The sequence below is a fragment of the Castor canadensis genome, chromosome 13 (genome assembly GCF_047511655.1).
Source record: "Castor canadensis chromosome 13, mCasCan1.hap1v2, whole genome shotgun sequence".
Lineage (NCBI taxonomy): Eukaryota > Metazoa > Chordata > Mammalia > Rodentia > Castoridae > Castor > Castor canadensis.
In genome coordinates, this window is record NC_133398.1 from 106,537,769 (window position 1) to 106,609,857 (window position 72,089).

At 44.3% G+C, this 72,089-nt stretch overlaps 1 protein-coding gene and 1 non-coding gene across 2 annotated transcripts; both read right to left on the reverse strand.

Moving 5' to 3' along the window:
- Nucleotides 1-5,660: 5,660 nt before the first annotated feature.
- On the reverse strand, nucleotides 5,661-5,768 carry LOC141415903 (U6 spliceosomal RNA). Its single transcript, XR_012440855.1, has one exon. It is a non-coding gene; the product is annotated as a U6 spliceosomal RNA (small nuclear RNA).
- A 25,194-nt stretch (nucleotides 5,769-30,962) lies between these two features.
- Nxnl2 (nucleoredoxin like 2) lies at nucleotides 30,963-39,274 on the reverse strand. Its single transcript, XM_020183705.2, has 2 exons — nucleotides 38,586-39,274; nucleotides 30,963-31,523 (listed from the first exon to the last, which is right to left on the reverse strand). Exons 1-2 carry the CDS (start codon nucleotides 38,885-38,887, stop codon nucleotides 31,355-31,357), a joined length of 471 nt encoding a protein of 156 aa, XP_020039294.1. The 5' UTR covers nucleotides 38,888-39,274; the 3' UTR covers nucleotides 30,963-31,354.
- Nucleotides 39,275-72,089: the final 32,815 nt, after the last annotated feature.

Below are 72,089 nucleotides of genomic sequence, written 5' to 3' on the forward strand. Positions count from 1 at the left end.
CAGGGATCATCAGTGCTCTCCCCACTCATCCCTTATTGCTTGGGAATAACCAGGTTCTTCCCTTCCCATAGGTTAGCATATGTTTTAAAAGCACCTGGAAAAGAAAAAGATGTTCTCTCCACTTCCAGCTCCTACCTGGCCCCACCATGCCCTCTTTTGTACTTCCCTTCTCTAACTTTCAATAAACTCAAGGACACCCACATGTCCTGCCATGGATTCTTCCTCATGGGACACAAAGAGTTTGGAAATCTTCTGATCACAGACTCCACCATTGCCATTAACAAATTAACACAGAAATAGTTGCTCTCAGTGTTCTTGCACAGCTGGTAGAGAGTAGAATTTGCCTGTGACATGCAGCTGGCACATTTATGCACATGACTGGGCCACACTCAGGGAAACTGGGCCAGGAAAATCGGAAAACACAAGTCTCAGTGAGAAGTACAAATGGGCCCTGGACAGGGTGATCTCTACATGCTTGACTGGATTCAAGAGAATGTTAACACAACTTCTCAGGGGAAAATTGTCTCAGATAATTGCACAGAATGGATCATTTTCCAAGACAAGGATGGCATAATTTCAGCTCTGTCTAGGTTTTAAGTGGTGTGTCTGGCTCAGATAACTGAAGGAAATGGTTACTCAGTAAGGAAATGGAAAACGCAGGCTAAGGTGTATCTGTTGCTAAGGCACAAACATTTGAGAGAGGATGTCCCTGTCACAAAATGGAAGCAAGAATGAAATTTCTCAGAATTTCATCAACAGTTTTGTGCTCAGTGCCACACAGGCGGTGACTGTGTGTCACACCATTCAGGAAAGGAATGTCTTATGTCTACTTAAAAGAGTCAGGTGAGCCAGATGCTCACCTGTAGTCCTATAGGCTCACACCTGTAATCCTAGCTACTCAGGAGGCAGAGATCAGGAAGGTCAGGTTTGAAAACATACAACACAAAAAGGCCTGGTAGAGTGGCTCAAGTGGTAGAGCATCTGCTTAGCAAGCATGAGTCCCTGAGTTCAAGCCTAGTACTACCAAAAAAAAAAAAAAAGAGAGAAAGAGAGAGAGAATCAGGTAAAGCTGAAACTGTCACTGCTAACAATTCAACCCTTCATCGGGGCCAGCTTCTGAATGATTTAGAAATGCAAGGACACACACCCTGAGAGGCCCAGCTCCTGGCCAGACCTTACTGTAGCTCAGGAAGGCAGTCAGAGGTACAATCCCAGTGCTCAGCAGCTTTGAAAATGTGGACCTCTGGCCCAGAGGATTAGGTTCAGGATTGATGCTGTCCCCCTCCCCTGGTGCTGTCTTAGCCCCAGACTTGTTTCTTTTTTTCCTCCCTCTAGATACTGGATTATAATCTAGGTTTCTGCTCAGACTGTCACATATCTTAGACTCAGTAGTTTAAACCACAGGCATTTCCCACAGTTTCAGAGGTAGGGAGGTTCAAGATGCCAGCAGATTAAGTTGCTGCTGAGGACCTGTTTTCTGGCTTGCCACCTTTCCACTGTGTCCTCACACAGGGGTGTGTGTGTGTGTGTGTGTGTGTGTGTGTGTGTGTGTGAGAGAGAGAGAGAGAGAGAGAGAGAGAGATCACTGATAGCCCTTTCCCTTCTCCTTTCTTTATAAGGACCCAGTCCTATAGGAGAAGAACCCACACTGTTCACCTCATATAATATTAATTACCTCCCAAAGACCCAGGAACAGCCATATTGAGAATTTAGGGCTTCGACATACAAATTAGGGTGGGAGGAGATGCAATTCAGTCTATAACAATGATCAAACCACCAGCAACCCTCACCAACACCCCCAAAGTCTACTTCCTTCCTGAAGCCTCAGAGTAGCTCCATGTCAGCACCACCCCAACATTTGATGCCCTGAAAGCAGGGATGCTTGTGTAGGCTGGAGGTCACCAGTGAGCAGCTGGGCTCCTCAAGGATGTCAACCAGAAGCCAGCAGGCACTGGAAATCCATCTCAGGGCAGGAATAACGGGCAGCTTCTAGTGTCCTCTCTCCTGGCTCAGTCCTGCAGGCAGAGCACTGGGGACTGAGGGAAACTCAGGGACTTTCCTGTTCACCTTTGTAATTGTGTCTTTTTGGGTGGGGAGCACTGAGGTTTGAACTCAGGGCCTTGTGCTTGCTAGGCAGGAGCTCTTACTGCTTGAGCCACTCCCTCCCACCCTGGGAAGCTGTGCTCTAATGAAAGGTGAGCCCTGATGTTCCACAGGAATGGAAGAAAACGAGGTGTCATGAGTCCACCTGACTGCTAAGCATTCGAGGCTTCATAGGCGGTGTTGTATGTAAGGGAATCCCTTCAGGACACCCTGTTGCCACCTACTTAAGAATAATGAACCCAATTTGAACCTTCCATCTCTAAGGCTGCCCGTTGACAACCTTCCTAATGTTTTCACTCAATTATTTCACATCCTGATAGGTACCAAAGAGATCGTGTGTGTTTTGATTTCATAGGATGAAAAGTAGGACAGCGCGCTAAGGAAATGACCACTTCTGTTTGGAATGGGTTATGATTAGCAGGCAGGACACTGGGAAGGGAAGCGCCTCAGGGCACAAGAGCAGGCCACCTCTGCCACGGAGCTGATGTGAGTCCTTGTCACCAAAGCACAGAACAGCTGCCAGGAATCGTGTCAGCCACACAGCTGCACAAGCTAAGCTTCTGTAAAGATGGGGGAGGGATGTCCCAGCATGCCCAGGAATCCTGCCAAGCAAAGACTCTTCCTTAAAGGCTCAGATAAGCCTGAAGGTCCTCAGAGCCACGGCAACATTGTCACTGTTAATAGCAAAGCAGATGACATGTGCTGAGACTCACCATGGGCCAGGCTCTGTGCTGGGGACCTACAGCCACTATGGACTACAGCAGGACTATAGGGAGACTGTGTTTGTGTCCCCCAAATTCATCTGTTGAAGCCCTAACCCCCAAGGTGATGGTACTTGGAAGCAGGGCCTTTAAAGAGGTTAGATGATGTCATAAGAATGGGGTCCTTATCCAATAGGACAGTTATTCTTATAAAAAGAAAAAAAGACATAAAAATATCCCTCCACCAAGTGAAGGAGGCCATCTGCAAGCTAGAAAAAGAACCCTCATCAGGAACTAAAGCCTGCTGGAACCTTGATGTTGAGTGTCTCAACTTCCAGAACTGGGAGTGAATGAATGGCTATTATTTAAGCCACCCAGCCTACGGTATTTTGTTAAAGCAGCCCTTACTGATAAGTACAGCATAATATAGTTCATGCACAAGTTGATTTACTTCCCCCACAAAAGCTTAATTAATCTAAACACCGTTTTCCATACTGGTTTTGTCACTACCTTTTATTTTGTTCACAGTCACTTGATGAGACACTGAGGTTCAAAGAGCCTCAAGACCTCCCAAGGACACACAGCCAAGGGGCAGCAGAGCCTGGGTCCAAACAAGCATGTGTGACATGTCACAGTAGAGCCCCTCTCCCTTCTCTCTCTCTCTCTCTCTCTCTCCCTCCCACCCACCTCCCCTCTCTATTTCTGGCTCTACATCCATAATGCAAGATCAATTTCAAAAAAGCACTGAGAAAACAGCAATAGATCTCTATCATAAGTCCTGTAAGGGGCCCAACACGGCAAGCTTCCTATAAGTTCTCACAGGACATCCTCCCCACCACTGTGGCACTGAGGCATGCTAAGTCACCTTCCTATATTCACACCCCAAAGCTGCCTCCTCTCACACTGACCTGGGCAGTAGGTAGTTTCATCAGCAGAACAGCAACAAAGGTGACGCAAAAGATGTGAACAGGGTTGCATCTGCTTGGAATTCTGGAACCACTGTGGCACCCAATCGGTCAAGTTTGTCAGAGGACAGCAGGCCCACCTGCCAACTGACCACAGACACATTGGGACCAGTAGACACACAGGACAACCAGTTGGTAGACTTGTAGGCTAAAAAAATTTTTTTAAGAAAATGGGTGTTGTCTCAAGCATCTAAGCCTTGGGATGTTTTGTCACATAGCAAAAGCTAACAGTGCAATTCCCACTTAAATTGCTTTTCTAATGAAAGACACCCTGCCCTTCCCCAAACAAAACTCTGTTGCTTTTTATAAAGTTACAGCTTCAGAGTAGGAAGGAGGAAAATCTTCTGCAACTCAGACAAAGTTTTCTCTCGTTATCCAAGTGCAATTGATTGAAGAGTCCCCGCAGAGGGAGAGCGGTGGATGCTCACGTGCCAAAGCTCAGTGGTATTTACACAGAACCTCCCCATATTCTCCAGTAGACTTCAAATCATCTCTGGGTGACTTATAATACCGAATGCAGTGCAAATGCTACGTGAGTACTTGTTATGCTGTATTCTTCAGGGAATAATGACAAGAAAAAGTCTGTTCATATTCAGTACAGATACAGTTTTTTCTCAAATATTTCCAGTTAATACATGGTTGAAACTTCAGATGTGGAATCCATGGACACAGAGATTTGACTGTATTTTTCCAGAAGTAGTAAGTGAGAACTTAGAGCTCTGAAGAGGTGGAATGATAAGAAAGGAAGCAGCCTCTCCTACACCCCCCAGATTTGCCAAAAGCTGTTCCTCCCCACAGCAGGCACAGCCTCAAATGTTGTCATCTTGCCTATGGTTAGGGCTCAGCTCGAGAAATGCAACCTTCTCAACCACAGAGAAAACCATGTAAGTCACTAGACACTATGTACAACAACGTCCATTTCACAATATGCTTTTATTGACCTGGAAACAATGCATAAGCACATAAATGCATTCATAAAATAGTAACTGATATAGTTTACATCTTAAATGTTCCCCCAAAGAGCCAGGTGTCGAAGGCTTGCTGGCCAGCCTTGGCACTGTTGAGAGGTGGTGGAAACTTTAAGAGGAGGAGCCTAGTGGTAGGAAGTTAGGTCATGGGGGGCATGCCCTTACTGGAGAGATTAGAACCCTGGCTCCTCTTCTTTTTGCTTCCCAGCTTTCATGCGGGGAGCTGCTTCTCTCCACCACATACTCCCTGCCGGGATGTGCTGCCCCGCCACATTGCTCACACTCAGAATCACTTACACTCACTGTCACCCAAAACAAACAGAGAAGTGATACTATTTGCTTTGATTGCCCCTGAGCCCACCCATGTTGGAACTCATTAATTAGGAGCTCCATGCCATGCCCCAAGCCCTGCTATGACCTCTTGGCTTCCATACAGCTCCAGACACATTTTGCTCCTCTCCCACAGAGGGTCCTGAGGACAGAAGCTTCTTCAGGAGTGGCTGGGACAGTGGCTGAAAGACTAAACTGTCAGACACTGTAAGTCAGTGCAATAAAAGACCAGTGTTGGGAAATGAATTGCTCACAACTGTACAAGGGAGACTCCTGCAGGAGATCCAGGTTAGCATCATCTGTCATGCCACATATCAACCTGTCTGCACCAAGGGGTACCCCAACATTACATTTTTTGGGTTTTTTTTTTTTTTGGCAGCACTGGGGTTTGAACTCAGGACTTCATGCTTCAAGTAAATACTACCACTTGAGCCACTCTGTCAGCCCTTTTTTTGTGCTGGGTATTTTCAAGAGGGGTTCTCACTAGCTTTTTGCCCGGGCTGGCTTCAAACCTCAATTCTTCTGCCTCTCAAGTAGCTAGGATTACAGGAGTGAGCCACAGACCCAATGTCACATTTATGATATTCTTTTTTACTTTTATGGGACGCTTCACAAGTTTGAGTGTCATCCTTGTGCAGGGACCATGCTAATCTTCTCTGTATCCTTCCAATTTTTTTGTATAGTGCTGCTGAAGCGAGCACATTTATGATATTCTTGCCATGTTTAATCATGAGCAGTTATCAGGCAAGACCAAACTGAGGGTTATACAACAAAATCATGGCCAATAGTCTTCAAAAGTCTAAAGATCACTGAAGACAGAAAGAGAAAAAAGATGGAAGGGAAGTTCAAAACCCAGTATTGCCAAAAGAGAGATTCAAAGATAAAGACTGTTTAAAAAAAAAAAAAATTAACAAGAAGAAAAAGGGAGGGGGAGGAAGGGGAGAAAGTGGGAGAAGGGGAAAAAAAAAAAGGAAGCATCCCCTTTAGATTTGGGCAGGGCTAGGTGTAGCTCAGTAGTAAAGCACTCCCGTAGCATGGGCTAGGCCCTGGTTTCTATCCTCAGCACAACAAAAATACATACATACATACATACACACATTTAGAGAGGACAAGAATGACAATTTTTTGTTGTCTTTTTTGAGATTCATCTCACTATATAGTCCAGGCTGGCCTTGAGCTAGCAGTCCTCCTGTTTCAGCCTCTCAAATTCTGGAATTATACACACACACCACCATACCCAGCAGAAAGAATAACTTTTAAACTCATTCTGCTGCCAGTCTGGATGGACTGGGGACAGCCACATAGAGGACGCTAGCCGGAATTGCACTACATCTACTCATCTTTTGGGTAACCAACCCCAAGTTTTCACTAAAGAATCCCTTTTTCCCTGACTAGCAGTACTGGGCCTGTAGTGTAGACGCCACTGATGCCAGCTGTAGGGAAGAGGTGAGTGACCCGGGTCCCACCCAGCAACATATTCTGTCTCCCTGGTCACAGTGACACTCCAGGAAGGACACATGACCCAAGAGTAGACGCTTAATATTTAGGGTTTTGTGTAAGCCATTCTAAAGGCCAACTCTCTTCCCAAACTTCACCTCCAGGTGACCTGACCACGACCCATGGAGGCCAAGGTTGTGCGTAACCATGCACAGCCAGCCAGAATCTGTCCAAGGAAGTGACCAGCCTGAAGGGGCAGACATCAGCCCTGCCAGACTCTCCACCCCCGGTCAAGCCGCACCTGTCCTTGCCCCTTCCCCCCCCAACACACACACTTTAGTTATGAGTCCCTCCTCCAGCCATTTTGGATTGTCACTGCCTCTTGCAAGTAAAAGCCAAGTGTGGCCAGGGCAGTACCTACTGATAGAAAGGGAAAACTGGGCCCAATGGCACACAGGACATAGGAGAGTCCTGCAGTGTTTTGAAAAGGTAACCTGGGTGAGTGGTGAGGGCACAGGAGGGGAAGAGACACATCTGTGAGTTCCCCAGCCTCGCTTCGGGAGGACAAATGTGTGGCATTGGCCATGGTGCCCCCAAATCTTGTTCTGAGAACCCACCCACTTAATTAGCAGAAAATCAAGTTGGCTAGGATCCCTGTATCCCATTCATTCCTTCAAGTTCCTGGGCAGGAAACAAGTGGCGGTCACGCAGGCTGCCCTCCTGGCGCCCAGGTCTGGCTGCTGGCTCCCGCACCCTGCTGCATCATCCACTGCCCTGCACGGAGAGTGGAGGCTGCTCGTCTCTATCCAACGCCTAGTGCTTGGGGACAGCAAAACCCCGGCGCTGCCAGCCCTGCTCTCCCATGAGTCGTCCCTCTGTGACTCCAGGTTGGTCAAAGGCAGGTGGAGGATGCTGCGATCCCCGGAAGACCGAGCTCCCTCGCAGGGGGAAGGCAGGTGCAAGGGCTGCCCCGCACGTGGCCACTAGGGGGCAGCGCGGAGCGGTCTGGCAGGCCGCCTGGGCCCTGCGCGAAGGACAGAGGGGCTCTGTAGACGGCTAGCGGTAGAGAACCCTAGGTGCCAGGTCTCAAAATCTTTATTCCTTCTGCCCTCTTACGTGCTTTCCAAGTTTCTTATAACTAATTATTACCAAATAAATTTTATTAATAAAGAGAAACGTGTCCGTTTTTCTGCAGCATTTGTACACACAGTGTTCCAATTCACACATCTGTCCAACTGCAAAGATCAGGGAAAGGAGACGGGTTCCCTCCCCGACCTCCTGAGGTCAGGGGATGCGCTCCCCTTGGAGATGGGCAGTCCACCCAGTTCCGGAACGCTCACCCTGAAGAAGGGTGGCCCCCAACCTTGTGTCCAGCGCCGCCACTTCCTCTCCTAAGTTTCAAGCACCGCCCTTGGTGCTCCGAGCACACTCCCAGGGTGTTTTTCCATCCCACCCTTCGTTTTTCTTCCCAGCCATGACTTCCTAGATCCGTGGTCATTTACCTGTAGCCTTTCCAGTGTCCCTGCCACCCACCCCAATTGTGAAGATTGGAACAGAAGCTAACACAGGGCCCAGCACTCTGGAAGGTGCACTGGCCGTGCCACAGTGACCTCCTGCTGCCCTGTCCAGCACTGGACTTCATTTTTTGTTTGTTTTGTTTTATTGGTGGCACTGGGGTTTGAACTCAGGGCTTCATACTTGCCAGGCAGGCCTCTTACCGCTTGAGCCACTGTGCCAGCCCATGGACTGCATGTTTTAAGCATTGACAACTATCAACACGCAAGACTCTGATTATGGGCTGAGTTATGTACCCCATAATTCATATGTTGAGGCTCCAACCTCCCAGGTGTTTGGGAGATGGTGAGTCCCTAATGTGATAGCACCATGTCCTCAAAAGAACAGGAAGAGATCATTCCTCGTCTCTCCACTTGCGCACTGAGGAAAGGCCATTTAAGGACACAGCATCTACCAGCCAGGAAGAGCCCTCACCTCTGGATCTCACACAAAAGCCTCCAGAATCATGAGAAAACCTATGTGTGTTGTTTAAGCAGCCAGAAGCAGAGAAGCCGTGTCCAGGGTCCATGTGAGGCCATCTGTGCCCCTGCCCAGGAACGTGCCACTAACACTTACTGCACAGCATTATCGCATGGGCTCCTGGCACTGAGAATGAGTGGATGACTGGCCTGTCACACAGCCATAATCCCATCCCCCAGCATGACACCCAGACTTGCCTGTCCGTTGATGGGACAGCTAGGCCTTAAGGAAGGGAACCAGAGAGTTAATTCCTCTTCAGAATGCCAAGAATTACTCAGACATCCATGCACTTCCAGCATCTTGCTTTGCCCGGGGCTCTGACAGATCTCCAGCTCCTGATTACAGCTGTTTGTGCTCTCAGACATGTTTCTGCACAATTACCTTCCTCCCTTTCCCTTTCCCTCCCCACCCTCCCTTCACTGTTGAGACACTTAGCAGCTGTCTCCAAACACAAGGAGCCTCTCACCCTCTGCCATGAACAGGAAGCTGGGAAGCTGAGACTCCCCCAACCCTGTTTTGGGGTGAGGATGCAGGAGACACACTGATGGCAGCCCCCTAAACATGGCTAAGAGGTGCTGTCTGGGAACACCTTGCCAGAAATACAGCAGTAGCTCAGGTTCTTGCATCCTACACAGTCCAGGGAAGAAGGCAGCTGCTGCCTCGCCTGTGCCTGTGACCTCTGAGGAGCAAAGCGCTGCCTCTTCCCCCTTTGGAGAAGGGGCATCAGCACCATCAAGGAGCCCTCAGTTGAAGAACGAGGAAGAGCTGCTGTTGCCTCTCCCACCCTCTCCTCTGGCCAATCTGTCTCCTCTTCTCCTCTCCTAGGGGAACAACCAAAATGCCCCCTGTGTCACCTACTAGCAAACTGAGAAGCTGCTCTTCTTCTGAAAGCACACACCCAAGCCTTTATTCTCAGCAGGTGAGCAGGAGGAAACCTGGCCCAGGTGGGAACCCAGAGCCCAGGGCCACTTCACATGCTTTGTGCCCAATGAGAGAAAGGAGGAGCCAGTGGTAGAAGCAGGTGTAAAAGGAACAGTGCTGTCCTCAGGTGTGGGCTCCAGGACATAGGCAAGAACAACAACCCCAGCCTTCACTCTCAGGGGGTCCAGTTTTGCCTTCATGTCTTTTCTTCACCTACTTTATTAGAATAAGGAGAGAGGGGAGGGCTTAATGCCAAAGCTTTTGCTAATATTTTTAAGCTTAAAAACGTGATTTAAAATCAACTAAGAATGCTACAAGAAGACATTAGTTATCTGACACATATTCTATGTGCTTGAGGGTCACGGGAGTCAGCCCTACCTACCCCCACACCTCACCTGTGCCACCGGATCAGAATATGTTTGTCCTAAGTGCAGACACAGGCTAGGAAAGAAAGTCCTGCTAAAACTAAGAGTAAGTGACTATAACTCCCAGGAACAACCACAACAAAATATTACTTAAAGATTCTGGTGCCATTAAAACTTGAACTTTGGATCAGCTATCCAAGGACAAGCAAACAGAAGTGGGGTGAATTATATCAGGAGGGTAGGCACATAGTCCCAGTGAGAAAAGTTCAAGGCCAGACAGAGCAAAGCCTGGATGAACTTGGTGGGAACACATCCGCCAGTGCAGGAATTTGCCATGAGTTCCATTCTGCCCTCACTTGGAACCAGTAGCTCTCAGAATAGCAATTGTCATGTCACTTACACTCTAACTGTGACAGGAAAGAAAACAAATTCCAGCCAAGAAAACAAGGCACTAGATTTGACTCTGCCCACTAGCAATAAGATTTTAAGATTGTTAATATTTTCCCACCCTCGGGCCTCAGGTTTTTGCCCACACACGAATACCTACAACTACACAAGACACCTTCAGCTCTGGTGTTTGTAGGCATCCAAACAACCTTGGGCTCTTCAAGTCAAACCTGGCATTCCCTGAAGCTAACCAAATAAGTAAAGCAGTAATCACAATAGCAGTAAATATTTGCATAATGTTTACGGTGTGCCCAACACTGTCCTAAGACGTATTAACAATCTATCTGACCTCCCAACAGCCTGGTAAGGTAGATTCCATATTTATCTCCATTTTGCAGATTAAGAATCTGAGGTTGGGTGACATGGGTAAACATGCCCAAGAGGTTACATCTAAATGTAGGATTCAACCCCAATATGGCTCTATTCTCTATTTGTCGAAAGATAAGCACACCTTTGGAAATTATAAGGCAAATGAGCCAGGAGCTGCACTGTATAAGAAGCTGCCACGTGCGCTGCAAACCACACTGGTGGGTGGACAGAGTCCCCAGTGGGCGCTGAGGTCTGCGTACAGGAAGCATCCAAGGAAGTCTGCAAATGCAGGTGGCACATTGCAAGATCTGGGTACAAATAAGGCTGAAAAAATAATCTAAAAAGAAAGATCTCTGCAAATACCTAGATAAAATATTAGCATATTTAATTCCAAAGCTCATTAAAATAATAAACCATGGCCAAATAGAATTTATCTGGCAGGAATGAAAGGATAATTCAACTTAGGAAATCTATTAACATAAATCACCATATTAGTAAGTCAAAGAAGAAAAACCATATAATAATGTGCATAGAAGCTAAAATGGCATTTAAAATTTCAGTATTCCTGATTAAATTTTAAAAACACTTAATAAGTGTTTTATTATGATAAAAAGCATGTTTGAAGCCAAATATGAGTTATTACACTTGATACTAAAACCCCAGACGTAGTCTTATTATGTCTCTTCAATATTTAAACGATTTAAGGCAATGTTTAAATGATTTAAGGCAAGAGAAGAACCCCAAAATTGTGACGATGGCAAATTTTAAAGATAGTGACATGTGCTTGGGAAATCCCAATACAACTGAAGAAGCATAAGAACAGTAAGGTGGCTAGCAACAAAGTCATGTGCTAAAATACAGCTGCTTTTCCATAAAGCAGTACAAACTGTTGCCAAAAAAAAAAAAAAACAAGGAGGAGGGAGAGAGGAAGGGAGGGAGGGAGAGAGGGAGGGAGGGAGGGAGGGAGAGAGGGAGGGAGGGAGGGCCACAGCAACAAGCTACATAAAAAATAACAAGACACACACAGGACTTGTGTGGAGAAAACTTTAAAACTAGCCAGAGACATAAAACAAGACCTGACTTGTTGGTTAGAAGAAGCCTCCACAGTGTAATTAAGTGAGTTCTCATCAACTCATATTGCAAGTTAAATGTGACTTCTGTAAGAACAATAGGAGTCTCTTCCAACTAAATACTGATAGTTTATTGTAGAAACACTGAACGTTGGCGAATACACAAGAAAATGCTGAACGAGAAGAAAAAAACAGGGAAAGATTAGCTCTGCCAGATGTTAAAGTGTATTATAATGATATGGAAATTAAAATAGTTTGATATGACAAGCCAACTAATGGGGTACCTGCAGAGACCAGGATTAGGTGTGTGTGTGTGTGTGTGTGTGTGTGTGTGTGTGTGTGTGTGTGTGTGTGTATGTAGATAACACAGGTGATCTGGTGATCTTTAATTCCCAGGGTCCAATGTCCCTTTGGTCCTTTTGATAGTAGCCCCAGGCCTGCTTCTCACCCATCCCCAGTTCAGAGCCCAGCACATGACTGTCTGACTAGGGTGACATCCCCACACACTTGTATGTTTGGGTGCAGCCAAGGGACCAAGTTTGGGGAGGAAGATGGAAGCAGACGTTTTGAGTATGAAGTCTGCTGTGCCATCCCACACAGTAGCCACTAGCCACGTGGCATTTACATTTAAATGTAAATTAATTGAAATAAAACATCATTATGTCAATGAAGAGATTCGAGGAAGAGCTCCAAAAGGAAGGAAGCTTCTATCTGGCCTTTGGATACCGAATTTGTGACACTGTACCAAAAAAGAATTTTAAAGCCGTGCCAGTGGCTTGGGCCTGTAATACTAGCTACTTCGGAGGGAGAGATTAGGAGGGTCAAGATTCGAAGTCAGACCAGGCAAATAGTTTATGAGATCCTATCTTGAAAAATGCACACACAAAAAGGGCTGGTGGAGTGGCTCAAGCAGCAGAGTGCCTGCCTGCCACACGAGGAGGTCCTGAGTTCAAACCCCAGTGCTGCCAAAAAAGAAAAAGAAAAGCTAAATATTGGAGCTTAATGAGGGAGTGAGTGTAAGGCTTAAAGCAAAGAAAATAGAGTCTGTGATTTGAATCAGGCTACTCATTAGTCCAGTGCTTATCTCTGAATTCCTGGCTCCTGTTTCTCATGCCTTATTATCCCTGATCTATACTGCCTCAATTGAAAATTCAGTTGGTACGTAGCTACATTTCAAAAAAGTGTTCATAGTGTCCTGTGTGTCTCATGGCTACAGCACTGGAAAGAAAGGAAAAGACAGCAGAAAAGAGAATCCCACAGATTTGGTCACCTCTAACTTAAACTTGAAGTGACTTAACGTCACTTCCCTTGGTTTTCCCCCAACCCAAGGCCTGGCCCCACAAACTGCCTAGGACAGGACCAGGTAAGGCAAGTCAAGTGCATAGGAGGCACTGGTGCTCAGGGTCAAATGAGTGAGCATCAGTACCTCACTCACCTCAAGCTGGTCCTGTCCCTGTGGGAGGGAGTGGTCAGTAATACTGGAGAGAGATCCCAAAGCCAGCTTGGCCTCCAGGCTCCACCTCTCTGGATTGTTACAGAAAAGCAAAGCTGAGTGTTGAGTCATAGTTCAACGCCCTAGCTATTTTAGTGGGAGATTAGTGTCTTACTCTATTAGTGGGAGAAAGATTATTCCCTAAGTAGGGGAGAGACAACTGACTCATCATCCAGAAAAATAACCACGGGTCAGTTTTCACGCTTACCGACTCCTTTACAAATCAATTAGTCCTGGATGGTGTATGTACAGTGGTGCTCACTGCAGTGATAGTTGAGCAATGGTATGAACAGGATGGGGTGGAGTCAGTTATAGTGTGCCCACATAGTAGCAGGTTGAGTAGGCATTAAAAGGAATTCAGTAAGTCTACAAAGAGTTGTAGAGCACCCACTGTGTTACAGTTCAACCAGCCACACAGATGGAAGTTCTGCTCTGGACGAAGTTGCATTCTGGCCATGGAAGAAGACAATAAATACAGAGATAAACGTAAAGATAGATGACCCATCACCTACAGCAGCAACAAAAAACAAAATGCCTAGAATAAACTTAACTAAGGAGATGAAAGACTTGTAAGAAAGAAAAATAGTTACGCACTCACTGGAAATGCTTACCTAAAAAATCATAAAGTCTTGAGCTTGGGGATTTTAAATTACCTAGAATAATAAGGATCTTTTATATAAAAAAGACATGATTTGCTGTGTCTCCAGTCAACCTTCTCCCTGTCCCTTCAGTCAGATAAGGCAAATGTCCTCTCTGCAGTTAAACTCTCCCATGTCCCCATCCACCAAGAAGAGCTCTCTGGGTCCCATCAGCCCCATCAGGAGATGCAGCATCAGGGAAACAAGTAAGGCAATGCAATGTGAGCCAGACACAGTAAGACAGGACTGTGGGAAGACAGTGGGGTTTCACTCCAAGGTCAGTTGGCTCCGTTGGTTTTTGGCTTGTGGCAAAACAGAACATCGTGGCAGGGAGTGCATGGTGAAATAAAGCTAGTCACCTCATAGGGACTTGGTAGCAAAGAGAAAGAGAGGGGGCAGCGGTCCCAATAGCCCCTCCAAAGGCTGCCCCCTACCCACCTAACTTCCTCCTCCTAGGCCTCACCACCTCCCAGTAACAGCACCCTGGGGACCAAACCTTCCACACATGGTCTGTGGCACATACTCAAGATCCAAACTACAGCAAGAAGTTGGGGGAATTTTTTATAAGCATCTAATAATTGTACAGGGGAATACGTTGTGATATTTACATATGTGCTTACAATATATCTTAGTCAGATTTACCTCCTCCATCGTTCTTCCTCCTCCTCACTCCCCCTCCTTAGAACAATTTCAACAAGTTTCATTCTTCTGTTTTCATATATGAATACAAATACTCACCATATCCACCCTCATCCACCCTTGTGCCCACCTCTCTCCCACTGGAACTCACCCCCAAAAAAGACCTGTTTTACCTTCCTAGCCTTCATTTTTTTAAGTATATATTGATAGTCCGAGAGGATTTCACCTTGGCACTTCAGATGTGTATATGCTGTGCTTGAATCCGATTAATCAGTCCATTACTTACTCTTTCTCTATCACCCTGCTCCCCTATTACTCAACAGCTTACACTGCATTACTTTATATTATAGTCATATATAGGTGGAATGTCTCACTATTTTTCATTCTCTAACATTTTCTTTCCCTCTCATGCCTCCTGTAGTCCCCTCAAACAGACCCACTAATGTAATCTTGTTCTCGCTCTCTCTCTATATATATATATATATATACATCTATATATTTATGTGTACATATAACGTATAGGTCTAGCTTCCATATACAAGGGAAAGCATATAAACTTTGGTTTTTTGAGCCCAAGCGGGAGAATTTTTTATGTGTAGCATTAGGTAATGGGAGGGGTCTCCTTAATTATTTTTCAAACGGTGAAAGTAACAATTGAAATTTCTTCAGTTATTATGGTCTCCTGGGTTATTGTTCTTTGAAGGCAGGACTGGGCCCCATGGGACATTTCATGTGGAGTAGAGGGATGTCATTTAGGATTTCAGAGTCACAGCTAGCTGCACATGAATTAAAATCATCCTTTAGATTTTCTTCAGAGGCAAATCTGCTACCTCTTCCCGTGATCCTCCAAGAAGGAGGTCTTCAAAAGGGAGGAGACCTTTGCCTAGTGTTTGGGTACCAAGTTCATGATGTTGCGAAAAAGAATTTTAGGACAGATAAAAGTAGAGATCAAGAAAGTTTATTACTAAAGCAAGATAGAAACATAGTAGACAACCCAGACATGAGTGTGGGCACATCTGATAAGTGTACCACGAGTGCACTAATGGGCTATTTATAGATTGGGAAAAGCGGGTTGGGAAAAAAACTGGGTTGGGAGTTTGACCCTAATTTAACTTGGGTTGAGTGCTCCTCTTTGTACTGGACACCTGGTATATTTAATCATTCTTGCTGTTACACTGTCTTATCAATTGGGCCCAGAGACATCAAGGTTGACCTGTTTACTACATTTTGGGACATATGAAGTGAATGTTTAAGCATTCTCTTAAACATGGATGGATTTTGCCAGATGCTAGCTTTGAAACAGGTGTCCATTCTTGAAATAAACATTATTCTTTGCAAACAATTTTGTGATCAAATGACTCATTTTCCCAAGTGATTTTTTTAAATTACTCTTCTGTTTTTTTTCCAGAGTCTTTTTTCAAGACATTCTTGTTCAGTCCTAGAGCATATCAATCATTTGGGCAAGCAGGCAAGTTCACAGGGAGAGAATGGCTCTTTTGCCTCCTCGTTTTTCTTTCTACTAAATGTTGCAGCTTAGTGAGGGAGTACAAGGCTTAAAGCAAAGCAAATAGTAGCTGTGTGTTCTTATTCAATTTATTCATTACTATAGTGTTTATCTCTGCATTCCTAGCTGCTGTTTCCCATGTCCCATTTTCCCTGGCCCATCCTGCCTCATCCTCACCTATGGAATAAAGTGGCTGAGTTCAGTTGGTATAGTTGTTTTCATTCTCATCTTCCCATGACAAGGTCAGAGAGATATAGTAGCGATGACATTAAACTTGTAATTGCCATTGTGAAAGTGCTAATAAAAGTTAGCAACTTCCGTTGAAAGCAGAAAACTAGACTCACGTGGCATTTTGTCAGGTGACAAAATGTCACTAAATTAAATAAAAATTTAAAAGGCATCTTCCATACCATGCTGCAGACAAAATTAATTATTCTCAAGAATAAGGTAAATAGGCAGTTTGAGCACATAAAGTCATTAAAATGAAAGCAGAGAGGTTGTTTTAGACGATGGAGAAAGCAAAAGAATGAATAAAAATAAGGTTTGTTGAAGTGCAACAGAAGTGGAGATTTGAGCTGACACCAAGAAACAGTGAGAGCCTACTAGCTTATGACAAGGGTCTAGTGGCTCCAGACACTCCCCTTAAGTGCAGGGTTATGAAGTGATCAGATCTGCAGGTTCCCTTCTTCTCGTACCCTGGATGACTGATCTTCACTATCCCTGAGGCAGCAAGCAGAGGGGGCTGTCTTGGTTGAGAGAGATGTAGCTAAAAGTAGGAGCACCAAAATGAAGTTCAATTTTCATCACCATGTATGTTCCCAACTGGCCTCCAGGATGTCAGACAGTCTTCCCCTGAGAAATGTGGCCAGCCCAAGAGAGAAATTGTCCCCAATAAAATTGCCCAGCCAAACTGATATCCTACTCTGTCTCTCCCAAAATAAACAGAAGAGCAAAGCAACTTGGGGTTAACAGATACTATGCAGGAAGAAGACACTTTAGAAATATGATTAATATGCTTTGAAAATGAGAAGATACTACCTTCATACAAGTAGAACAGAATGCTATGAAAGAAAGGGTGGATATGTAGGGAGGGACAGAAACTGACTCAGGAAAAAAAAGAACCTTTTAGATTAAAATCATAACAGCAGATAAAATGGCTGGAAGACAAATTTGAAGAAATCTCCCCAAAAGTAAAACAAAAATAAAAAGAGATGGCAGACAGAACAAAGGAAAAAAAATGTAAGCAAGTTGTACAGTTGGTCTAAGAAAGAAGTCTAACCTCCAAATGCTAGGACTGCAGAAATACAAAACAAGAAAACTGAAGACAGGCCAGATGCAGTGGCTCATGCCTGTAATCTCAAGTACTCAGGAGGTAGAGGTAGAAATGAGGAGACTGCAGTTTGAGGCCAATCTGGGCAAAAAAGATAGTGAGATCCCATCAACTCAATAAACCAGGCATGGTAGGATACATCTGATTCCAGCTACGCAGGAGGCCACAGGTAGGAGGATCTAGGTCTGAGAACAGTCCTGGGCAAAACCACAAAACCCTGTCAACAAAAAGGTGGTGGGGCACTGGTAGAGTAACTCAAGTGGTAGAGTGAGCACCTGCCTAGCAAGTACTGAGTTCAAAACCCAGTACTGCCCCAAAACAAAAACCACAGGAGAGAAAATTCACAAAATAATTCTGGGACATTTCCCAGAAGTAAATTTGTGTTTCCAGATCAAGCAACTCACAAGATCCAGGCAGTAGGGTAAAAGGAAAGGGTCACAAAGCCACCACGGAAGTGCAGAAGTGCAGGCAAGGCAAGGATCTGAGGAGCTCTGAAAGAAGAACTGGCCACACTCCAAGGGCCATAGATCACCACAGGCAGACCTCTCAGCCATAATGAAGTAAAGAAGTTAGGGAACAGGGTCTTCAAATGACTGAGGAAAAGTTACTTCCAATTTTACTGACTGTAAACTTCTATAGTCAGCCAATTATCCATTAAATATGTGTAGAGAATGGAGGCCAAAAAGTTCACCTCTCATATGCCTCTTCTTGGGACAATATTAGAGGCTGTATTCCAACAAAACAAGGGAGTAAACCAAGGAGACAGACAAGAAAGAGTTCTCAACATGGAGCAGCCTTGCGATAATTCTTTTTTTTTTTTCCTTTTTCTTTTATTATTCATATGTGTATACAAGGCTTGGTTCATCTGACCCCCCTGCCCCCACCCCCTCCCTTATCACCCACTCCTCCCCCTCCCTATACCCCCCCCAATACCCAGCAGAAACTATTTTGCCCTTATTTCTAATTTTGTTGTAGAGGGAGTATAAGCAGTAACAGGAAGGGACAAGGGTTTTTGCTGGTTGAGATAAGGATAGCTATACAGGGCATTGACTCACATTAATTTCCTATGTGTGTGTGTGTTACCTTCTAGGTTAATTCTTTTTGATCTAACCTTTTCTCTTGTTCCTGGTCCCCTTTTCCTATTGGCCTCAGTTGCTTTTAAGGTATCTGCTTTAGTTTCTCTGCGTTAAGGACAACAAATGCTAGCTAGTTTTTTAGGTGTCTTACCTATCCTCACCCCTCCCTTGTGTGCTCTCGCTTTTATCATGTGCTCATAGTCCAATCCCATTGTTGTGTTTGCCCTTGATCTAATGTCCACATATGAGGGAGAACATACGATTTTTGGTCTTTTGGGCCAGGCTAACCTCACTCAGAATGATGTTCTCCAATTCCATCCATTTACCAGCGAATGATAACATTTCGTTCTTCTTCATGGCTGCATAAAATTCCATTGTGTATAGATACCACATTTTCTTAATCCACTCGTCAGTGGTGGGGCATCTTGGCTGTTTCCATAACTTGGCTATTGTGAATAGTGCCGCAATAAACATGAGTGTGCAGGTGCCTCTGGAGTAACCTGCGTCACAGTCGTTTGGGTATATCCCCAAGAGTGGTATTGCTGGATCAAATGGTAGATCGATGTCCAGCTTTTTAAGTAGCCTCCAAATTTTTTTCCAGAGTGGTTGTCCTAGTCTACATTCCCACCAACAGTGTAAGAGGGTTCCTTTTTCCCCGCATCCTCGCCAACACCTGTTGGTGGTGGTGTTGCTGATGATGGCTATTCTAACAGGAGTGAGGTGGAATCTTAGTGTGGTTTTAATTTGCATTTCCTTTATTGCTAGAGATGGTGAGCATTTTTTCATGTGTTTTTTGGCCGTTTGAATTTCTTCTTTTGAGAAAGTTCTGTTTAGTTCACTTGCCCATTTCTTTATTGGTTCATTAGTTTTGGGAGAATTTAGTTTTTTAAGTTCCCTATATATTCTGGTTCAGTCCTTTGTCTGATGTATAGTTGGCAAATATTTTCTCCCACTCTGTGGGTGTTCTCTTCAGTTTAGAGACCATTTCTTTTGATGAGCAGAAGGTTTTTAGTTTTATGAAGTCCCATTTATCTATGCTTAGTTGCTGTGCTGCTGGGGTTTCATTGAGAAAGTTCTTACCTATACCTACTAACTCCAGAGTATTTCCTACTCTTTTCTGTATCAACTTTAGAGTTTGGGGTCTGATATTAAGATCCTTGATCCATTTTGAGTTAGTCTTGGTATAGGGTGATATACATGGATCTAGTTTCAGTTTTTTGCAGACTGCTAACCAGTTTTCCCAGCAGATAATTCTGAAGGGTGATGTTAGGTTGACCACTGGGCACCAGGATCACAGTTGACCCAACACTATAAAAAGTGTGGAGGCCTCCAGAAAAGACTTCCGCAAGCAAACGGAACACATATGCCACCTGATGCATTTGAACGTCTCAAGACGAGACTCAGATAACCAGTGGAGGGTTTGGGTAAGATTACTTATTGGTATTTTCTAGTCCATTCACACTGCTTTGTGGTGGTTTATAACAACAGAAATGTATTGCTCAAAGTTCTTAAGAATGAGAGTTTAAGATTGAGGTGCCAGAATGTTTGGTGTCTGGTAAGGGCCCTCTTCCTGCTTCATTGATGGCACTGTCTCACTGTGTCCTTTCATGACAGGAGCTAGCAAGGAGCTAACAAGCTCTCAGGGGCCATTTATATAAGGACACTAATCCTATACACGGGGCTCCACCCTCATTACCTCCCAAAGACCCCACCTCCTTATATCATCATATTGGGGTTAGGATTCAACATATGAATTATGGGGGAGACAAACATTCAGACAAAGAAAAGAAGAAACAAACATTAGATAAGACAATTCTCAACCAATATGCAGAAAAGAAAAGAGTAATGTCAGTTTATTAAATGGCAAAAAAAAAAAAAAAAACCAACTCTTAAGAGCTTACAAAATAGAGGTGATTTAACAGTGAGAACCTTTTCAATCAAAATTTCCAAAAGATGAATACCTGCCCTGTGTGTGTCTGTCTGCGAAGCCAACCTATGTCAGTCTGGTTCAGCATCTTCCTTTAGAGCTCTGGGAACATGTGTGCATGTGTGTGTTACTGTTTGTGTTATGTGGTATGTCTGCACATGAGGTGGTGGTGCTTGGTTGTGAGGTTTAAGTGTGGGGTGCAGGGAGGGGTGTGTGTGTGAAGATTGTGTATGTCACATGCATGCTAGCAGTTATGTGATGGGTGGAGGTATGTGTGGTACATGTGTGGTGTGGGGTCTGAAGATGTGGTGTGTGGTATTCAGTAGTGTGACATTTGTGTGTGTGGTGCATGACTGTGGGAGGGGTGTGGGTGGGTGAGGGGTATGTAGGGTGGTATGTATGTGAGTGGTGTAATGTGCTTGTGGGGGTGGGGGTGTCATGTATGGGATGGTGTGGGATGCATGTGTTCTCACAATAGCACCTCCTCACAAATACACTGTGACCATCATTTCCCATTTCCTGAATGTGTGGTGGCCAAATTCGCCTGTGTGTGGTGTGGGGTATTGTGTGATGCACGTGTGTGGGGGAGGGCATGTGGGTGTGGATGTGACAATGGTACCTTCTCATGAGTACACTGTGACTATCATTTTCTGTGTGGTGGGGGGGGTGATGTGCTGTGGGTGTGGGTATGATGGGTGGGGTGGTGTGTGGAGCCTAGTCCAAGTCCACCTGGTATTTGCACATGATCTTCAGGAACAAACATCTGGGAGAGGAGGAGGCCAGAAGTGCAGTTTGTGTTCTGATTCAAATACCACAATTACAGGCTCAATGGATTAACTTCAACAAATTCAGTTGACAGAACACCTGGCAGGGCTGCGTTCATCAGGGAACGCTAACCAGATGCCATCTGCATTTCCCACAACTCCACCCACTGGTGCTTATGTCCATGCTGACCTGCTGCCTCAGATCCAGGACCACACTGAGGGTAGCAACTTGTAAAGATGAAAATCAATACACACTCACAGAACAAAAAAGATGGGTGAATGTTGAAGGGTACACAAATGGAGTAAAGATCCATAGTAGCTTTCTTGCTGAATGACAGGATTTTTCCATGTTTTCACAGTGAGCATGTATTGCTTTTGCAATACAAGTCACACAAAGCACCCATAGAAACAAGTTCTACAGTTCTCTGACAGAAGGCCGACATTCAGAAAAATTAGTTGTTATGGATAGTATGACATCAAAGAACAAGTCTTCCAAAGCAATATTTTAGTTTTTTCTATAGTGCTGGGGATCAAACCCAGGACCTCACACATGCAAGCCTTTACCACTGAGCTACCTTCCCACACCAGTGATATTTTAAATAGCACATCATTGTCCCAGCCCAAGCTACCTGTGGGGCAGAAGGCTGGATCAGCCATGGAGGCCTCTACCCTTGTACTTCCCTCCTACCAAGAACCCTAAAGTCTCCACAAAGATGCCACTAGCAAAGCTCCCCAGCCTACACCAATGAATCAACATAGGTCTTGGGCTCCCACGTGCAGAAGGATGTTTCTCCTTAAAAAAGAAAAAAAAAGTGGTTGTGGTACAAACACACACATATACACACAACTTGTGGACATTCTACAAGAGATGCCTACCTCTCAATAATGTGTAATTGGGGCTGAAGGCATGGTTTAAGTGGTAGAGCACCTGCCTAGCAACTGTGAGGCCCTCAGTTCAACACCCAGACCACCAAAAACAAAAAACCCAAAAACAAAACAAAAAATGTGTGATCAGTTCTTGGGGGATAAGATGGTAGATGAGAAGCTTCCATTGTGTGATTTTATGAAACACAAACTATTTCAAAGACAGACAGAGAGGAACAACATGGAAAAATAAACACAAGGCAGCTGAAAAGACAGAGAATCAGGAAGGCTACAAAGAGAATCGTAGGAAACAGACCACAGCTCCAACCATGGCTGCCAGAGAAAGCCATAACCACAAGGTAAGTCAGGCAGCCCTGATGAAACAGACAGTCCTACCTGCAGTATAGGACCACAGTTCTTGCAGCAGGGATTTGGTATGACAATGACTCCTCCTGTGCGGAGAAGATATCCATTTTGTCACTCCCTCTATCTCAAAAGTTATAACCAGGTGCCGTCTTGAAGAAAGGCCAAGTTTTTGAGACTGGGCTACTCTAGGCACTTATTATCGAGGGATAACCACAAACTGGAGAGACTGGGAACACCCTCCTACAGTATCTGGATGTAAGACAGCCATGAGAGATAGTCATGGAGTAGAGGGTGTCAGACATGTACCGGCTGAGAAGCTTGGGGAGCTCAGGTTATGAAAAGCATAGTGGTCAGGGTGCTAATAGGTTCCTTCAGTATCTCTCTCTTCACATCCATAATTCAGTTGTCTGTTTCTGACACACTTAGAGGACACCCTTAGGCTTGGAAATTGGCTGTTCCTTCATGGACAAACCAGGGAGGAGAGGGTGTGGAGCAAGTTGAAAACCTGCCCAGCCTATGGGCCACAAAGTTTGTTGGGGCCAGCAGTACCTCTGGGTACACAAAGGAATGTTTCTAAAGTGAATGCAACTCTGAAGCTGACTAGTGCCCCTTGACCAACCTGGCCTTAGCTCACAAACAATACCATTCTGAAGACTGTTCTTGCTGTTACAGCAGCTTGACTTCTCTTCTCTGAGTTGTACTGGGGATTGAGCACTCAAGAAAAGCTGCTCTCTATGAAGACCCTAGAAGAGACATTCAATCCAACAGATGAATAAATCACACTTTAGAGACACAATAAATATGAAAAAGCAAGGCAACATTACTCCTCCAAAATTTCATAACTCTTCAATAGCTCAATCCAAAGATATCAAAAAGGGTGAAGTGCCAAACAATTTAAAAGTCTAATTTTAAAAAATGATGAACAACTTCAAAAAGGATTAAAATAAACAGATGAATAGAGTAAATAAATCAGTACAAGATCTGGATGGGAAAATTAACAACTTGTACAAAAAATTTAGCAAAGAGATAGATATTCTGGGAGGAAAAATGAAAACTTGGAAATGAAAAGTTCAATAAGTAAAAGACACAACAGAAAGCATCACCATAGAGTAGATGAAGTAGAAGGAAGAGTATCAGGGATTGAAGACCAAGTTAAGGGATTACTATACTCAGATAGCAGTAAATGAAAACATAAGCAATTCATGACCATAACATCCAAGACATCTGGAACACGAGTAAGAAACTCATGTGGTATAAAAGGGGCTAACATACAGACTACATGGACAAAAATGTTATTAAATTATAGCAGAATATTTTCCAGATGAGAAAGAAATGGACATTCAAGCACATGAGGCATTTAGAACCCAAGTAGACATGACTAGGAACAAACCTATCCATACCTAAAGATGCCAAGAGTACAGAAGAAAGAATACTGAAAGATACAAGATAGAAGTGCCAAGCTACTTACAAAGGCAAACCTATTAAGAGTAGGATCTTCTGCAAGATAAGAAACATCTGTCTTGACAAAAATCACTTTAAAGTGGATGGAAACGTCAAAATCCAAAAAATACTCATCTCTATTTTATTTAGAAGAAATTTCAAGCCAAAAACTAGAACAAAGATGCAGAGTGAAGCTACATTATCTGTACCTAGAGGTATAGTAATTTACTTTTAAGGCAGCTGTAATTACTTTTAAGCTTGGTGGTGAGAGCCAGAGGGAAGAAGGCATTAAAACTTGGGATCATCCAGGATTTGATCTCTAACCCTAAGCAAGAATCATACCAACAAGCCACATAATGCAAGAGTTCCTTAGAGGTTTTGAATTTTTTATTATTGTTATACTTTGGTACACTGTGACATTCACAAAGTTCTTAAAATATATCATAGTTGAATTCACTCAGAGGTTTTAAATATATAATGAATACTCTTCTTATACATACATATATATAATATACACAAATATATATATTGTCATTGGCATTACCTTTTTAATTTTATTGTTTTACATTAAATTAGGCTCTCAAAACTTTAAAAAAAACTTATTAAAATGACAGCAGACTTCTCAGAAGAAAACCTAAAGGCCAGGAGAGCATAGACTGATATATTTCAAGCCCTGAAACAAAGTAACTTCCAACCAACAATCCTGTATCCATCAAAGTTGACCTTCAAAATCAAAAGAGAAATAACCACCCTCCATGATGAACAAAAATAAAGCAAATCATGATCACTGGGCCTGCATGACAGAAGATACTTAAAGGAAGAAAGAAGAAAGATCTGAACAATAATGAGAGCTCAGGAAAGAACAAGAGAAGAAGAGATAAACAAATGAGAAGTAGGAAAGTATCAAACATTATTAACTCAGCAAACCAGCAAATCTCTAAGATGCAGGGACAAGTCAGGTACTGATGGCTCACACCTATAATCCTAGCTATCTGGGAGGATGAGATTGGGAGGATTGAAGTTTGAGGCCACCCTGGGCAACTAATTTGCAAGACACCATCTCCAAAATAACCAGAGCAAAATGGACTGGAGTTGTGGGTCAAGCAATACAGTGGCTTCTTTCCAGGCATGAAGCTCTGAGTTTAAAAAAAAAAAGAAAGAAAGAAGGAAAGAAGGAACAAAACAGTACATACCTCTCTATAATAACCCTAAGTGTAAACAGACTTAACTCTTCAATTAAAAGATTCACTGCCTGATTGGATTAAAAAACAAGATCCAGCTGGTGAAGCAGAAGCCCCCCCCCAATAAAGAGAAAAAAAAATTTTGCTACCTGCAAGAAATTCATCTCATTGGAAAAGACAAAAAAGACTCAAGGCGAAAGTATATAAAACAATATCCCAAGCAAAAGAAATCCAAAAGCAAGCAGGAATATCTATGTTCATAACTTACAAAGTAGATGTCAACACTAAATTAGTTAGAAGGAATAAAGGTCACTGCATATTAATAAAGGAGATGTTTATAAGTGTATTTGTCTCTCCTGAAAAAAAAAAGATAATAAGCAATTGTAAATATATGTGAACCAAATGTTGATGCATTCAATTTCATGAAACAAACAGAACTGAACATAAGAGACAGATGGGCCCAGATACAACAATAGTGGATGACTTTAATACCCCATTCTCATCAACAGATAGATAGATCATCCAATACCTGACTACTTTCTAATTAGACAGGAACTTGCACCCTTACCTTTCTATCACTCACCATTTCTATAGTTCTAGGAGAGATTCTGTTGTTCCTTATTAACCAAGTTTGTTTCCTCTTGTCTTCAAAGTATAAAGCTACAAATTATACAGTTCAAGGGCTAGCTCTACTAACCTGTGAGCACAACTACTGATGGTCATAATCTCCAAGAGATTCCATTTGTCCCCATCAACAAAGAGCAAGGACAAGAGACTCTTGTCCTAGCCCTACACCCAATACCAGCAGAAAGTAGCCAAAGACTGACTTCTACCTCCCATTCCCTAAACAATTTTAGGGTCTCTAGTCCTTGAATGGGGAATGTTAAGTAGCAGTTAACCATGAGAATGGAGATATGTTAAGGAAACCTAAGATGGAGGATTCTTCAAGATCTCTCAGAGAATACTTGGCACTCCATTAAGATTAAAAAAAGACCACCAAGGTCATAGGATGTCACAGATGTTTATGAGTCACCCATCCTGAAGTGGATCGACATCAGTTCCTGAAACAGACTTTTACTTAACAAAACAGACCCAGGGGTGTGGTCCAATAATACTTGGTGTTATTTGTTTTGTTTTTTTTTTCAAATGAGTTGGTTTAATTCAAGATCACACAGAATTCAGAGACAACAAAGACCAAAGAGCAGAGTTCAGCAAGATTCCAGGCTGGATTTAAATTCACAGCTGAGGTACAAATGGCTGAAACAGTGGCTGACAAACTAGACACAATGAGCCACTCTTCTATGCTTTTTTTATTTTACAAAATTTGCTTATTCTTAAACGTATAACAGACTTTAAGTCAACCATTCTAGCTGTAAGTGGCAAAAGATGCTATGGCAGGGAATCTAGATGTTTAGGAATGGAATCAAGGTCACCATCATCTCAGACCTACTTTTTGCCAGATGTAATTCCATTGGTGACCAGGGCACCCTTACCTACAGCCTTAGCTTTTAGCTCCTTGAGTTTCTTCTGCTTCTCTTTTTGTTTCTGCTTGAAAGCCTTGCCTTCCTCATCCATCTCCTTGGCCTGCTTCTTGGGCTGTTCCAAGTGTTTCTTCTTGCCACCTTCATGCCAGTCACGGTACTTGCCCCTCCCCCCCCCGACACTGATCCTCCAATAATACTTTGTATTTTGTAAATCTATAGGCCTATCCTTGCCTCATCACCATAACCATGACTTCAACTTCAGGGGCTAGTCGTAGGGAGGGACTTAATGCTCCAAAATGCTCCAAGCCCCTTCCGCTTCAACAAAAGTCTTTTTGTTTTTTGAGGAATTCCAGGCGTTGTGCTTGCTAGCAAGTGCTCCACCACTTGAGCCACTCCAACAGCCCAAAACCTGCCACCGATGTTCTCTCTCTAGAGATGACCTGCTTGCAGTCTACTGAAAGTATATTCCTTTCCTAATAAACTTTACTATTACTTGCACTTAAAAAAAACAAACTTCAGAGTTAAACTGCATCACAGATCAAATAGACTTAACAGACATTTATAGAATATTCCACCTGACAGCTGCAGAATGCACATTCTTTTCAGCAGTCCATGGACCTTTCTCCAAAATAGATCATAAACTCTTCAAAAAGTAATTGAAATGATTTCTTGTACCTTATCAGATCATAACAGAACAAAATTAGAAATCAAGAGAAACCACACAAGCACATGGAGATTAAACAAAATACACTTTTGAATAATCAGTGCGTCATTGAAGAAATCTGAGAAAAATTTAAAATTTCTAGAATCAAATGAAAATGAAAAACACAACTTGCCAAAACCTTTGCAATATAACAAAGACAGTTCTAAGATTAAAGTTTATAGTTATGAGTGCCTGCATTTAAAAAAAAAAAAATCAAGAGAAGTCAGACACTGGTGCCTGTAATCCTAGCTATTCAGGAGGCAGAGATCAGGAGGATCATGGTTCAAAGCCATTCAGGGCAAAAAAGCAAGACCTTATCCCAAAAATTACACAACACACAAAAAAAGCGCTGGCTCAAGTGGTAGGGCACATTCCTAGAAAGTGCGAGGCCCTAAGTTCAAACCCCAGTACCACCAAAAAAAAGAAAAAAAAAAAAATCAAGAGAGATCTCAAAGAAATAGCTTAATGATGAACCTCAAGGTCTTAGAAAAACAAGAACAGGCCAAACTCAAAATTAGTAGGTGAAAAAAATTAATAAATATGAGATGGAAATTAGTGAAGTAGACAAAAAGAACAATACAAAGAATTAATGAAGTAGAGTTGTTTCTTTGAAAAGATATACAAGATGGACAAACCGTTACCCAAACTATCAAAAAAAAAAAAGAAAAAGAAAAAACACACAAGTGTGTGTGTGTGTGTGTGTGTGTGTGTGTGTGTGTGTGAAAGAGAAAGTGAGAGAAAGCAAAGACCCAATTTAATAAAATTAGAGATGAAGGGAGGATATTACAATAGCTATCACCGAACCCCAGGGAACCATTACAGAATATTTTAAACACTTCTATTCCAGTAAGTGGAAAATCTAGAAGAAACGGATCTATTTCAAGACATATATGACCTATAAAAATTGAAACAAGGGATATAAAAAAACTAAACAGGACCATAACAAACAATGAGATTGAAGCAGTAATAGTCTCCAACAAACAAAAGTCCAGGACCTGATGGATTCACTGAATTCTGCCAGACCTTTAAAGAAGAACTAACACAAATGCTCCTCAAACTAGTCTGTAAAATAGAAAGGGGAGGAACATTACCAAACTTATTTTATGAAACAAATACTACTCTGATATTAAAACCAGATAAGGACAAAACAAAAAAAAAAGAAAATTACAGACCAATTTCCCCAATGAATATAAATATAAAAATCCTCAATAAAATAATTGCAAGCCTAATTCAACATCACATTAAAAAGATCATATGCCATGATCGGGTTGGTTTCATTTCAGGGATGCAAGGATGGTCCAACATACACAAATCAATAAACATAATATAGCACATAAACAGAATCAGGAGCAAATTACATGTTCATCTCAACACATGCAGAAGAGGCCTTTGACAAAATTCAGCATCCTTTCATGATAAAAGCCCTAAAGAACCTAGGAATAAAAGGACCATACCCCAACATCATAAATGTTGTAAATGACAAACCTACAGCCCACATTATATTAAATCAGGAAAAACTAAAACCATTTCCTCTAAAATCAGGAATGAGACAAAGTGCTCACCATCTCTCCACTTTTATGTAGTATAGTGCTTGAATTCTTAACTACAGCAATAAAGCAAGGGGAAGAAAAGATATTCAAATAGGAAAAGAAGTCAAATTAGCCCTATTTATGGATCATATGACACTAATCTTAAAGACCCTGAAGAGTACTAGAAAACTCTTAGATCTCATAAACACATTTTTTTATAACTTGCAAAGTAGGAAGATAAAAGTCAACATACAAAAATCAAGCTTCTTGAGCTACAGGTGCTGCTCTTAATCCAACTTTCTCTGAGCCCATTCCACTTCCATAGGAAGTGTACTTTCCTGCTTTCACTCTCACTCTCAAGAAAACTCTGCTACTTTGCAAAAAAAAAAAAAAAATTAGTAGCTTGTCTATACACCAATTACAAATACGCAGAGAAAGAAAACAGGAAAATAATCCCATTCAAATAGTCTCAAAAAAAAAAAAAAAACCTAGGAATAAACCAAATTCAGGAGGTGAAAGATGTCTACAATGAAAACTATAAAATACAAGAAATTGAAAAGGACACGAAGATGAAAAGACCTCCCATGTTCATGGATTAGTAGAATTAATATTGTGAAAATGGTTATGCTACCTAAAGCAATCTACATGTTCAATGTAATTCCCAGTAAAATTCCAAGACATTCTTCACAGAAATAGAAAAAAAATCCTAATGTTCATACAGAAACACAAATGACCCTAAATAGCCAAAACAATCCTGAGCAAAATAAATAATACTGGAGGTATCACAATTCCAGATTTCAAATTATACTACACAGCCATAGTGGAAAAAAAAAAAAAAAACAGCATGATGCTGTCACAAAACAGACTTGCAGATCAATGGAGTAGAACAGAGAACCCAGAAATAAAACCATGTAGCTACAGACACCTGATTCTTAACAAAGGTGCCAAAAACATATGTTGGAGAAAAAAGAGCTTCTTCCACAAATGGTGCTGGTAGAAGACTTTATAAACCAGACCCTTATCTCTCACCCTGTACAAAAATCACTCAAAATGATTCAAAGACTGTGGTGTAAGACCTAAAACTTTGAAATTGCTAGAGGAAAATATAGTGAAGATCTAGGTGCATGCAATGAGTTCCTCCAGGCAGGCAGTCTCCACTTGAGCCACATCTCCAGCATGAGTTTCTCAATTGGACTTCAAGAGCTCAGAAAATAAGGGCAAGAATTGACAAATGGGATTATATCCAATTAAAAAGCTTATTAAGCCGGGGGCTGGTGGCTTACTTGCTGGGTTTCCTGCATCCTCTGCTCCAAATGCCCAGCTGAAGGACCCAGCAAGCCAACAAGATCCAAAGATGGTAACTGGGCTAATGGGGGGTTTGCAGTATGTCACAATTCCAACAGATGTGATCAGAATGGCGTTTGAAAGGAACATTACTGAGTTAATGTTGTCCCTGAGGCTGGCTGACAAGAGGCTATGGGGAATGCTGACCACCTGAATCATGGACAGCTTCCCTCTTACTGGTAAAACCAGGGCGCTATGCTTACCTGGATAGACTGACATCTTTTAGGAAATGTGAGATTTGGTCTTGAAGATGTGAGCGTGGTCCTTTGCTTAATGATAGCGACACATACTAAGAAATGCATTGCTTGGCAAACTTCCTTGTTGTACAAACATGATAGATGTCACCGGGTGATAGGAATTGTTTTGGTTCCATTATAATCCTATGAGATCATCATCGTATATGCAGTCTGACACTGAGGGGCTTGGGGTGTGGTGGCAACAGTGCTTGTCTAGCAGGTGCTGGGCCCTGGGTTCAATCCCCAATTCCAAAAAAGGAAAAGAAAAGAAAGGAAGGGAGGGAGGGAAGGAAGAAGGAAGGAAAGAGACCTTCACAACAAAAGAAATAATTGACACTGCAAAAAATAAAAAGTATTGAGATGGGCAAATGGCTCAAGGCCCTGAGTTCAAACCACAGTGCAGGAAAAAAAAAAAAGTATTGAGAAAAGAAGACAATGGGAAGGAAACACAATCCAAAAAGGCACATACTTTAAAACTACTACAACTGGGCGCAGTAGTTCATACCTATAACCTCAGTTACCTGGGAAGTGGAGATAGGGAGGATTTCAGTTCAATACCAGCTGGGGCAAAAAGTTAGCAAGACCCCATCTCAACTAACAAGCTGGGCAAGGTGACAGCCAGTCAGGAAGCATAGGTAGGAGAATCATTGTCTGAAGCAGGCCCTAGACAAAAATTCAAGACGCTATCTAAAAAAAAATGCCACCTTTCACAAACACTTGAATCATGGTATACTGAGTGACTTAGTTTTCTTTTACTGGCACTTGATTTGGAATGAAAACTCAGAAATGCTCAGGATGTAGGTATCTGTTTATTAAAGCACAGTCTGCAAACCTGATTAATAAATGTATCAATAAGTAGATCGTTTTCCTTGAAGAGACCTGTACAAGTAAACATTTTGCATAGATTTTTGATAGCTCAGTGGGAACATGCACAGATCCTCACTAGGCACAGGTGGATAAAGTTACGAAAAGAACAAAAATAACTACAAACAAGGTACAGCCTGCAAACAGTGAGGGCATTTTCTCCTGAGACACATTTACTTTCTGTCACAATTAGCACTTCTGCTGTGGAATAAAACGAGACTCTGAAGAGAAGGGGACGACATCAATCATCCCGCTCCTCTTTCCCCTGGGGTTTGGTCAGCAGGCGTGGCACCCGTCCTGGTACCCCCGCCGTCCCTCCCCACTCAGTCCAAGAAATTCTGGAAGACATCGGCCATCTCCACCCAGCTCTGGAAGCAGGCCAGCCCCTGCTCCCGGATCTGCTTCCGCCCTCTGTGGGTGATGACTTCCCCGTTCTGCTTCACGATCACAAGCTTGGGGATGGCGGTGACGTTGTACCTCTTCTTCAGCTCACTGTAGGAGAGAAGAGGGGACCGCGGTTAGGGAGCAAGAGGCCTGGTACCTGCTGGGCAGTGGGCTCCTTCTCTGCCTGTCCTAGCTCCCCTCACCCACAGAAGTCTGCAGTGACACAAGTGTCCTCACTCTGTCCTGCCCAGCACTAGAGCCAGTGGCCACACAGGGCACTCAAAAGTTAGCAAAGTACTCAGGAACTGAATTTCTCATTTTAATTAACTGTTAATTTAAACATCTGTTGTTGTTGAGGTACTTGGGATCAAACCCAGAGCCTCCAGCATGCCAGTTAAGTGACCTACCTCCACAGAACTACACTCCCAGCCCTGCTATCTTAAATGAGAAGGAAGCCACTTGAGGCTGGGGGCTCCACTATTGGACAGTGCAGTTGTAAACCCACAAATAAACCTAGTTAATTTTTTTATATCCTACTCTCAGGAAAAGAAAACTATCCGGTAATTATAAGTTACCTGATAGTTAAAAAGTCCATGAGTTCTAAAAATAGTTAAAGCCTTGTTAGACTTTCCACCTTGCAGATTCAGTGAGGCACCAAGACACATGGTTGTGGAAGAAATGTTTCAGACTCCACCTGCCTTTTCATGGTTGCATGTTCTAGACGCTCTTCCCACTATGTAGCTTAACTCTATGAGAATGACTGCATTGACTTATTGTAATCAACCCAAATGAAAGGTAGCTGTAACTCAGATTCCCTTTTTTTTTTTTTTTTTTTTGGCAGCACTGGGGTTTGAACTCAGTGCCTCAGGCTTGCTAGGCAGGTGGCTCTTATCATTTGAACCACTCCACCAATCCACATGTTCTGATTAGGGAAAGTAGCACCTGCCTTGCAGCTCACAATGCTCCCCATGACCTTCATGTAACCTTCCAGAGGATTACCTCCCTCAGGCAGGGCAGTGAGACAATCCCTTTCTTGTTTACAAGCCAGGTGCCCAGGACCTCACAGGTGACAGTAACCTGATTTCCTCCATGGGTAGCCCTAAGGATTGGACCACATCCCCACCAAGGTTGCTTCCCAGAGCCCAGGTCAAAAGACAAACTCTCACTCAAGCAGGAAAACGTACATACTCCACCCCCCAACTCAACCAAGAATATACTTTGTTTTCAAACACAGATGGAGCCCTGACAAAACCATCGTGTTCTCTGTCACAAAGGAATCTTAATAAACTTCAGTTGATCAATAGTACACAGATGACTTAATCAGACCCTCATTAATAGAATTGGAAACCAATAAGAAATCATTTTTAAGAATGAGTTTAAAAACTGAATAACTGAAGGTAATATGTGAAATAGCCAGGTAGATTATAAAATACTTAGAACAATATGAATGTACAATTAGGCCTCATACCCAAGGATTCCATATCCTTGGATTCAACCAACCTCAGACTGAAAATACTGAAGAAAAAAATTACAACTGTACTGAACACTGTTTGTTCTTGTCATTTTTCTCCAAACAATATGGAATAACAATTCTTTATATAGCATTTACCTCATAGGTGTTTTAAGTAATCTAGAGATGATTTAAAGTATTCGTGGGGGCATGCATAGGTTATATATAAACACTACCCCATTTTATATAAAGGACATAAGACTCCATGGATTTTGGTACCCATGGGAGATCCTAGAACAAATTTCTCTTGGACAAGAAGAGTTATAACCATACTACAAACCCCAAACAATCAAACACACTTAGAAAGCTATAACCTAATGCCAGGAGCTGGTGGCTCATGCCTACAATCCTAGCTATTCAGGATGCAGAGATCAGAAGGATCACCAGTCGAAGCCAGCCCAGGCAAATAGTTCACGAGACCCCCATCTTGAAAAACCCCATCACAAAAAAAAAAAAAAAAAGAGTTGGTAGAGTGGCTGGAGGTGTAGGTCCTGAGTTCAAACCCCAGTACTACCTCCCTCCCACTCCCCAATAAAACCACTTTGGAAACACTAAAATGTGAGACTGAGCAACAGAGAAGGAGGAGACACATGAGCATCAGGCATCACGTGGGTCTAGCTAGTACAGAGGCCCAGTGTAGACTTGACCCTTGATACCTTGTAAGGAGGACTCTTGTCCACAGAACAAGTCTGTTTCCCAAAGAATCAGTGCATACAGCCTCCACCTCAGTCACTCAGAAAACCATTTTCCATGGTGTCCATTTCACAAGGAGAGAAAAGGAAAAGTGGAAGAAAGAAAGATGTAAACTTATAAAAATAATCATACAAGCCAGGCTCCAGTGGCTTACACCTGTAATCCTAGCTGCTTGGGAGGCTAAAATCAGGAGAATCATGGTTCAGGGCTAGCCAGGTCACAAAAGAAGACTCCATTTCACCTGGGGTGGGGGGGGGGGAGAGGAGCAAGGTAGTGGGGGAGAGTGGAAACTGGGCATGGTGGTACACCTGTCATCCCAACTACAGCAGGAAGCTTATAGAGAATCGTGGTCCAAGCCATCCTGAGCAAAAAGCAAGATCCTATCTCCAAAATAACCAGATCAAAAAGGGCTAGAGGCATGCTCAAGAGGTAGAGCACTGCCTAGCAAGTGTGAAGCCCTGAATTCAGACTGCAGTACCATCAAAAAAAAGAAAGAAAAAGAAAAAACTCACACATAGAAAAAAAGACACAACTGGAGACTGCTGTGCTAACCTGCATCTATAGAGGTGACAAACCAAAGCCACTGATACAAACCCAGGTCAAACTGCAGGTCTGAGGACACTGGACCCTTCACAAACACAGCCCACCAAACTGAAGCTGGGAAATAGCCAAACAGAGCCTACACAGGCCTAGGAACCACGCAGCAGGTACGAAAGGTATGGCACAGATGTTTTCCCCCAGTGTTTGAAGAATCCCATACGATGCCTGAAATTTGAAATGTCTAAGAAAGTGACTTTTCTCAAAAGCCTAAAACCAAAACATGAAGAGCAATGACCCAAAGAGCACTTTGCATAATGACTACAGCAAAGTGGCCAGTTGCCAAATTGAAATTCCTTGGTAGTTTTGGCAAATCAATTATTCAGTGCCTGTGCTCTGAGCGGCAGGGTGGGACAGGGCAGCACCTACCACGTTCCAGAAAAGGAAGCAAACAGTCCAGCTGCAGCAAAACCTGGAGGGACTCTCTGTACTCCCGGGGACTCGGGAGCCATCTGCCAGATGAGGAGGAGTCCCTGACAAGCTTTTGGGGGGCAGGAGGCAGCAAGAGAATCCAGCTGCTGGTTGCCACAGCAGCATCTTCTCCAGAGTCGCTAAAGGCATCCAGGGCCCACCCAACATCTGCATTCTTGACAGGTTCCCAGGTGAATGGCAGTACCATTCGAAGTCTCCAGATAGCAGCATCAGCATGACCCAGAGATCCATTAGAACTGCAGTCTCCCTGACCCTGACCCTGGGAGGGAGGAGATCAAGTTGGGGGTTTTTTTTGGGGGGGGGGAAGAATGGGGAGGAGCTTTTTTGGTAGGACTGGGGTTTGATCTCTGGGCTTTGTACTTGCAAAGCAGGTGCTCTACCACTTGAGCCACAGCTCCAGTCCATTTTGCTCTGGTTATTTTGGAGATCGGGGGGGTCTCACCAACTATTTGCCCAGGCTGGCCTCAAACTGAGAGCCTCCCCATCTTAGCCTCCCAAGTAGCTAGGATTATAGGCTTGAGCCACTGACACCTGGCAGAGATCGGGTTTAAAAGCCTGCCCTGCTGGGGTCTCACAGGGCTTTCTGCTTCCCACTGCCTGGAGAGAGAAGAAGTGCTGAGGGAGGCTGAGGACAGAGTTTGCTGCACTTTCCTCTGGAAACCTCCATTTCCTAGGACGTGGGAACTCAGAGAGCTAGTTAGCCTCCTCGCACCTCAGATTTCTCATCTGCACTACAGGACAACAGATCCCACCTCCCAAGGCTGTTCTTAGGATTAATGATTTATACGTAATCGACTTAGCAAGAATGGTGTTTACCACATAAATATACAATAAACACCAGCTGCTCTTCTTGGGTGAGAAGAACCTACCTCCAAGTACAGCTGGGCTGACTGCTCAGTCAATAGATCCCTAACTAGAGTAGCTAACCAGGACATGGAGCAGTTGCCTGTGTACTGAAAAAGAGGAAAGTCTGAGGATGTACCATGTGAGATGCTGCAGCCACTCTGTCACCATGAGGAGAGACTAGATTTGCCAGTCAGTCATTGCCTGTAGCCTGAGCATCTATAATCTCTAGTGTTAAGTGCTTTGAGTTACTGTGGCTGTTCGTCTAATCAGTGAACACTAAATCAAGTTCTGAGAGCAGGAGGAAGCAAGGCAAGCTGGGCTTTGAGGAACACGAGGGGCTTGAGGTTGTCATTTGCCTGTTTTCCCTTAATTTCAGAGGTGCCCAGTGTTAGCCCTCAAGTCATCATCCTGGCAGACTCTGCCTGTAAACAAATGCATCCTTGGAACTGCAAGGGAGAGGCCAACAGCCACCTTCCCCTGACATCCTCTTAAGCCCTCTGGACACCGTGCTATGTCCGCAGAGAAGAGAAGCGCTTTGGAGGGGGGCTTTGGAGGGGGGCTCATTGTCATTGTCTTAACTCAGGAACATTGTTTTTTTTTTTTTTTTCGGTACTGGGGTTTGAACTCACGATCTACACTGTGAGTCACTCCACCGGCGTTTTTTTTTTTTTTTTTGTGAAGGGTTTTTTCAAGAGAGGGTCTCGTGAACTATTTACCTAAGCAGGCTTCAAACCGCAATCCTCCCAATCTCTGCCTCCTGAGTAGCTGGGATTACAGCAGAAAGCCACCGCACCGGCTACTCAGGAACATTTTAACCATTTAGGGAAAATCCAAGAGCCCCGTTTGTGGTTGTCCTGTGTGCTGTTGCAACGTCTGTCCCTCCCATCATCAAATCCAGCCACATTCTTGTCCCTGATAAAAGGGCTTCTGGGTTGCTATGGCAACTTCGGACTCCAGTTTCAGCTGAAGACTGTTGCCAGGCAAATCTCTCTAAAGCACTTTCTCTTGCTTACTTGCTCCAGCCATCTATTAAACACATACACAGTGGGTCCCAAATTCTAAACCACATCTGGCTTGGTCCTGTGAGCAACAGGAATCAGGGAACCCCCAGAGAGTTGGAACAAGGCAGTGCCAGACCATAACTATCTTTGAACCAAGCACCAACTCAATGGGGAGCACAGCAACCTGGGAGACCAGGAAGTGGCAGTTAGCTTCTTCTGCCTATAGGTGCACTGAGGTCATCACCTGCTTCTAGCCATACAGGGTGACCTGAAGGGTCACCACAAGTGATTTCCCTGGAAGTGGAGAATTTTTCTCTCTTTCTCCCTTATGCTCAGATGGATCTCAAGAAATACAGGGGATAGCAGATTACAAGCTTTAGCTCTGAGGGAAGGCAGCACAGGCTTCCTTCCCCACTCACCTACCAAGTGGAGCTTCCAAGGTACCAGTGGGGTGCACATCTAACAATTTCCCCTCAACGCTTCATGCATTTTTTTTGGCTCATAAACCCAGCGTGGGATAAGCAGAATTTAGGGTGTAGCTCCAACAAGGCCCCAAGAATATCTACTTTCTAGTTTACATACAGCAGTGAAGAGTTAACAACATTCAGTCCAGAAAGGGGTGGGACAAACAGCTAAGTTCACAAAAGAACAGTCAGTCTAAGGGTGAACACCAGATGACCAGACGGCCAGGCAGAGATGACCAGAGTACAGTACCATCATCTCAGGCTCCCAGTGCTTTATCTGCCTCCAATTGGCTGCACTGGCTGTGACCAGATCAACAGGGGACAGAGATTTATGCATGCAGCTAAAATGATGCCCTTCCCCTGGGCATCAAGGCCCATGGCCCTGGGGAGAACACTGGCCAGGGTCCCCCTAGCCAGAAGAAGTAGGCTGTGCCTCAGTGGCATTTCTGTAAAATGGTACAATAGACCAGAGTGCTGTCCACAACCAGCCTACACTGCTAGGAGCCCTTTACTGGATCAGATCAACCCCACAAACACTTAATGTGTGTCACTGTGCTTGGCAATAAAACAACTTGCCTCCCATCCCCCATGGGTAATCCCAGAACTGGGCTCTCCCAGGGCCTGAGTTCTTTGCCTAGTAACTACCATCAGTGCCTCACTTTCAAAATAAGTGTGTACTTTCAAAAGCTGCATGTAAACTTGATTGCCACGCAACTCCTATTTTAAAACGCAGCACCGAAAGTGACTCCCTAACTTTGGCAAGGTTAATCAGCTGTTATTTAGATTTATCTGTAAGACTTTTATCTCCTGCTGTGAGTGACGCCGCCCATCCCTCTGCAACTGAGCAGCTTCTGGCCAAGCTAGGAATCGCCACAGCAGAGCGTGTGTATAAGAAGATAATCGCACTTCTTCCGGTTCATTAAGCTTCTATGGAATTTCCCAAAGTAAGCCTCATTTTTCGTTTTCCAGAAAGAATTGGGGGGTAACACCACAACTAAATGATAAACCTAAGAGACCAGCCTCAAGCAACACCCACGCTTTCACATCTGCACGTGGAGTGAGGGGCTGCGCAATGCGCTTTTGTGACGTGTGCTTTAAAACTAGTCGGGACTCTTACATCCCACACTGGACCATCAGTACCCAGCCATACGCCCCCTCCCTCATCTCCCGGAGCCCAAAACCAGAGCGAGGGAGGCAGGAAACTCCACTCCGATTCCTTCTCAGATTCTGGGAAATCCAGCCGAGCTGGGGATCCCTTCAGAGAGAAGACTGCAGTCGCTCCAAATCTGCCTCCACCTGGCTCCTCCTATATTAACAGCAATGAAACTTACGTTCATGAACCTAACGCATTATAGTTACAAAATTCTATCACTTCAGGTAAAAGCGAAATCGCGAACGTGGCCAGCATCCAGCTTCCTCCAGCCTTGGCCATCCCCCCCCCCTCCCGCCAGCGCACCCCTACCCTGTCCTGCGGGCACGATTGTCACCCTGGCCTGCTCCCAGACCCTGGGCGGGGGTCTTTCTGCGTCTCCTCCCGATCACTGACTGGAAAGGAGTTAGAGAGGAACATCCGAAAGCCCCAGGGTGCAGGAAGGTGGGATCTGGGGCCCCCAGGCCCCGCACTCACTGCCGGTAGGGGTCGTGGAAGGGCAGCGCCAGCCAGGCGCCGTGCATCTGGCGCATGAAGTCCCGCATCTCCTGCGCGCTGCCGTCCGCGGACACGAAGACCACCTCGAAGGGCGCGGGCCGCTTGGCTTCGCCCACCAGCGCGGCGTAGAACTCGCAAAGCAGCGGCGTGAAGTCGCGACTGGGCGCGCACCGGCCCGCCGCAAAGTACAGAGCCACCACCTTGTTCTGCAGCGCCACATCGGCCTCCACCGCCCTGCCCTCGCGGGTCATCAGGCGCCGCCCGCCCAACACGTCCACCATGGCGCGGAAGGGAGGCCACCTGGTGACCGAAGATCACCTGCGGGACGCCTGTCACCAGCTGGCCGGCGGCAGTGAGCGGCTGTAGTGCTCCGTCCCTCTCCGCAGCGCGGGGCGCAAGACCCGTCCAGCTGCGCCCGGAGCTGGGGCCTCGCCCGAGCCACGCCCCTGCTTGAAGCAACAGTGTCGCAGCCGCCGGAAGGACGGTCACAGACACCCGACAATCCAGGTGTCTGACCCGCTCCAGAGCCGCGCCACCCTGGCAACCCCGCGTCCTCCAACCCTCGAGCGCTCCACTCAGTCGCGCCCCGCCCCCGCACCCCGTGACTTTCTGGGTTTCCTTCGCCACCGAGTACCCGCGGCAGCGCGCACCCTCGGGTCCTACCCACCTCCTCCCGCACCCTCCCGCCCCACCGCAGCCCTGCTCTCTCAGCCTTGCGGGCCCCGCCCGGTGCCCTTGAACCCTACCTTGGAGCTCTTGCACCAGCCCATCGCTTCGGAAGGGTGGAGGAGGAAGAAGAGGAAGAGCTGTTAGGTCTGTACCAGGCATGGACACGTGCTGGGGGAACCGGGGCTTTGTTCTTTCTGGGTGTTTGCCCCGACAACCCATATCCTGGCGTCCTGGAAAAAACTGGGGGCGGTTCTCAATGTTGCATTTGCAGATCAAGAGTATTAATAGAGCGGGCATTGTGTAGACCCTGGGGTGCCCGTAGTGAGCTTCCTCTCGGGCTGGAGGAGGAAATCGTGTGGGGGAAACATGTAAGGACACGCCCAAAGAGGTAAATAATGTATAAATACAATGTTTTTTAAATTCAAAATTAATGCAACAAAGCATACATTGAACAAAATGTTAAAAATTAGAAACAACGAAGGATGCCAGAATGGCACGGTGGTTATTTTGAGGTGACGGCACTTGGAAAACAGCAAATGTGCGGGGAAAGTTTTCTCTGTGCTGTCTTCAGCTGCCTAACTGTATTATCACAATCTCTCTGAAATTTCATTAGCCAGGGAAGATGGACCCATCGCAGGTCAGTCAAGACAAGCTGACGCCGCTCTGGACACACTTTGTCACAACCTCTCACATCTCCCTCACCTACTCCTCTAAGGAACCCGTATCCATCTCCAATAAAGGGACTACGTCCCCTTCTCCCCCTATTAAGACGGTATAAACTCTCTAATCTCATCGCTTTTTTTTTCCCGTGATGCCTTCATGCAAGTAATATTAAGTTACTAAACCTGCATGCCCTTTGTCCTATGAATCTGCCAGGTATCCCTTAATTTAATGGACCCACTGTGGAACCTGAGAAAGTTCCGTGAAAGTCCCTCCTCCCCTACAACAGGATCCATCCGCCCAGACTTGGAAGCTCACTGCTTCCAAGAATCCTGACCTGTCCCAGGCCTCCAGCTTACTTTCCATGGAGGAGAATAAAAAATAAAGAAATAAGGAAGGTATTTGTACATGCTATAACAAAAAAGAGAAGAGCTATAGGGAGGAGCACAAGTTAAAATCCAGGGGTCACAGAAGTCCAGGAAGGTGAGAGTTGAGTTTCCTGGTCGCAGGCTCCCTCCTGTTTCGCCAGTAATTGAGGCAGAATAGGCAAAGATTGTTCTCCCCGGCTCAACCAACCAGTCCGATGGGCTGTGCAAATGCACCTACACAGGGAAAGCTAAGAGGAAACCGAGGATGACTGATGCACTTTGTGGAGCAGGCTGCCAGCACCTGCATTCTTTATCCTCTTGGAAAATTAGGAAATGCATAGACAAAGTGGAAATTGAGAGGAGCTGTCAGAAGTTTAAGTCTTGTATTCTGAGTTGTTGACTTTTGTTGAAATTCAGGGATTTTTTTTCTTGGGGTGTGGGGAGATGGACACCAGGCACAGGGTGCAGTTGTTTAGAAGGAATAACTTCTGATTTTCTATAGCACAGTAGGCTATCATTGACAACAATTAATTGGACAATTCAAAATAGCCAGTAGAGAACATTTTTGGATGCTCTCAGCCAAAGAACTGATACACATTTCAGGTGGTAGATATAAGTTACCCTGTTCTGATTATATGCATGTATTGAAATGTCACACTGTAGTCTATATATCAAATCGTTGTATCAATTAAAGATAAAAAATATTTTTAATTCAGAAATGCAAGTAATGAAATGCAGCTAAACTTTAAATATCATTCAGACTGTATATGTTTGGGTTTTTTTTTTTGCCTAGTGCTGGGGATTAAGCCCAGGGCCTCCCACCTGATAGGCAAGTGCACTATCACTGAGTTTATACACTCAGCCTGGCTTTTAATTTTTGAACGTGACAGTGAACCAAATTAGAAAGCAGTCCTTTTAGTTGACAGGACCACTCATCCCAGAAAATTCCCCATCACTTTTACGAATATTGCTTGCCCTTGATGTGCTATAGGAGAGGTGCAGATCTCCATTTCTGGAAAAAGTGACTCACCCAGGGACCATGGTGAAGCCACCTCCCAGAAGGTGTGATCTTTAGGGAACAGTCAGCCAACACACTCCCCCAGACATTCTCCTTGGACTGGCTGGTGTGACCCTTTATATGTGTGCAAGTCAAAAGTCCCGGTCACATGAATGCAGAGAGAGTCAGGAGAACTCAGTTGGACCCCTTGGTTTTGAGGCAGGGACACAGACATGAAAGGCAGAAAGCAGGAATTTAGAAATAAATCTTGCGCTAATGTATAACCTGATTAGAAGTGCACAAACGCCATTTTCTTTAAGTTTCCTACTCCTTCACTGAGCAATAATAGACAGTAAAAAGATGCTCTTCCCTCCTCACCTTTGTCCTTGCTTCAGGTGATTGTTGTGCCCTTGGGATCAAGCACACATAGCTTCAAGAAAACTGCCTGGTCTACTACCCCCCTTTAATCTGAAGGGTAGTCATTAAAAGTCATAATAAGCAGACACCTATGCTACAAGGACCAAAATTAACCACCTTCTCAGATTTAATGTCTTTGGGCAAGCTAATAACGGTCAAAAAAATATAGCAACATGAATGAGTGGGCTGTACCAAGTGCCTAGAACAAAGGGGACTAGTCATCCAAAGGAATGTTCAACAGGATCCCTCTGCCTCATTTTTCCCAGGGATGTAAGTGCAGCCCTATGCTAGCTCATTCGGGTCCTTCCCATATGCGAGACCCTATCTGGAAAGTCATAAAGCAAAAAGGACTGGAGGTGTGACTCAAGTGGCAGAGTGCTTGCCTAGCAGGTGCACCCCAGTACTGAAAGGGGAAAGGGAGGGAAGAAATTGCTTTTTCTGAAAAGCACTGACTCCTCTCTAAAAGCAGGAGAAAAGCCTGGTATCCCTCCCTTCATTTTGCATTGGTCTCATTTGTCTTAAAACTTTGGGTCACACTCCTGCTTAACTCTGCACTTAGGCATGTTAATCACTCAAGGAGTATCTGTCTTAAAAACCAGTGATACCAGGGCTGCCAAACAGCAAAAACAAAAACAAACAAACAGAACAGTGATATATAACCTATCTCATCCCCCTTCATGGCTGAAGGCACAAGGGTAAGAGTAACTGAGGCATCTCGCTCTTAGCTTTTACAATGTCCTGTTCCAGACCCACAAAAGGCACCAGGAAATCTCCATTCACTGTCCCAAACCTGCAGTCACCTTGGATTCCAGGAACAGCAGAGCCTGGCAGACAGATCACCTTATAATGATATCACTCCTAAACAGGTGCAATCATCCCATGGGAACTGGATTGTCCCCTCAAGTAAAAAGGACTTTTTTGGACCTTTTTTCAAAACCAGAACTAAGACAATGATCACAGTTTGGTCAAAACCACTTAATTGTGCATACGTCTGGCTCCTTTTTCCCCCATTCTTTCTCTATTTTAAACTTCATGTCAGCACCCCAAAGAGGCTGAGATGCTTAATCACATGTCGTCCTGACAAGGCTATGTTGATAAAATCCTGTCCTGCCTTTTCACTATTACTTTTGTTTGCTGTCTCTGGGGTGAGTGATGGGACTGCTGTGGTTATAGATGATCTCTCAGTTATGGTGGAAATGGGAGTCAGTTCGCACCAAACTTCCTTCCAGGGCAGCCAGACATGGCCGAGAATGGTCATGTGGAGCCAGCTTTACTTACCCTAGACAATCACAGGAAATGGCAGCAAGCCCTGCTCAGATGCTGGCATGAGCTGCCCCCACCTCCCTCGACTCCTCTCCCCTCATCCCTGCTATTGTAACCATGAAAGGTCCTGCTCCACTGCCACCTGCCACCTGACAAAGCCAATAACTCGAGACAGAGTGACAAGAGAACAAATTGCTGCACTGGCAACAAGTTGATGGGTGGAAGATGAAGGGCTTTCACCCAGATTCCATCTTGCCAGGGTCATGGGGTTTCTGAGTCTGATTTTAGCCATAGTCAAGTGCATACCAGAATGGACATTAATTCTTTCAGTAATCAGTTCTCTTGACATGGTTTCAATGTTGTCCACAGATCACCAGGTGTTCCTGTAAATCTAAAGAAAGATTCCTGATTAGAAGTTCATATGACTAGTGTTCTTTCATGTTTTTCTTTATTTTTTTTTTTCAGGTAAAATGAACTGTGAGTTAATTATTTGGAGAGTGAGGCATAGAGAAGTGAGGCACAACACAAACAGTGACAAACAGACTTGTTCATGCTAGGGAATGAGTTAACCCATCACTGGCTTCACTGTGACTTTAATAATAGCTTGCGACTTACACTCCACCCTGTCATATATTTCTCACTGTCTTGATCCATTTTCCATTGCCAATAACACAGTAACAGACTGGCTAAGTCATAAAGAAAATAATTTTAGTTCACAGTTCTAAGGTGCAATGAGGACCTATATCTTGTGATGACCTTCTTGCTCATGAGGTCCCAAGGCACTGCAGGGCATCGACATGGAAAGAGACAGGGAGTGTGCATGTGTGTCTCTCTCTTCTGGTCTCCTCTTCGTATAAAGCCACCAGGATTCAATCACAGGGGCTTCCCCTGATGACTTTTTCTAATACTAGTCATCTCTCAAAGGCCTTACTCTAAACACCATGGTCAAATTAAGTTTCTGCTCTCTTAATATCTCACCATGGAGAAGAAAACACCTGAAGCCTTGGGGGGCCACTGAAACCATTAGGACCCAGTCTTAGCTAGATCTTTTCTTGCATTTCCTCCTGTATGGTTATACTTACGAGTAACACTCACTCCCTGACCAGACTTTAGATAAACCCTTCAGTCTTCTTTTCAAGTAGACCAACCTTGGTCCCTGTCCTGGGCCTGCCTAAACCAGTCTCATCAAAGAATCCTGCTAAATCATCCTCCACCTCCACACCCTGGTATCTATTGATTTTCCTGACTTAGCAAGAATCCTTTTAAGTGGTTTAGCATGAACACTCGATGTCCACTCTTGCTTATTTTCTACCTACTTATCTGCCCCCACACCTCACCCTACTCTTTGGCTATAAATCCCACTGATCTTTTTATTCAGAATTGGGCGCAGCTCCCTCCTCCATTGCGATAGTACAGGATAAAGTCTGTCTTTATTGCCTTGGACTAGATCCCAGTTTTATTTCTCTTTTGGGTTCTAGTGATGACATGGACTGAAAGGTAGAATGCTTCCAGAGCTGCTAGTGGTTGCCTAGGCAGATAGGTCTTCACAGACCCTCAGGAAGAAATACTGCAACAGTAGGCGGAAGGTGGACTTCTGATGTCTTCCTAGTGCTTAGAGGCTGTATGAGAAACAAGTAAGTCATCTGAATAGTGCTTTGCCAGGAAAATGGCATGGTTTCTCTGTTGGTCTATTGTGATGCAATGTGACAGAGTGGGAAGAAGCTGTGGCAAGTGCCATCTCTCTCTAATCTTTTCCCTAATCTTTTAGGGACCTACTCCTTTCCCATGGTCTAAAGAGAGGCATCTGTAATGCCTCCTGCTCTCTTCAGTCCACATGAGTTGACTTGCAGAACAGTAATGTATTTGTCTGAAAAGAAAATGCAGGTGCTGGCTCCAGGAGGTCAAGGTCCCATGTTCTAATTAACTTTCAGTGAAGGTATTCTAGAGAGAAAGAATCTGACCAGTGTCAGGACGTCCCTTCCATTGTCTCACTGTCACCCATTGTGTCCCATAAAGCGTTCAACATACCTAAGCCCCTGAATGTGGAAGTTTGAGACAGAGATGTCACCTCTATTTTCCTTAAAGCCGGTCTTGAATAAATCCATTTCCTTCCACCAATTCTTGCCTCCTGGTTCTTTCATAGAGTGGCAAGCAGCATTAGTCTTGGATTCCAGTAACATTCGACATTGTGACCTGGCTCTGCCTGCTTTGTTAGAAAAGGTTTCCAAACTGTGGGTGTTTGGTAAGTTCTTGGATCGGTTCCCCTCTCCTGCTCTTTGTTGACACCCAGTGCAGTGCTTCTCTATGACAAAGGAGGAACATGTGGCCTTTGGCTGCTAGACATGAAATCAACATTTTCCTTTTACCAACAGGATGTATATGAGATGATTATGGTGATCCATTTCTTTCTAGCAACACTTATGAATATACAAATATAATTATGGAAATTTTTTTGCCCTGATCAGCATGGCAAACAAATTAGACATCCTAGTGTGCAAATATAACATTCTGAATTTCCTGGTTTTAAATATTTATGCTTGAGTTACTTATTTTCCTGAATTGATTCAGTATTTGTTCCTAGTATTTGTGAGGTCTTTGTGACTTATTTTCAGATTAGTTGGTCCAACTCAGGGAAAGGACACAGAAAGTGACCATCAGAATTTGAAATTTGTCAGTGGTGAACTGTGGGTCCTCAAGCCAGTCACCACGATCAGCTTCTTCCTGTGGATGCTTTAAGATGATCCTGGAAGCAACTGGATTTCTTCCACTGGATGGATTTGAGCAGGAAGTATGTGCGTGGACCAGGCTCAGTGGCTCATGTCTATAATCCCAGCTACTCAGGAGGAGGAGCATGGTCTGAAGTCAGCCTAGGCAAAACGTTAGCTAGACCCACAGCTCCACAAATAAGCCAGGTGTGGTGACTTGAACCTGTAATAACAGCTATGCAGGAGGCATAGATAAGAGGATTCCTGTCTAATGCCAGCCCTGAACAAAAATGCCAGACCCTATCCTAAAAATAACTCAAGCAAATAAGAGCTGAGGGGTGTGGCTCAAGTGGTAGAGCACCTGCCTAGCATGCCCAAGGCCCTGAGTTCAAATCCCAGTACCACCAAAAACAAAAATTAAAAAAAACGTATGGTCATAGAGAAAAGATGACAGTGAAACCAGAATTTTAGGTGAAAAGCCCCAACTCTGGAAGTCCCAACCAGACTAGTCTCAGCCATGTGTCCCAATGTGCCGACTATAGAGAGGAGCAATGGTGAACAACAGGAGAAAAGATATTTAATTCAATGCAGCCGTATGGGAAGACAAAGGGACTGAGTGACCATAAGATCATCTTTGGGGTACTGATATACATTTTAGGTAGAGAAGGAGTTGCAGGCAGGGGTGAGAGGTAGCCTTCTTCATCTGATGGAGAGAGCTGTACTGTCCTCCCTTATAAAGATACCAAAGCTAGCAGATCAAGACTCCACCCTTATAACCTCATTTAACCTTATTCCCCTCCCTAAAGGGGGCAGAGAATAGACATATGAATTTGGAGGAGTTAGTCCGCTAGCCTATCTCATCTCCTTCAAGGCAAAAGACACAATGATAAGAGTAACTGAGGCATCTCACTGTCAGCTCTTACAACATCCTGTTCCAATCCTCCTCCCTCAACCAAAAAAAAGGCACGTGGAAGTCTCAGTCATGTCCTAAACCTGCAGTACCTTGGATTGCAGAAATGACAGAGCCTGGCAAATAGATCACCCCATGAGATCATCCCCACACAGGAACAATCATCTCATGGGAACCGGATTGTCCCCACAAGCAATAAGGCCTTCTTTGGATCTTTTTACAAAATCAGAACTGAGATAATGACTAACCAGACCACAGTTTTGACCAACACTGATAAATTATGCATAATCATCACCCCCAACCCCAATTCTTCCTATATTTAAAAGCGTGCGTTTAAGGTCCGTGTCAGCACAGCAAAATGGGCTAAAAAGCTTAATCTTGTTTGTCTTCCCAACATGGTTATTTTCGCTAAAACCCTTTCTGCCTTTTCACCATTACTTTTGTTTGCTTTCTTTGGGGCGAGTGACTGGACCTGACATTAGAACCCCAATAGTCTGGCATCTGCCCCAGGACTCTGGTTATACACACTCCAGCAGTTTTTTGAGTCGTCAGTTGAATTTGCCACTCTTTTTGTGGGACATCATTTTCTTCTTGAAAGAACAATTGTAGATGAACTATGAAAATTTAGGCTTGGGTATGTGGTAGACATTGTCTCGGAAATCAACAACGTGAATATACCATTCAAGAAAAATGGTTGATGTTTGTTGCCTGTGATACCATTCACTCTTTCAAGCAAAAATTAGACTTTTGATAAGCTTACACCCAGGACCATGAACCTGCCACATTCCCGATGCATAAAGATTTCTCCTGAGGGCTGGGTGCATAGTTCAAGAGTTGGAGTGCCTGCCTAGCAAACATGAGGCCCTGAGTTCAAACCCTGGCACTGCTACCCCCCCCAAAAAAAAGCCAACAACAAAGACTTCTCCTGACACACGGTTGGTGACATTAACTGTTGTGATTTGTTGCATGTTTCATGTTGCATAATGAACTGTGTCAACATTTGCAAGTTCTGCTGAGCACGGCCAATCCATTTTTTTCTGGGCTTCAACTGGGTTTTCTGATTTCCCATGCTATTTTCTAGGCCCACCTAAAGCCAGTATCCTTGTTCTCCACTGCTGAAATTCCTGCTCTGGAAAGTGGCCTTTGTGAGTGACTGGGGTCACTCCCATTTCTCAGAATGGGAAGATGAGACACACAGAGACTCACCCAGAACCTCAGGTGTGGTCAAGAGGAGCCAGGACCTAGCACCTGCCCACATTGGCACCACCTGCCAGGAACCCCATGCAGAGACTTTGGTGCTGTGCTGTTCTTTGGCCAAGGGAGTTCCTACTTCCTCCCATGGCTCAGTGTCCATTCTTGCCTTTTCATTTCAAGAGATCTGATACCTAAACAGCACCAGAGGGACAGCCAGTACAGAAAAAAGGCAAAAGAAAAGCTGTAACCTGCCAACATGGCGAGTGGTGAGTTCTCCCTCTAACTCTTCTTTCCTTAGAGACTTCTCTGTACATGACTTTGTGGGGCCTCATTGTCTCCAGGACCTCTCCGAGTCAGGTGGAGTGGTGTAGTTACTTTGAGACTTAGTGTAGTTACATGTATGTCTCCCAGCCTCCCAGAAGAACAGAGCCCTCTGTCCCCACCAGCAAATCCTGCCCAACCCTGTCCTAGAAATTCTGCTCAGCTCCCCAGGGAGAGAACCGAAATGCTTTTAATGATCTGAAATCTTCCCCTGAAGCTTAAAAATTATCAACCACTATTTGGATTTCAGAAGAGCTTTGGTTATCATTTTAAGAAATGTGACCTCAGTGAGCAAATAAATGCCCACATTCATTCACACCCTCATTTATTCATGCCCTCTTTCATCTCACAAATGTTTATGGAGCCAAGGCTAGTCAGCTACCCAGGTGGAAAGTGACAAGTCACAGTGTACCTGCTTTTACCTCCAATGTTGGAAGTGACAGACATAAAACAGTATCAGTGGGAAGGCGCTAGAAGAGGGTGATGGGCATTGGCTATAGGCACCCAGCCCCACAGCCTGTCCTAGGGTATACACTGTGCAGTACAGGAAGGCAGGGCTGTCAGACCCCCGTGAGAAGGCAGTTCCAAGGAGTGAGGTTTGTGGGGAGCTGGAGGTGCAGCTGACAGGGATGCTTGGTGACACAAGAGAGCCAGCAGGAAAGCAATGGAGCAAGCCAGGACTGTTCACTGTACTTTAACTCATCATACAAAAGCCACCCACTCTCCTGGGGGTAAAATGCAATGCAAATTTTCAGAAACACCTCACAAGGTACCTGAAAGATGCATCCTGTAGGTCACATATTTTCTAGCACTTGGTCAGGTGCCCAGGGGCCTTGTTTTTTGTTTTTTGTTTTTCTTGCATTCAAAGACAGACAGACCTAGACTTTATCTCATTCCACAAAACTAATTCACCCCATCAACCAGTCCTAGTGAGGAAAGCAGCAAGCCACCGACACCCAGATCTTCAGTCTCAGAACAAAGCGTGTGACATGGTGCTGCTATATCATCTGATGTGCCTCACCAGCAAGTCACCAAGTCAGAAACCTGCAACCACCCCAATAATCCTAACAGGATTTTAAATTCAGTTCTGACTTTAGCAGACATCTATTGTTGGGGGAGGGCAGTGACAGAGATACACACAGGTGTCCCACAACCCAACCCCCACAAGTGACCTCTCTGGGGCTGAGGCTTTGCCTGCCCATGGAGGCCTCGGTTGCTCCACCCCAGCTGTAAGGGGCTTCTCTCTCTAACAAGGAAGAGTTGCTTGCAGTGGAAAGGACAGGGGTGGTGCCTTCCAGAGAAAGCTCAGGGCAGGTTCACCTCTAGGTTGTGCCTGTTTCTGGAGCTGGTTCAAAAAGCTTTCTAAGATATGCATGTGCATGAGTGCACACACATACAGAGACACACATACACATATACAAAGGCACATATACACACACACAACTGTTTGACTTGAAGAAAGACATTCTGTTGCTGCTGACCAAGACCCCTGGCTGTTGACCCTGAGAGGCCTCTCCTCCTTCTGTGACACTGTCCTGAAATGTCCTGTCATTCCAGTCTAAACCATCTCCAAAGTCTTCCTTTCCATGAGGGGAGTTTTGAGGAAGCAGCTGTACAAGAACGACATCAGAGTGAAGGAGCCCTGTGGGAGGGAGAGGCAGGGAGATGCCATTGATCTGCCCAGATTTGGACTCCAAACCACCTTTTCTCTGAACTGTATTCCTTAAGGACAAGCCAACAGTGTTGATGTTTTGAGAACTGTCTTTGCTCTGGCCGCGTCTCTTCCTCTACCAGCTCTGGCCAGTTTCTTGTTTTTAAGAGATGTGGGCCCGGCCCCGGTGGCTCACACCTGTAATCCTAGCTACTCAGGAGGCAGAGATCAGGAGGATCATGGTTTGAAGCCAGCCCAGGCAAATAGTTCGTGAGACTCTATCTCAAAAAAAAAAAAAAAACCCTTCACAAAAAAGGGCTGGTGGAGTGGCCCAAGGTGTTGGCCTTGAGTTCAAGCCCCAGTACTGCAAAAAGAGAGAGAGAGAGAGAGAGAGAGAGAGAGATGTGGTAGGCTAGGCACTGGTGGCTCACTCCTATAATTCTAGCTATTTGGGGGGCAGAAATCAGGGGGATTGCAGCTCAAGGCCAGTTCAGGCAAATAGTTCACCAATACAAAAATGCCCAATACAAAAAAGGGCTGCAGTGACTTAAGTGATAGAGCACCTGCCTAGCAAGCATGAGGCCCTGAGTTCAAACCCCAGTACCACCACCAAAAAGTAAATAAATAAAAGAGAGAGAGAAAGGTAATGCATTCCTCATGCCACTCCTGAGGTGCAGAATAGCCTGGCAAATGCCCCACACCCCATGGGAGGCCACTGAGGAAGGAAGTACTCTTCAGCTCAGCAGGACAGGACACCCCTCAACCCCTTGAAGGCCACCTTTATCATGTGGCCCGGGCCTTAGAGCCTCTGTAAAAACATGGTTTCTTGAGGCCCGAGTAACACCATTGGGTAATGAGAAAGTCATAAAAGATCAGGCTCACTCATCTTTTCATCGACGTGGGCACAGAGAAATCAAACCAGGAGGCCAGATGCATCTGTCATTAGAGAAAATCATTTCATTCCTCAATGAATCAATCCTCAGATGAAACAGCTTCGCCACCCCCATCCTCCTGCCCTCCAAGGCTCCCTCCATCCCCAGGAGGGAGGGTACATCCCCAAGTCATTTCATCCCTCCCTGGCATGTCTGGGTGGGATGTCACTCGGCACATATTCAAGACACTTCTTCCAGTCTCTGTCCTCTCTTTCTTTGCTTTATAACCTACCTGTTGAAGGCTCCTCCCTCCCTGACCTGACTGTTTCCCTTTCTGGTTGTTCTTCTTGAGATGATGCATATCTCAGGGACCGCCTGGAGTCCCAGGAGAGGTGCTGCCCACCCAGTGCACCCAGGCTCCCCTGGTGTGATGCTATCAAGGACAGGGTAGAGCACCCTTATACTTCTCCAAGCAGGCTGCCCTGAGGAAGAAGGATGTACTTACCTGTTGGTGGAGATCAGATTTTGGGACTTCAGGACTCAGTCACAGGGATGCAGGCAAAGCCACCCTGTACAGATCCACGAAGGGTAGGTACCAGATTCTGGGGAGATGAAAGTGCATAGTTTACCCTGGAGGGTGGGATGGCCTCAGATCCTCCTCAGAAAAAAAATGGGCATTTGTAAGGCAATGACTGAAAAGTTAAAAAAAAAAAAAAAAGCTTCCCATTTTGCTCTGCCTTTAACTTGCTTTGAGAATAAGTGTCAGCTGTGGGGAAAAGCCATTTTTCTGATTCAGGGAAGAAATAGAGACATCCTGCATCTTCAAGGTCCGACCTGGTCTGGGCTCTGTGACCCCTCCCCTCCTCCTGGGGTCCCCAGTTAGAAGACTCAACTTCTCCTCCCTCTAAACCCAGGATAATGCTTCTGGAAGCCTTAACTAGCCTTTCTTCAATGTGTAAGATGCCACTCATGTATTGTGGGTGCCAGGACATTGCTTGAAACTGCTTCATCTCCAAATTACAACAGTTGTAAAATACTCATGTTTTAAAAAAGAGAAGTCCACACTCACATGCCTGCCTGATGGAAGGACGCTGTCACTGCTGCAGGTGCTACATGTGCTGGTCTTAAGGGACAGAGTTGCAGGTGAATGCACCCACTGCCACCACAGCCAGGCAGCCTCCCAAGGGACATCTCTCCAGCTGCGCCAATTTACAAACTTGGAGATTTCAAAGCAGTCTCCAAGCACAGGCAACAGGGCCTCGGGAGAGCAGCTCAGAGGTAAACTCAACCCTAATTAGCAGCTTGGGAGAGGATTGTAGGAAAAACACAGAGAAATGCACACTGTGATGGGGAGCGTCCTAAACTGTGTTATCCTTTTCTTTCTGCACACCAGAAATTGGGCAGAAAGCTTCTACCTCTTTCCATTGGATCCCATTCCCTTTTATCTACCGGGTCCTCCCTCCACCATACCCTAGCACAAACACAAGAAATGTCTGGCTTTGGGAAGACCAATTACTTGTCAATAGAAGCATCTCTAAGGGGAAAATGGTTTTCCCTGTGGGATAAAAGGCATTAAAACATAGGAATTGCCACATGTGTGCCACACACTGGAATGGAGAGGCTTTCATCATTCCACCTACGAAAGCAGCTGACACATTTTGCTGTTTGTTTCTTGTTTTGTTTTGCAGTGGTCGGGATGGAACCCAGGGCTTTAAACATACTGAGCAAGCATGACCCTGGACACCCAGCTGCAGAAGGTGTATGGAGTGACCCTTAGCCTGACTCACTGCAGGGGATGTCAGGAGCAGCCAAGACCAGGCAGGCACGGTCAGAGACAGAAGCAGTGCTCATCCACCCTCGGCCTGGCAGAGGTGTGTGTGCAGAGGGAGTCAGGCATTCCCAGCCACCGAAGGAGCCGAGCTAAGAATGTCACTCTTCAAGTGGCAGGGGCAAGTGTCTAACAGCATCACAGACTTTTTTTCTTATGGACCTGAAGACTCTTCTGAGCAGGAAGGGGCTCCCAGACAGACATTCTGGGGGTGCCAGTCCTTGCCCTGCTGCATGTCCCAAGAGGCCAGTGATCAGGGCAGAACTTGGAACTCTCTGTCACCAGAAAGCACAGATGTTCTTGAACCTTCCATAGCACCTTTCCTGATGCCCCTGGTCCAACTCTTAAGATCCAAGCAGGGGCTGGCTCCTGATCCTCACCAGGCATTGTATTTGCCTGTCACTTCTCAATTAAGATGAATGCTTGGGGATGGGAGCATGGCTCAGGTTAGAGTGGCTACCTAACACCTGCAAGGCCCTGAGTTCAAACCCCAGCACCGTATATACATGTACATATATATGTATATGTGTGTATATATATATGTATATATATGTGTATATATATATATATGTGTGTGTATATATATAGATATATATATATAGATATATGCCTTTGGGTACTGGGAGTGCAACTCAGTGGCAGAGCACTTGCCTAGCATGTGGGAAGCTCTGGATTTATCCCCAGTACCACAAAACATATGTTTTATGAGCCCTTCGTAAAGCCATCCATAAATGTCCCCAGTATATAGCTCTAGAATCTTTTGAAAATGTTACTTCAATGCCATTATTGCATCTACTAAAACTTAAAATTATCCTTTATCAACACCTGACAAATTGTTCCAACTTCCCCAATGGAAATTCTCTGTATTCAAATTTTTCCAAATTTTAGTGGTTGAAAAGAAAAACAGTCTTTACATTTGGTTTGCACCCATTAAACATGGCTTGTTCTTCATTCTTTGCTTACGGGCTTACTAGGCAGGCCCTCTGCCATTGTGCCAGGTCCTCAGCCCTTTGTGCATTAGTTATTTTTCAGATAAGGTCTCACTTTAAGCCCTGGCTGGCCTGGACCATGACCCTCCTCTTTGTGTTTCTCTGTGTAGCTGGGATAACAGGTGCAGGCCACCCTGACCAGCTTTTTACTGGTTGAGATGGAATCTCATGGGCTGGCCTCAAACCTCGATCCTTCTGATGTCTACCTCCAGAGTAGCTAGTATTACAGGCAGGAGCTACCATGCCCAGCCTCTTCAGTCTCTTTCAATTATAAGAGCCTCTTACACTCTTGACTTAGTGAAGAAGCCCAACTGCTTAACACAGAGAATTCCCCACGGTCTGGATTTAACAGATTGTTTTTTTATGGTATCACTAATTTATTCTTATATTGCTGGTTTCCTGTAAAAGGTTGAACTAGAGAGTTGGGTGGTATTTATTGTTGGTGGTGGTGTTTTGGTAAGACTCCCTCATAGGTGGCACTGTGGTTCTTACAGCATTGCTCCCCTTGAAATTGATCAGTGGGAGCTGCGAACCGTGGCTCACGCCTATAATCCAAACTACGTTCAAGGCCAGATTAGGGGAAAAAAAAGTTTGTGAGACCTCATTTCAGGGAAAAATGTGGACATGGTGGTGCACCTGTCATCTCAATAAAAGTGGGAAAGGTTAAAATAGAAGGATCATGGTCTGGACAGAAAGTGAGACCCTATCTCCAATAAGCAGAGCAAAAAGGGCTGGAGACATGGCTCAAGGTGTAAAGTTAAGCCCTGAGTTTCAACTTCCAGCAAGAAGGAAGGGAGGGAGGGAAGGAGGGAGAGAGGAAGGAAGGAAAGAAGGAAGGAAGGAAGGAAGGAAGGAAGGAAGGAAACTCATTGATAGATTCGTGTGTTGCCAGCCTGTTCTTTATAAAGTTTTCCATCAAAATTTCTAAAGGGACTGAGGATGTAGCTCAGTGGTAGAGCACTTGCCTAGCACGTGGGAGGCCCTGGACTCAATCCTCAGCACTGCAAAATAAAAAAATAACTTTAAAAACTTTCCGAATGGTTTTAGCATCTGTGAATTGTTTTGGTCTCAGTCTGTTATTTTCTCCTGTTGCAACACAGCGACTTCCTAGTTATAAACTTGTCAGGATCCAGCTTGGCCTGACTACAGCCATCTTGAGTTGTAGCCACCCCAGGCGACCCTGCTGTTTCCCCCACTGTTTCCCAGAAAACCACGAATAAACAAAACTGTTAGAGTGATATGTACAATGGTTCCCGGCTGTCAGCGCCAGGAATGTGCCTGATGTCTTTGATTTCAGCTTGAGATGAACCAGGTGCCTTCTGGCTGGGACTGAGCTGCTTTCGTCCTACCCTCAATGTGAGTCCTCTCCCTCTGACTCATGTCATAGGGACCCACCAGACTTGCAGAAGCCCCAGCCCCCTTGTCCCCAGTAAGTTGCACTCGGTGCCATCTTGAATCTGACTTCCTTATTTACACTGGATTTTCCTGAACAACACTGATTATTTCTGCAAAGAAGACTTTCCCTCCTCTGCTATAGTTTCTCCATGTGCAGTTCACAGGGAAAAAGCTGGATAAATGCTCGATTCTTTATTAATTTTCAAAATTTGCTGAAAGAGAACCAGTGCATTTTATTAAGAATTTTTATTAATTCAGACCGAGTTTTATTAAGTTTGCTGTGCTTCACAAAAGTTATCACTTCTTTGGCCAGGGGCCCCTTTAACTTCTGTGTCCTTCTGAAATGACCTGTTTTCTGGCACAAAAGGTGTCCCAGGTTTGACTTGGCCATTTCCTGCCCCAACAGAAAATCAGCCATTTCTCCAGAGTTCTTGTCCGTCCGTCCTTCCTTCCTTCCTTCCTTCCTTTCTGATGGTACTTGGTGGGGCCTCACTTTCTAGGCAGGTGCTCTACCACTTAGGAGAGAAAGAAAGGAAGAAAGGAGGGAGGGAAGGAGGAAGGAAGGAGGAAGGAAGGAATGGAAGAAAAGGAAGGAAGGGAAATCCGCCAGATCACAAGAAACTTAGCTGTTCTCATTGCTACTCCATTACTGTTGCTTCTAGGCAAATGATTTTCATGACCAAGGTGGTAGAAACATACATTGTAAAAAGAGAAAAGTCCAGTCTGGTATTTTTCATTTCAGAATCCAAAATTTTTTAAAACTATTTCAAATATAAAATCACAGATTTTGCTAAACTTTTAAATTTTCATTCTGTTGCACTATAAAGTATTGTCACAAATTAGGAAAAATTACTGATTTACTTGATTCTAAAGTATAATAGTTTCCAGGTATCAATAACAATATTGCTACTAAAAATCTAAATATAGTCTAAGATATCCTTGTGGTTCTTTTGTCTTTTGGATCTGTCTTGCTGGAGGTGAAAACACTATTTTCAAGAGGTATTTTTAGAAAGCTAGCAGAAAAAATTTTAACCACACTGAAATAAGAACACTAAAATGATTTTACTCTTCTTTTCTGTTCCCCTAACCTTCTCCTCAACCCTTAGTTTTCAACCCCTCGTTCTCTGTCTACAGAGATGTTAAAAGGGGATGTAGGAAGCCAGGCGCATTGACTCATGCTTATTATTTCAGCTATTTAGGAGCTGGAGATATGGAGGACTTTGGTTTGAGGCCAGCAAGGCCAAAAAGTTAGTAAGACTCCCATCTTAACAAACAAGCCAGGGACAGTGATTCATGCCTATAATCCTGGCTACACAAGAGACATAGGAGAACTGTGGTCCAGGTCATCCATGGGCAAAACCGCAAGACCCTATCTGAAAATTAACTAAAACAAAAAGGATTTTGGACATGGCTGAAGTGGTAGAGCATTTGCCTAGTAAGTCTGAGGCCCTAATTTGAACCCCAGTACTATCAAAAACATTTTTTTAGTTAAAGAAAGATGCAGAGACTGGGGATATAGGTCAGAGGTGGAACATTTGCCTAACATGCATGGAGTTTAGGTTTGACTCCCAGCACCACAAAACTAGGGGTGGTGGTAGTATATAAACTGTGAATAAGTAAAAGGAATGTAAGACACAGACCTTCAATGGTCACCGTTCACAAGACAGTGAGATCATCTTAGCCTCACAGGGTAGCTGAGGGGCCTCCTCTCTTTTATCCTTAGGGACAATTGTATAAAATACAAACGATTTGTTCCCTGGAGGTTTTGTAGTTCGAATCTATAAAACCATCTTGAGAGTCAAGATTGGTAGCTCATGCCTGTAGTCCTAGCAACTTAGGAGGCTGAGATGGGGAGGACTGCAGTCACAGACCAGCCTGGGAAAAAAGTTCTCAAGATCCCATGACCACAATAACCAGGGCAAAGTGGACTGGAGGTGTGGCTCAAGCAGTAAAGAGTCTGCTTTGCAAGTACAAAGCCCTGACTTCAAATCCCACACACAAAAAAATGGTGGCTGGCCTTTTGTTTTGTTTCTGTGGATAGATTTTTGGCTATTCAATTTGCTTAATAGCTACAGGTATATTCAGGTTTTCTGTTTTTGTCAATGTCACTGATTTTTCTAGGAAGCCGTCCGTTTTGTCTAAGGTTTTAGTTCAAAACCATAAAGTTTTTATGGTATTCTCTCATAGCTTTTCCCCTGCTTTTTCTTCACGTTTTTTGAGTCAGGGTTTCACTGTGTAGTGCAGCCTGGGCTAGATCACGTGCCTCCTGCCTCAACCTCCCAAGTACTGGCACGACAGGTGGGTACCACCACATCCAGCTCACAACTTTTTTTTTTTGGTGGGTTTGGGGTTTGAACTCAGGGCTTCACATTTGCAAAGCAGGTGTTCTACCACTTGAGCCACACTCCCAGTCCATTTTGCTGTGGTTTCTTTCAAGATAGGATCTCAGGAACTATTTGCCTGAGCTGGCTTCGAAATTCGATCCTCCTGATCTCTGCCTCCTGCGTACCTAGGATTACAGGCGTGAGCCACGAGAGCCCAGCTGGTTGAATATTTTAGATATCAGTCATTACATTATAATATACGGATGGAAGGCTTTGAAATTCAGTTTTAAAACCAACATATAAATTCCAAAGGAGAGTTTGTTAGATTCAAGATAGGCTCGATTTTTATTACAGATTTTTCTTTCACCCATGTGTCAAAGAACAAGATTTTTGAGTTTTAAAGATCCGATTGGCCTTTACTTTCAGTGCGTGAACCAGGCAGCATCCTGTCTACAAAGCAGAAGAAAGCTCCCAAGGACGTCCCGCAGGCATGGCCGCTTGAGTAGGGACTAAGAAAGACACGGTGGCTGTCATCAGGCCGGTCACTGAGGGTTACTTCCCTTTATGGGTAACGCAGAGAGGACTCGCTCACTGTGTTGGCTCGGGGTAACTGGGTGCCTTTGATTGGTTGCTGTGACCCTCCTGCTTTTTTGTCGTTGTTGTTTTTAGAAAACTGGCCCATTTTCATTTGCTTGATTATGTGGCACTTGCAAGTGGGACTTCATTCTGGTCTGTCATGCTGTGGTCACTGTATGTGCTCAGAATGACATCACCCATGCAATATGTGTGGAAACCCACTTGGCGAGCTAATACCGCCTGCTTAGTACAAATGTGTCAAGTGTGTTTAAAAATAAAGCATGTCAGCAGGGATACCCGACAGCCATGTTTCCTGTGGCACTATTCACAAAAGCGAAGTTACGGAATCAGCCAAGGTGCCCACCAGGTGAATAAAGAAAATGTGGAAGATACCCGCAAGGGAGAATTATTCAGCTATACAAAGAAGAATGAAATGTCATTTGCAGGAAGATGGATGGAACTGGAGATCAACATGTGAAATCAGCCAGACTCAGAAAGAGAAAAATTGCATGTTTGCTCTTTTATGCAGAATCTAGACTTTGGAAAAGGACGTGAAAGTAGAAAGGAGACTATTAGGGACGTGAAGGGACAGGGGACAAGAGAGGGAATGGAGGGATGAGTATGATCAAAGTATGTTGCATGTGTCGTGTGAAAACGTCACAGTACAGCGCCCCATGTACAGTGAATGCACGCTAACCCAAAACTGAGCACGAGAAAACCAATTCATTATCTTCTCGCATTGGTGCAGGAATCTATGCCTGTCCCATGGCAAGTTCATTACTCCTGTCGTTCAAGCTTTACCTGATAATCTCTCAGTTCCTCACCGAAGTGTGCTCCATTTCCTGACTGTGACAGGTGACTTGTCAATCTCCTTTTAGTTGTACATGTTTTGAGGGCATGTTTTGTATGTACAAAATAAAATGATTATATGTTCTCTCTTACTGTATTCTAATCCTAGGTTTATTCAATACAATTCTTTTAGTCTGTACGACAAAGTTCAAACAATTGTCTAAATGCTACCAATTGTAAATATCAAAATAAATTTTATAATGCTGATCATTTACACATTGCCCAAGTAAGCCACAGGACCAGGGATGGTATAAAGTGCTCCTTTTCATCAACAAGTAATAAAGTCATTATTATTTTATTCTTATCCATGCTTTTTACCTTAAGGTATATCATTGATGTTAATACAGATAAATCATCTTCGTTTGAATAATATTTGCCTGGTGTACCTTTTTATCTTTAATTCCTGTGCTCTTAATCTTTTTGTAGCATGATGCTTTTTTTTGGCGGTGCCGGGGTTTGAACTCAGTAGGCCGGTGTCTATCACTTGAGCCACTCCCACAGCCCTTTTAACTGTGCTTTAGTGGTTTCTTTTGCAAACAATGTAACTTGAAGCCACACCTCCAGCCCCGTAATTGGATTTCTTCAGCCAACCTGTTTTTTAAATTTAATTAATTTCTGGCGAGACCTGAGTTTGAACTCAGGGCTTTGAGCTTGCAAAACAGGCACTCTACCACTTGATCCACACCTCCAGTCCATTTTGCTCTAGCTATTTTGGGGATGGGGCCTCCAGAACTATTTGCCCTGGGCTAGCCTCAAACAGCAATCCTCCCAATCTCAGCTTCTCAAGTATCTAGGATTACAGCCATGAGCCACCAATGCCAAATTTAATCTCTTCATATACATATATTGTGATGGCTATATCTTAGATTTATTTCTGTCACCTTGTTATCTGCTATATACTGTTTCCCACACATTGACAAATGTCTTTTAGCTTTTAACTAGTTGTTTCTACAAATGTTTCTCTGATCATGTCTTCTTTTCCCTTCCACCAATAATAATTTACCTAGGTGAATGAGAATATAGAGGACAGATATGGTTTCTTCTGCTCCTGTTTCTCAATACAACACAGCAACTCTGGGCACCAAAATGTAAGCGAGGAGACCAATTGATTCTGAGTGTGAATTGGGGAGGGGTCCTCTAATTCGGTTCTATGGCAGAGTCAGATCCACAGGCTGAGGGCTCAAACCCCAAGCTTGTCCTGCTCATCACTTCAGAGGTCATCAAAAGCACTGGGTTGTTTCAGGTTGCTTCTGACAGGCTGGCCATGAAGCCAGGTTCCCAATGTGAGAAATACACTCACCTGTCTGAACTCAAAGAATGGACTCAGAGACACAGGAAGTACAGCAAAAGCAAGGCATTACTGATTGTCTTGTGAGATGGGGTGTCTGGGGAGCAGGCACACCCAGAGTGGTCATGATAGGCATTTTATTGCTAGTGTGCAGGTCCCTCCCCCCGGTTCCTTATTGGCTGAGTGCTAGGGACAATCTTTCCCAGTTGTCGCCTTAAGCTTTATTATTTCCATTGGATTATTTTAAAATATGTCTCTCTTGGGATTGGTCCAATTTTAGAAGTGGACTTAAGTCTCCACCTCCCTTTGTTTCATTGTGGTGGGAAGGTCTCCCTGTGGTAAGTGCTCTCTGGCACGTAAGTAGTTTTTACCCATTTCCTCATTTTATCACGGCCTCTTCCCGACACCTTGTTTGTGACTTTCCAGGGGCATGCAAGCAAGTTACCAGTAATTTTCCATTCAGGGTTAAATGCTTTGCCTTGAAAATGGACCAACACTGACTTTACTTCTAATACCAAGATTCCCTTCCTGGACTTCATTAATTTGTTGGAGCGGATCACAGGATTCAAGGAACATGTTAGCCCATTTATTATAAAAATATTACAAAGGACACAGGTGAATGGTCAGATGGAAGAAATATATAGGGTGAGGTGTTAGAAGGAGCACAAGAACTTTGATGTCCTCCCTCCCCCGGTGGCCACCCTCCAGGAACCTCCTGTGTTCAGCTACCCAGAAGCTTTCATATGTAGGAATGATTGATTACATCATTGATAATTGATGATCAACTCAACCTTCAGCCCCTCTCTCTCCCCGGAGGGGTGATGGCTGAAAGTCCCAATCTTCTAATATTGGTCTTTCTTGTGATCAGTCCCCATCCTGAAGCTGTTTGCACCCCACTGCCCATCAGTCATCTCACTGTGGTTCCGGGTACACACTGTCATCTCAGCACAAGGGAAGCTGAGGCAGAAGGATGGTGACACTGAGGCTAGCCTGGGCTACCCAGCAAGCCCTAGCTCAAAAAAACAACCAAAGAAACAAAACCCCAACACCTATTACTAGCTGTATGTTGGTTCTTCTCATCCTATATTCCATGACTTGTTTTCCATTGTTCACTTCTCAATGAAGCATTTTGGGTAATTTCTCAGTTTTGTCTTCTAGCTCATTACATTTTGTGTTGGATGTCTGATCTGCTTTTTAACACTTTCATTTGATTTTTTTTTTTGCAGTGCTGGGGTTTGAACTCAGGGCCTATACTTGAGCCACTCCACCAGCCCTTTTTTGTGTTGGGTATTTTTGAGATAGGGTCTTGCAAACTGTTTGCCTGGGCTAGCCTCAAACTGCCAATCTTCCTGATCTCTGCCTCCTGAGTAGCTAGGATTACAGGTGTTTTCCATTTCCAGAAGTCTTATCTTTTTTTCTTCAAATCTGTCCACTAGTTTTAAAAGTGTTTTGATTTTGTAACTGAAATTCAATGACACAATGATCACCCCTTGATCAATGCAAAACCAGTAAGTACAACCAGGAGATTAAAAAAAGAGTGAAGAAAAATTTATTACTTGAACAAGGAGAGGACTGGGGGCAACTCCCAAAGCAGTGTCTCCCCAAATTAAGAAAGCAAAGGGCTTTTCTCTGAGGACACTTGTGCCTATTTAACCAGGTATCATTACTTGTAGAGCAAGCTCAGTTCGAAGTCATGCATCTTCACATATCAAATGTTCAAAAAGTGCTGGACAGAACGCCTCTGGCCAGAAAGTTTAGTATTATAATGAGCAAAGCTTATTCTAGGTCAGAGTAATCTGGAAATTTTGGCTGGTTCCTTTTAAGTTTCTCTGGAGGGCTGTATATCAAACAAAAACAACTTTACTTAATTTTTTTTTTTTTTGAGACAGGGTCTTGATATGAAGTTCAGGCAGGGTTAGGAACACTTTGTGTGGCCCCAGCTGGGCTGGAACTCTTGATCCTCCTGCCTCAGCCTCCAGAGTGCTGGGATTAAGGCATGTACCACCGCACCTGGGTAAAAAGCTATTTTAGCTGGGTGCTGGTGGCTGATGCCTATAATCCCAGCTACTCAGGAGACAGAGATCAGGAGGATCATGGTTCAAAGCCAACTGGGACAAATAGTTCGAGAGACCCTCTCTCGAAAAATCTCATCACACAAAAGGACTGGTGGAGTGGCTCAATGTGTAGGCCCTGAGTTCAAACCATAGTACCGCAAAACAAAAACAAAAAAGTAACTTTAGAGACACGTTAGTGGTCATTTAAAAGGGAACCCCTGCCTACTGGCCAACAAGATCAGCTCTGAGAAACCCTGTGAGCTTATAACCATGAATCTACATCCAGTGTTCACCACTTGGGAAACCCAATGACTACAGGACAAATATCCAGGGCAGATTTATTTGGAAAACCACAGAGTGGAAGCCATAGCCAACAAAACCCATCTTTCCTTGGGGTTGCAGGCTCAAGGCCTCTACAGAGAGCTGTGGGAGGCGTATCAGCACACAGGCAGTAGGCTACTTAGAAATTTGGGGTGGTCTGCTTGCCTGGCACAGGGGCCGCTGTTACCTGGAGGTCACTGGATATTCTGGACTCGGTAAACGTAAAGTTCCTACTGAGTAGAAAGTTTTATGTCTTGTGTCTTCTTAGTTCCTTTTCCCAGGAACAGTTCATTCAACAGTTAATTATTAGGAAACAAGAGATGTCTTCTCCCCAGAGAACAGGAGAAAATATCAAACAGCTACTTTTTCCTGGAGGACGAGGGGAGACAGGAAAAAGCAATTTTTCTTCCAGAGGACAGGTATAACACCCGGTGGACAACAGATGACTCCCTGAGGTGGCTTCTGCTAGAGGCGCCTTCTATGGCAAAGCCAGGGGTAACCAGCAGCTTGTTGCTGAGCTGTGTGACCTCCAAAATCCCTAACTTTTAAAATCCACTAAAAAGAAGTAGAGCTGGGTGGTTTACCAGCTACTCAGTACACAGTTGTGTGTGGAGGAGGAGGTGCTACGATCGCTTTGCTTTCCTCCTTGGTCAGATATCCCAGATGTTTTCCATGCTCCATGCCAGTAGTAAGCTAACTGCTCGCAGTACTCTGCTAGGGCAAGTTCAAGCTCACCAGTCCCCTGCTGTGACTTCCTAAGGAAATTCCTGGGAGGATTTTCTCCCAGGGGCCTGACTGGAGACAGGCTGCCTGAACTGGTAGGTGGAATTATTTTATCTTGTGCTGAGAGAAAAACCTAGCTGGTGTCCTGACTTTGCGAGGGACTCTTGTCCAGCTCTCTGCTTGTGTGGGCATGGTCGGTCACATCTTGGCCCTGTGAATGCTGCCCAGTCCTGGGAGGGCCTCCACCCAGGCAGTGCAGATCTCTCCAGACCTCACTGCAGGTTCTCCTTTAATCTGCAGGACACTGAAAACAGGCTGGTGCTGACCAGCTCCCTGACCTGGGTCTGTTGTACAATCCAGGGCCTTGAATGGTGTTGGACCATTACCATGGAGATAACTCCCCACTGGCATCCTTATTGCATGAAGAAACCCAAACTTAACAGTAGTTAGGACCAGCTTGTAAGTGTATAGGATGCTATGAGCTGTTTATAAAATCAAAGTATACTTTAAAATTCCCATGGGGAAAGTGTTTTTGGCTGGGCATTGGTAGCTCATGCCTGTAATCCTAGCTACTTGGGAGGCTGAGATCAGGAAGATCTTGGTTCAAGGCCAGCCCAGGCAAGTAGTTCTTTGAGACCTCATCTCAAAAATAACCACAGCAAAATAGGCAGGGGGTGTGGCTTAATTGGTAGAGTGCCTGCTTTGCAAGCATGATGCCCTGAGTTCAAACCCCAGTCCTACCAAAAAAAAAAAAGAAAAAAAAAACTCCAAAAGTGTTTTTGTTTGTTTTTCTTGTATTTCCTTATGAAATTGCCATTTTTGTCCAGGTGTGACATAACTAACCATGGTAACACAGGCAAGAATTTTGATCTTACAAATAAAGACATGAAATTGGATTTTAAAAACTATTTTTTTCTCTGATAAATGTATTATACTTTTACTTTTCAAAAATCCCTTATTTTCATAAAAAAACAATGTAAGGTTACTTAGAAGATAATTAGATTTCTTAAAATTATGGCTGTTTTCTGACAGTTGTTTGGCAATCATAATGGATAAATTATATATAACAATTTTTAAAATATACATACACACATTAATTTTATTTTGCATACCTACCCACACAAAGGCCCCAAAATGTGCTTTTGGAAATCACTTTTATTAAAACAAATAGCATTTGTTGGGAGATTGATTAAGAATTTGGAGAGGAGCGTTCATCCATGTTATTGTGAAATTTTGATCAGAAGAGAAGTCTATTTTTTTGGAGGGTGGGGTGGGACTGAAGTTTGAAGTCAGGTAAAGCATGTGTGCTACCACTTGAGCCACACCTTCAGTCCATTTTGCTCCGGTTATTTTGGAGATGGGGTTCTTGGACTATTTTGCCTGGGCTGGCCTCAAACCTCAATCTTCCTGGCCTCAGCCTCCCAAGTGGCTAGGATTACAGGCATGAACCACCAGCACCTGGCGTAAAGCTACTGTTTTTGAACAGAACATGCCAGAACGCCCTGGTAGTAATAGAAAGAGCAGAGTCAGAGTTCGAGGGGCTGTGACCAGGCCACTGGAACACTGAAGTCAACACGACATTTCTACATACAGGCAAGGCCAGGCTGCAGTTGGATGGTCCCAGATGGCACAAAATACAGCTGCCTCACCACTGCCTACCTGTCTTTAGGATCATGCTCTGAGCAAAGCCCCATGTAATGAGGTAGTCGGTATGGGTGAGGAGGGGCTCTCACTCCTTCCTCCTGAGGATGGATGGACGGGGAGGATACATGTAACACACCACACAAATGAGAAAGCCACAAAGGAGCTGATGCTGGGCTGCCTACGAGGACAGTCACAGCGCACACGCATGCCCAGGAAGGTCGCAACAGCGGCAGTTCACCTGTCAGGTGACACACATCACCAGTAAGCAGAAGGTAGCGCTGCCTCCTGAGGAAGAGGCTGCAAGCCACAAAGGGAATGCCGAATTTTCTAGTAGCGATGTTAACAAAGTAGACACATGTGAAAGTGGTTTTAAGGGCTGGTGGAATAGCTCAAGTGGTAAAGCCCCCTGCCTAGCAAGCCCTGAGTTCAAACCCCAATACTGCCAAAAAAAAAAAAAAGGTGGTTTTAAAAACATATGGTATTGAACTCAGTTGACCCAAAATACTATCATTTAAATATCTAATCAACACCTCACAGGTTTTACTTCTGGAGCACACCCATATTCCCAGTACTCAGTGGTACCATGTTGCTTGAGCCACCTTCTCTGGACAGTTCAGGTCTAGAAGCAGCAAGGGAACTGGGATAATGTAATCATCTCAAAGTTATTTCTAACTTGGGATCGAGCCACTAGAACGCCTGCTCACTGATGACTTCCAAGTGCACGGCAAGCACACAATGGGATGTCATTCTCCAAACCAGCCAAGTCCGAAAATACGCTTTAGTGATTTGTGGGTGAACGTATTTGTAGCTGGGCCACACAAAATGGTAAATCTAAAACAGTACTTTTCCAACTGTTCTGGAACGTGACTCTCAATGAGAAATATATTTTATATTGATCTCAGACATGAAAACACATAGTAAAACTTTTCTGACAATTATCTACCCTTACTAGTTATAAATCTCTCACACTTTCCTTGACCTTCTGGGGTGTGTGAGTGTTAAGTTCGATTCACAAATGGGCCTGGTCCTTCCCAGGTCTGCAAGGCCAGGTGCCTTCTCTGCCTTGCCAGTGATTGTTTCACATGGGTACGGGATGAATCCTCCAAAGGAGACAGGAGCTGCTCCCCATCCCGAAAGTACCCCTAAAAGAGGCTTCCTCAGATGACACCCCATCTGGCCCCGCTGCACTATTCCACCCAACACAGCCTAGGTCTGTTGACTCACCACCTCCACAGCATCTTGCTGGTTACTTCCCAGCTTGTCTGTCTCCTCCTCATCAGATCAAGAGCCCCTGCAGGTCCTGGTCACTGTGTGCCCAGGACAGACCATTGCTAGGCACATAACCAGTCCCCAAAAGGCCCTGGAGTGTCAGGGCAAGCACCTTTTTGAGAGTAGAAGGACATATGGAACAGGGCAAGAGGCAGGACACCATCATCTACCTGATACCCGGGCATCCTGAGGGCTATGTGTCACCAGGACAGTCAGTGTGGGGGGATCAGGATGCTCCATGTGACTAAGCTGTAACCTCTCCAGGGTAGATCACAGAGACTTTAGGAATTGAGATACAATTAAACTCACCCTTCCGAAGGGTTGTTCAATGATTTCAGTAGATTCACAGCTGTGAATCTAACACTATCTACTTCCAGAATGTTTTTATAGTTCCTCACAGTATTACCAGACCCATTCAGCAGTCACTCTGCATCCTTTTCTGCCTCCTTCCCCAGCACATGGTTCTGGACATTCTGTGTCAAGTGGAGTCATATGGCATATGACCTCTTGTCTGGCTTCTTTCCCTTCATGCCACAGTTTTCAGGGCTCATCCTCACTGCTGTAGGGCTCATCTGCACTAATTCCTTCTTACAGTCAGGTGACATCTCATGGTCTGGCAGTGCCACATTTTGTCTACCCACTCATCAGTTGATGGATATCTGGCTGGTTTGTACTTTTTTTGGCTATGAACATTTGTGAACAAGATTTTGTGTGAATGTGTGTTTTTATTTCTAGTTAGAAGCAGAGGGATTACTGGGTCTCACGTAAGCAGTGGACTTAATAGGTTTTATTTCTTGAGGAACCACAGAATTGTTCTCCACAGTGGCTGCACATTTTACATTCCTACCAGGCATGTACAGAGATCCCAACACCTTCACATCCTGGCCAGCACTTGTGACAGTCTTTTTTTCTTAGACTCACTCTGGAGGGTCCGAGCAAGTGGGAATACATTTCTTTTTAGAGTAAATCAGACTAAACACTTAAAATCCTTTCAATGACACATGATCACGACACCATCGCTCACAGCACAGTGCTGTGGTTGGCAGGCAAGGGCGCAGGGCGTAACTGAAGGGGACTCCACGTCCACCTCCATCCAACTCAACGTCCCATCTGCTGGGTCCTGGGCCCTTTTTTTTTGTTTTTAACCATTTTCCTGCCTCCGTTTCCAATCTATAAAATGAAGATAGTAATGTCTGTTAAATGAACATTTATGAAATAATCCATGCAAAGTGACCAATGAAGCACCTGGAAAACAGCAAGCTGTTGTGTCATATTATTCCTTAGCTATAAAAGCATGCTACAGAATGCCTACAAGCAACAGTAGAACAAATTGTTGCAGCAAATTAAAAGACAGGAATCCATTTGCTATTGATACTGGAGTGTTGTTCCCAAGTAGTCAATGATTGAAGACCCTGGACAGGAAGCTAAGAGTTAAAGCAAGCACGATGTTTATTGAAAGGATAGCAAAGCACCCTGACAGGTGGGGCTTAGTGAAAGAACTAAGCCAAACAATGGCTGAAGTCTAGGAGATGATATAGGGCGCTACTGCTCAGATCCAACTTTTCTGCCTTGAAACTGTATTTGTGATTGGTTGGTGCCTAGTCAGCTTCTCATTAAATTCGACCACCTGTCTGTCCCTTTCCTCATCGAACTGGACATCCAGGAGGGTCTGGTCGGCTCCTTCTGGCCCTGGGGCCCGCTCTCCACATTGTGCAGCTGCATCTTGTTACTTTGGTAAGGGGCTTGTTATCTGAGAAGCCAGTTGTCGCCTACATGTCCTTAGATGTTTGTCTTTAAAGATGCGTCTCTGTCTCCCTTATCTAAGAGAAAGACAGCCGTACTGTATCGTCTGGGTGAGAAGCCTGCTTCTCACATCTCCTTAGATGTTTGCTTTTAAGGATGTCTTCCCATTTCCTTTACCGAAGACAAAGTCACTTCTGCCATCTGTTCCCTTTACATTCCCAGGGTAACTTCTGCCTCATGTTTGCTCACTTCACACTATCACGTGATCTAATCAAGTGATCTGCAACCCAGTGACAATCTCGAAAACACAGTCGGCCAGGGTGCCGTCTGAGGTCCTTGAAAACATGTGGTTCACCCAAATTGTGATACTACAGGCTCCTGTCAACTGGGTCAGACAGCCCCGGGTGCTCTAAACTGAACCCTCCCATCACACGGTACTTTGTGGGAACCAGTGATAAATGGGAGGCTGAGGAAGAGGCTGACGGGGCTTCACAATGTGACAGATTTGCCATGTGCACTCACCAATAGGTGACATTTGCACAGTTGAAAAAAGATGTGGATTACTGCCTGAATAGTTCCAAAGCCTCATAAACCACATGGACGGTACAGAATTCTTCTTGCACAGCAGGCAGCTCTATCGGACAGACTGCCCTTTCTACCTACCGGACCCTGAGGCTGCCCATGGGTAAAACAGGGGTGATGATAACGCCTCATTTCCAAAAGGTTCTTGAAAGGATTGTAGACTTTATTATAGGGCATACACACAAGGATCACAGTTGTCGGCACATTCCTGGAGTCCTGGGGTTCATAAGTTTGAGCTCTTGCTATCTAACATTGGCTAAGAGGGTCCTCTGTCTTGTGCAGAATAGAAATCAAACATGCACTAGCTGTAAAGCAAACTTCAAGGCTATTACAGAGAAGAAGCAAAGTAGACTGACTACTCCAGAAACCAGCTCCACGAAGGAACCTTCCAGAGTACACTTTGAGATGGAATATCAATTTTTGCTATGACCTCCATGGCTATTTGCCCCAGCCTGTGTCTCTGTAACTTTGAAATACCAGGTTGGTTGGAGGCATTAAAACACAGATGACAGTATGAGGACCAAAAAAGAAGTACAGTTGTGGTTCTACCAGTTTTTTTTTTGTTTTTGTTTTTGGTGAAAAATTAGTTACTTGAATGATCTTTCAGGTCAACCCACCAGGGCCAATTTACATGGGACAATGTCTGGCTGAAGTCCTGCACAGAGCCTGGTGGGCTCCACAGCGCCATTCGAACCATCTGTCAATGGAGCTCAGCCATTTTGTTTTTTTTGTATTCTTTGGGTTGTGATTTGGGCTGTTTGGATACTCTTGGGTCTGCCTGCCTCCTTTTTGGGTTCCATCTTTCTCAGCAGCCTAACACCCACTACCACCATCCCAGGAAACGCTGCTCCTGCGCCCTCAGACGGGCACAGTTCTTTAAGCAAAATCAGACTTTTCAGCACCAGAAGGGACCACCTAAGACTGAGGTGTAGCTTTTGAGTTTTTGGTCAACCCATGGGCTCCCAGCCACTGCTGCCCACAGGCCATGTGATGTGTGTATCTCTCTGACTCTGCCTGGCCACCCAGCTCTGCCAGCACAGGCAGCTTCTTTTCTTGGGTTCCTGCTCTTCCTCACAGCCATTCCACCCACTTGTCAAGGCTTCCTCCTTACAATCCTTTAGTTTTCATGACTTAGCTTTTCCCCCAGAGCAACAGGTGAACCCCATCCTGATCACAGCCTGCTCTGGGGAACTCTTCATTCAAATACACACCAATGTCCTACAAGACAAGCCTCTGGGTCAAACCCCCTCCTGACAGGAAGGAAAACATCACGTGGGAGCTTGTGAGAAATACAGATTCCAAGGCACCAGTCCAGATTTGCAAGCTCCCCTCCACCCTTTAGAATTCCCATCTCGCCTCAGGAGTCCAGGACAGTTCTGTTCCAGTGGGATTTACACAAGTGCCATAAAATCTACTCATTTTAGTGCATTTACAGAGCCACACAACCATAGCCACAATCTGACTGTAAATATTTCTCTCATTCCTAAAGGACCCTGGTACCCAGTGACTCTCCATTCCCACCTCAGTCCCAACCTGCCACTCATCTACTTTCTACCTTCTTAGATTTTCCTCTGCAGGACATTTCTTATCAATGGATTCACACCATATGTGGTGTTTTCCATCTGGCTTCTTTCACACTGTACGTCTGGAGTCTCACCCCTGCTGAAGCGGGTGTCGGAACTTCATTCCTCTGCATCTGTGTAAGTAGTCCACTGCAAGGACATAATTACATTTGTCCACTCATAACACACTGATTGATGGACACTTGTGTTATTCCCACTTCGGGCTATGAATCTGTGTGATGTGGCTCCAAATACTAGTTTGCAAATTTTCTGTAGGGGTATTTTCAGTTTTCACGTGTACACTCTTAGGCATCTACGGTCATGACAAATTTATATGAAACTTTTAAAGAAACTGCCAAACACTATAAAAAGGGGCTGCAACCAGTTTCTGTACATCCACACTCACACTCACTGTTGCTTTTCTTTTCATTAAAATTATACTAGTGTGGGAGAGGTGTCTAATTATTTCAATTTGCCTTTCTTCAAAAGCTAAAGACAAGCACCTTTTCATGTGTTCATTGCTATGTGTTTAGACTCGTTTGCCCACTGTTTACTTGGGTTCCTTATTTCTTGTTGGAGTTCTTCATGTGTTCTAGATACAAATCCTTTATCAACATGATCTGCTCTGGGTAAACTGGAACATGCCTGTAATCCTAGCACTTGGGAAGCTGTGGCAAGAGGGTGGAGAGTTCAAGGCCAGACTGGTGTACATAGTGGGACCGTATCTCAAAACAGAACAAAATACATGATCTGCAAATATTTTCTCACGGTCTCTGTTTTTCATTTCCTTAATGATGGCTTATGATACACTTTTTAAAAATGCTGATGTAATTCAATTTATCAACTATACCTTTCACAGATTACGCTTTTGGTGTCACACAAGAGAAATGTTTGCCCAACCAAATATTGCATGAAGAGTCTCACTGATGCTTTCTTCTAAGTTTTAGTTTTGCCTTATATTTAGGTCTACTTTCAATTCTTTGGTGGAAGATGTGAGGTGAGGCTCTATTTTCATCATTTTGCACTGGATATCCAATTCTTCCAGTCTTAGTTGTTGAAAAGGCAATCTATTTTCTACTTAAATGCCCTGGCACCCCCAAGGAAAATCAATGAAAGGGTTGATTTCAGGACAACACACTCACTTGCTATATATTTAACATACATATTTGTGTTATATTCATTTATGTGTCTACCTTTGTATCAGTACCACATTGTCTTGTCTATTATAGCCTTATAGTAATATTTGTAGGAAGTGAAGTTCTTCAAATTTGTGTTACTTTTCAAGATTCTTTTGACTGAGTTTTTTACATCTCCAAAAATAGTATAGGATCAACTTAATTCCTACAAAAAAAGCCTGCTGGGACTTGACAGTAATTGTCATCTTAATAACCAGTGGTCCAATTCCTGAGGATGGAGTGTCTCTCCTTTACTTAGATCTTCTTCCACTTCTCTCAGCTGTACTTTGTAGTTTTCAATTATAAAGATCTTGTACTTCTGTTACATTTATTCTTGAGTGTTTTCACCTTTTGATGCTATTACTTTCATTTTTAGTTTATTGCTATATTTTCTAGATATGCAGCTGACTTTCACTATGTATCTTTTCTCTTGCAACCTACTGTCTCTAATATGTGTGCATCCCTTAAGATTTTCTACATATAGAATAAGGTCATCTGTGAATAAAGAGTTTCTTCCTATCCAATCTGGATACTTTCTTTTCACTTGATCTTCCTGGTTAGAACCTGCAGTACCATGTCAAATAGAAGAGGTTTGTGCAGCCACCCTTGACTTATTCCTGACCTTGTGGGTAAGTTACTCACCATTTAAGTATAACATTAGCTGTAGGTTTTTTTATGGATGCCTCTTAGAGAAAACTCCCTTCTACCTCAGATTTTTTCTTTATCACAAATGGATCTTGTCAAATGCACTTTTCCCATCTTTCAAGATGATTTGTGCCTTTTATCCTTTCCTGTATTAATAGGTGAGGCACACTAATTGATTTTTTGATATTAATCATGTACCTATGTGTTACTGAAATTGTTCATGGCTTTCTCATCAGTATTTATGGGGATACTGGTCTGCAGTTTTCTTATGGCGTTTTTTTGTCTGGCTCCAGGGTAATACAGTCTTCACAGAATAAACTGGTTAAGTGTACTGTCAAGCCTTCTGCTACTACAGTGAAATATTAGAGGTAATTTAACTTACACAGAGAAAATGATTGTTTTGGCTCACAGTTTTGGAGGTTCCAGCCCTAGATCAAGTGTCCCATTTCTCTGGGCTTCTGCTGAAGCAATTTATGATGGTGGAAGCAC

Bases quoted from the DNA above. Each gene is read 5' to 3' on its own strand.
- Nxnl2 (XM_020183705.2), bottom strand. From the start codon at position 38,887: ATGGTGGACGTGTTGGGCGGGCGGCGCCTGATGACCCGCGAGGGCAGG. The intron at 31,524-38,585 runs GTGAGTGCGGGG...TCTCTCCTACAG, and splicing joins TTCCACGACCCCTACCGGCA to TGAGCTGAAGAAGAGGTACA.